At 45.8% G+C, this 71,123-nt stretch overlaps 2 protein-coding genes across 3 annotated transcripts; both read left to right on the top strand.

Moving 5' to 3' along the window:
- Positions 1-17,527: 17,527 nt before the first annotated feature.
- ZNF16 (zinc finger protein 16) lies at positions 17,528-33,071 on the top strand. Its single transcript, XM_061122895.1, has 3 exons — positions 17,528-17,655; positions 20,243-20,448; positions 30,970-33,071. Exons 1-3 carry the CDS (start codon positions 17,636-17,638, stop codon positions 32,727-32,729), a joined length of 1,986 nt encoding a protein of 661 aa, XP_060978878.1. The 5' UTR covers positions 17,528-17,635; the 3' UTR covers positions 32,730-33,071.
- Positions 33,072-41,545: 8,474 nt separating this feature from the next.
- ZNF250 (zinc finger protein 250) lies at positions 41,546-54,193 on the top strand. Of its 2 annotated transcripts, XM_061122894.1 has the most exons (7): positions 41,546-41,640; positions 45,315-45,379; positions 46,739-46,778; positions 47,196-47,289; positions 47,509-47,635; positions 47,724-47,837; positions 49,875-54,193. In XM_061122894.1, the coding sequence occupies exons 4-7, from the start codon at positions 47,236-47,238 to the stop codon at positions 51,197-51,199; spliced, it is 1,620 nt and encodes a 539-aa protein (XP_060978877.1). In that variant the 5' UTR covers positions 41,546-41,640; positions 45,315-45,379; positions 46,739-46,778; positions 47,196-47,235; the 3' UTR covers positions 51,200-54,193. The 2 variants fall into 2 exon arrangements, with proteins under 2 accessions (XP_060978877.1, XP_060978876.1); XM_061122893.1 differs by lacking the exon at positions 46,739-46,778.
- Positions 54,194-71,123: the final 16,930 nt, after the last annotated feature.

Below are 71,123 nucleotides of genomic sequence, written 5' to 3'. Positions count from 1 at the left end.
TTGGAGCTTCAGCATCAGTCCTTCCAATGAATATTCAGGGCTGATTTCCTTTAGGATTGACTGGTTTGATCTTGCCATCTAAGAGACTCTTAAGAGTCTTCTCCAGCATCACAATAAAAAAATCAGTTCTTCAGTGCTCAGCCTCCTTTATGGTCCAACTCTCACATCTGTACATGACTACTGGAAAAACCATAGCTGTGACTATATGGACCTTTGTTGGCAAGGTGATATTTTTGCTTTTTAACATACTGTCTAGATATATCATAGCTTTCCTTCCAAGGAGCAAGTGTCTTTTAATTTTGTGGCTGCAGTCACCATTCACTGTGATTTTAGAGCCCAAGAAAATAAAATCTGTCACTGCTCCCACCTTTCCCCCCTCCTATTTGCCATGATGTGATGGGACTGGATGCCATGATCTTAGTTCTTTTGGATGTTGAGTTGCAAGCCAGCTTTTGCACTCTCCTTTTTCACCCTTATCAAGAGACTCTTTAGTTCCTCTTCACTTTCTGCCATTAAAATGGTATCATCTGCATGAGGTTGTTGGTGCTTCTCCCGGCAATCTTGATTCCACCTGATTCATCCAATCTGGCATTTCACATGATATGCTCTGCATATAAGTTAAATAAGCAGGGTGACAATATACAGCCTTGATGTACTCCTTTCCCAGTTTTGAACCAGCCCATTGTTTCGTGCCCAGTTCTAACTGTTGCTTCTTGATGCACACACAGGCTTCCCCAGAGACAGGTAAGGTGATCTGGCACTCTCGTCTCTTTAGGAACCCCCACAGTTTATTGTGACCCACACAGTCAGAGGCTTCGGTGCAGGAGTAGAAGTGGATGGATCAGAAGCAGGAGTTTCCAGGAGTCTCTCGCCTTCCTCATGACCCAGCGAGTGTCAGCACATAGAGCTCTGCTTCCTCTGCCTCTTTGAAATCTAGTTTTTACATTTGGAAGTTCTCAGTTCATGTATGGCTGAAGCCTACCTTGAGAATTTTGAGCATAACCTTCCTAGCATGTGAAATGAGCACAACTGTACAGTACTTTGAGCATTCTTTGGCATTGCCTTTCTTTGGGACTGGGAAAATTGGCCTTTTCCAGTCCTGTGACCATGGTTGAATTTTCCAAATTTGCTGACATACTGAGTGCAGCACTTGGATGGCATCATCTTTTAGGATTTGAAACAGCTCAAGTGGAATTCCAGCCTCTTCACTAGCTCTATTTGTAGTAATACTTCCTAAGGCCCACTTGACTTCGTATTCCAGGATGTCTGACTCTAGGTGAGTGACCACACCATCATGGTTATCCAGGTATTTAAAACCTTTTTTGTATAGGTCTTCTGCATTGCTCACTTAAGAAGGCTTTCTTTCTTCTTTTTTTTTCTTTTCTTTTTTTTTCTTTTAAGAAGGCTTTCTTATCTCTCACTGCTCTTCTCTGGAATTCTGCATTCAGTTGGGTGTATCTTTCCCTTTCTCCTTTGCCTTTTGCTTCTCTTCTTTCCTCAGCTATTATAAAGCCTCCTCAGATAACCACTTGTCTTCTTATATTTCTTTTTCCTTGAAATGGATTTGGTCACTGCTTCCTGTACAATGTTACGAACCTCCATCTATAGCTCTTCAGGCACTCTGTCTACCTGATATAATCCCATGAATCTGTTTGTCACCTCCACTGTATAATCATAAGAGATTTAATTTAGGTCGTATCTGAATGGCCTAGTGGTTTTCCCTACTTTCTTCAATTTAAGCCTGAATTTTGCAATAAGGAGATCATGATCTGAGCAACAGTCAGCTCCAGGTCTTATTTTTGATGACTGTATACAGTTTCTCCATCTTCAGCTGCAAAGAACACAATCGATCTGATTTCAGTGTTCACTATCTGGTGATGTCCATGGGTAGAGTCATTACATTAGCGACTGGGTCATAGACTTGGATTACTGTGATGTTGAATGGGTCACCTTGGAAGCAAACTGAGATCACTGTCATTTTTGAGATTGCACCCAAGTATTGCATTTTGGACTCTTCTGTTGACTATGAGGGCTATTACATTTCTTCCAAAGGTTTCTTGTCCACAGTAGTAGATAGAATGGTCATCTGAATTAAATTAGCCCATTCCCATTCATTTTCCAGTTTTCATTCCAATCCCCAAGTAAGACAATGCCAAAGAATGCTCAAAATACTGCACAATTGCACTCATCTCACAGGCTAGCAAAGTAATGCTCAAAATTCTCCAAGCCAAGCTTCAATGGTATGTGAACTGTGAACTTCCAGATGTTCAAGCTGGATTTAGAAAAGGCAGAGGAACCAGAGATCAAATTGCCAACATCCATTGGATTATTGAAAAAGCAAGAGAATTCCAGAAAAACATCTACTTCTGCTTTATTGACTTTTCCATAGCCTTTGACTGTGTGGATCACAATAAACTGTGGAAAATTATGAAAGAGATGGGAATACCAGACCACGTGACCTGCCTCCTGAGAAATCTGTATGCAGATTGGGAAGCTACAGTTAGAACTGGACATGGAACAACAGAATGGTTCCAAATTGGGAAAGGAGTACGTCAAGGCTGTATATTGTCACCCTGCTTATTTAACTTATATGCAGAGTACATCATGCAAAATGCCGGGCTAGATGAAGCACAAGCTGGAATCAAGATTGCCAGGAGAAATATCAATAACCTCAGATATTTAGATGACACCACCCTTATGGCAGAAATCGAAGAAGAACTAAATAACCTCTTGATGAAAGTGAAAGAAGAGAGTGAAAAAGTTGGCTTAAAACTCAACATTCAGAAAACTAAGATCATGGTATCTGGTCCTATCACTTCAAGGCAAATATATGGGGAAACAATGGGAACAGTGACAGATTGTTTTCTTAGGCTCCAAAATCACTGCAGATGGTGACTGCAGCCATGAAATTAAAAGGTGTTTGCTCCTTGGAAGAAAAGTTATGACCAACCTAGACAGGATATTCACAAGCAGAGACATTACTTTGCCCACAAATGTCCACCTAATCAAAACTCTGTTTTTTCTGGTAGTCATGTATGGATGTGAGAGTTGGACCATAAAGAAGGCTGAGCACCGAAGAATTGATGCTTTTGAACTATGGAGTTGGAGAAGACTCTTGAGAGTCTCTTGGACTGCAAGGAGATCCAACCAATTCATCCTAAAGGAAATCAGTCCTGAATATTCACTGGAAGGACTGATGCTGAAGCTGAAACTCCAATATTTTGGCCACCTGATGCTAAGAACTGACTCATTGGAAAAGACCCTGATGCTGGGAAATATTGAAGGCAGGAGGAGAAGGGGACAACAGAGGATGAGATGGTTGGACGGCATCACCAATTCAATGGACATGAGTTTGAGTAAACTCTGGGAGTTGACAATGGACAGGGAGGCCTGGTGTGCTGCAGTCTATGGGGTCACAAAGGGTCAGATATGACTGAGTGACTGAACTGACTGATTTCCATTCATTTTAGTTCACTGATTCCTAAGATGTTGATGTTCACTCTTTCCACCTCCTGCTTAACTATGTCCAATTTACTTTGATTCACAGACCTAACATTTCAAGTTCCTATGCACTATTGTTCTTTACAGCATCAGACTACTTTCACCACCACACACATCCAGAACTGAGTGTTGTTTCTGCTTTGGCCCAGCTGCTTCATTCTTTTTTTTTTTTTTTTTGCTTCATTCTTTTGGGAGCTGTTAGTAATTGCCTTCTGCTCTTCCCCAGTAGCAACAGATCAACAGATGGACTTGGAGGGGGTGATAAATGCTGGCAGCCTAACCTGGTGAGATGTGGGCACTCTCCCTGGATGAGGAGCAGAGAGGAAGCCCCTTCAGTTACATCTCAGCAGAGCATCCGTCATGCTGAGCTGGGTGGGTGTGCAATGAGTCATGGTTCAGATGCCACACACTCATGCTTTTCTGACCAAGTTTTAGTAGATTTTGTTGAATAAACATTTCTTCATTTGCTATTCACCTTTAGTACAATTTCCAGAGACATTAAGAAGGTTGTTAGTTTGGGCTGGATTTTTTGTTTTGTTTTAATGACACTTGCCAGCTGTGTTCTGCTATGATATAGATTCACAGAGTTAATTCCACTGTTATCACAGTGTCCTGGCTTTCAATTTTGAATAGTTTTGCTGAACCTAAAATTCTAGGTTGGCAGTTATTTTCTTCAGTACATTAAAATTGTCCTTTTGTCTGCTATCTCCCACTTCTGAGGTTGAAAAGCCAGTTTGCAGTATTATTTTGCTTTGAAGATGATACATCTTTTTCCTCTTGCTACTTTTGATTTTTTTTTTCAGTTTTTGACAGTTTGACTATATTATACCCATGAGTGTGTTCTTTGCATTGACCTTACTTAGGGTTCATCAAACTTTTTGAATCTATGGCTTAATAGACACTAGTCAGTTGTGGAAAAATGTAGGCCAATATTTCTTTTTTAAAAATAATATCCTAGACCTTTTATTTATTTATTATTATGACTTATTTATTTATTATTTTGGGCTGCAGACAGATCCTTTTTTTAAATTAATTCATTTTTTCTTGGAGGATAATTGCTTTACAGAATTTTGCTGTTTTCTGTCAAACCTCAACATGAATCATCGAAAGGTATACATATAACCCCTCCCTTTTGAAGCCCCCTCCCATCTCCCTCCCCATCCCACCCCTCTAGCTTGATACAGAGCCCCTGTTTATGTTTCCTGAGGCATACAGCAAGTTCCCGTTGGCTGTCTATTTTACATATGGTGATGTAAGTTTTCATGTGACTCTTTCCATACATCTCACCCTCTCCTCCCCTCTCCCCATGTCCAAAAGTCTATTTATTCTCTTTGTCTGTTTCCCCATTGTTGCCCAGTAAGTAAATTCTTCAGTACCATTTTTCTAGATTCCGTATATATGTGTTAGAATATAGTATTTATCTTTCTCTTTCTGACTCATTTAACTCTGTATAATAGGTTCTAGGTTCATTCACCTCATTAGAATGGACTCAAATGCGTTCCTTTTTGTGGCTGAGTAATATTCCATTGTGTGTATGTACCACAACTTCTTTATCCATTCATCTGTCAATGGACATCTAGGTTGTCTTCATGATCTAGCTATTGTAAATAGTGCTGGCAGGCAGATTCTTAGCCACTGAATCACCTAGGCCAACATTTCTTAAACTATTTCTTTTACCTGTTCCTTTTCTCCTTTCTTTCCAGGACTGTGAGATACTCACAATATGCTTCCCGCCTGGTTGTGCCTACTCCTTACGCTCTTTTCTGTATTCTCCGTCCTGCTTTTTTCTCACTGTGTTTTAACCTGAATACTTTTGCTTATGTACTTTCCAGTTACCTAATCCTCTGTTTTGTTACCTGCTATCTGCCAATGAATTCTCTTGTCTATTGAACTCTGAATTTTAATTTTCATTTGACTTCTAGTGCATTCTGTAGCTCTTTGTTTTCTTACATATACTAATCATTGTTTTGTTTGTTTTAAACTGTTTCTTAATAATATCTGAATCACCTATGAAGTTGTTTCAGTTGTGTATTTTTTCTCCTGGTTTCTTGTCATTTAATTGTTAATTATTATAGATTAAAAGTTATAGAGACTTTATATGGTGTTACACTCTTGAAAGAGGATTAAGTCTCCTTCTGGTAGACAGATAAAATACCATTTGATCACCTTGTCACATCTAGGGGTTGGTCTTAGGGCTTGTTAGGGCTGGTCCAATACTCAGGGGAGAATTCCTGACTCACTGGTCCCCTTTGAGGAATGCTAGGGACTTGATTTGTTATTCTGAAAACTGGCAAATAAAATAATAAAGGATTGATTCTGCTTTTACTAAGTGTGTTATCCCTCAGGATAAGTAGACAATTGATGTGTTGTTCATAGAAGTTCTAGCCAAAAAAGAGTGAATGACCAAATTAGAAATTGTGTACGTGCTTAGTCACTCATCTTGTCAACTCTTTGTGACCTCAAAGGACTGTAGCCCGCCAGGCTCCTCTGTCCATGGGGACTCTCTAGGCAAGAATACTGGAGTGGGTTGCCATGCCCTTCTCCGGGATCTTCCTAACCCAGGGATTAAACGCAGGTCTACCTGCATTGTAGGTGGATTCTTTACCATCTGAGCCACCAGGGAAGTCCAAGAATACTGGAGTGGGTAGCCTATCCCTTCTCCAGGGGATCATCTAGACCCAGGAATCAAACCGGGGTGTCCTGCATGGCAGGTGGATTCTTTACCAGTTGAGCTACCAGCGAGGCCCAAATTAGAAATTAGTATTTTGCAACTCCAATTTTAAAAAATTTGCTTATTTTTTGACTGTGCTGCTTGAATTGTGACATCTCAGTTCCCCAACCAAGGACTGAATCCAGGCCCCAGTAGTGGAAGGGCTGAGTCCTAACCGCTAGACTGCCAGGAAATTCCTGCAATTCCAAATTTTCATTTTATATCTTTTTATTTATTTTGGTTGCACTGGGTCTTCATTTCTGTATGTAGACTTTTCTCTAGTTGTGGCAAGCAGCGGCTACTCTAGTTACGGTATTCAGGCTTCTCATGGCAGTGGCTTCTTGTTGCAGAGCACAGACTCTAGGCACATGGGCTTCAGTAGTTGCTGTATGTGGCTTCAGTAGTTGTGGCATGTGTCAATTTTTATTTTTATTTTTTCAATTTTTAAAATTAATATAAATTATAATTTTTATTGGCTACTAATATCACAAAAAGAGAGACAACCACATTTTACACCTCCTGATGAAAAATATTCTATCACTTATGAAGGATTAAAAAAAAAAAGTCAAACCTGAATCCTTAGATACCAACTAAAAAACTAAATATAGAAGACAGCTAAAAAAAAAAAAAAAAAAAAAAAAAGACAGCTGATCCTTCCATATCCTTCCTCTAGTCCTGCAAAAAGAACACCCAGCAATAAAATATCTTCTATGCAGGGCAAAAACAAGGGGATTGCTTCAAAAACCAAATAACTCTAGGTAAAGTCTTCCAAATTTTGACATTTAGGGGTGTCCTGGCCTTATAGCCACCATCTCACTCAAATGCATTTTTGGTTCATAAACACACTCATTCATAGAGTTCCCAAGTATTTTTTATTGCCTTAATTTAAAATATAAACAGGCATCAATTATACTTCAATGTTTTGAAAAGAGCTCAAGAAATAGTAAAATTTAAAATACATAAAATACAAACAGGCAACCAAAGACTCCCAACATCTGAGGCAGCATGAACTGGTGTGAGACACTGCTTCTCAACTGTTCTGTGGTTGCTTGTCTTGTCACAGCCTTCATTCTGGTTCCTAGTTGGTGAAATGACACCTCTAATCTGAGGATTATCTGAGGATTATCTTTTCAGACTCTAGTCCAAGAATGTGGAGGACTCTTAACTCCTCATATGCCCCTGACAGAAGCCACGAGAATTCAGGACCTTTACCATCTATGACCTGCCCCTTTAGGCTGCTCCTTTGTTTCTGGAATTAATTATTGTTTGCTTTTTACCTTCCAGACTTGAATAGTGGAATCAATGCCTTTGAAGTACTGGAAGAAGTTCTGCAAAGATGACTTGGCCCATATTAGAGCCTACCCTGTTAATATTTTCAGCCCAGTTTCTCCATTCTGACTAAACAGTCTGAAAGTCACAGCTCTAATAATAACCACTGTTTTCAAAAGAGAGTCCATTGTGCTTTCATGGTCTCTCAGAACAGGCCTCACTCTCACAGTTCTCACAAGGCTTATCTTCCCACAGGCTTTGCAGTCACATAGTTTAGTGCTTTTGGACGGATAGTTTTGTTTTTGGTAAATTCCCTTTCATTGAATCACAGAATTCTGTTGTGCCATAGTTTTTACAAATTTTCAGGTACTTTTACACATTGGAGACATGTGGTACGCACTGATGTACACGTTTGGCTTTGTCACCTCATGCTGCACCTGCTATTGAATGGGTAGATTGCTTCTTTCCGTTTTTTTTTTTTTTTTCTGTTTTCCATAATTTACTTCTGTGTAACCGAATTGTCTAGATCAAATAATTTTTCCCACTATTCATTACTCTGTATGCCCTTCATTCATTATAAGTTATTTTTGATACATTTATTTTTCAACTGTAGGGAATATACTATGCACAGGCCTGTACTATAATTAACAGGGCTTCTTTGAAAAATAAGAATGACTTTCTCATCACCCCCAGGTGAAGGGCTGGGAGCAGTAAAAAGTACATCATGGAAAAACATCTTGAAAATAAGATATTGAAGTACTGATGTGACTGATGGAAAACCATTAGTGACTGTTCTCATAATGAGAGCCTTGAGGGGGTTGCTGAGAAAGGTCATCCCTAGCTGAAGGGCTAAACAGAGTCATGAAAGGCCTGAAGGTTTGACATTGAGGACTATGAATTGTATATCTTTATCCCCGATCTGAAATTGTAAAAAACAGATATCTCTAGAGCACGTACAAGGAAGTAGATGTTAGCAATAAAAAGCATGCAAGGATTAGGATCTGGGTTTTTGCCTGTGAATGGCATCCCCTGATGCCATGTGAGCCCCCTGATCCCCACTTTATTTCTGAGTCCTTTTTTCTTTATTCTTCTATGGCACCGCTCCCTCAGGTCAGTTTGATGTTGGGCAGGTCCCGACATCAATAAATGTTTGAATGTCTGCTGAGTGTCAGCCATGAACAACCAAGTGTGCTAGTCTCCCTCCTCACTTTCCGAGGGCACCTCTCCCTCAGGTCACACCTGGAAGCTCCTGCCCCATCTGTGCCTGTTAGTCCATCTCAGAGGGAGGTCTTTGACCTTGGGTTTCTTCTCTCCCTCCCTCCCATGCCAGCTTTCATGGCTCTGAGCAATTGCTTCTCTGTCCTTGCCTTCTCTTTTCTCTTCCCAGTGAGGTCATTTTTTGGTTTTGTTTTCTGAGAATCCAAATCATCCTAGGAGATAATTGGTTCTTATAAGTGTTCCCACTTTATGCTTTTAAGTATTTCCTGCAATAAAACATGAGTAACTCTTTCTTCCATTCTTTTATGCTATGAATATAGGATGGAAAATACAGAATTGACTCCAAAGCAGGAAATTTCTGAAAAAGTGGACTTCCAGAGAACAAAATCAGGACATGTAAGGAGTATTTCCAAGGGATCTGATTTTGAAGAGATGTCTAAAATGGAGGGAGGGATACAGAATTTCTGGGAGAAACCTCCATTAGAGGGATTGAAGAAGGAATTCCCCCAGAAGACCCAGTTCCGGCCAATGACAGTGGCAGATGTGAAGACCTCCAGAGAGGAGAGAGGCCCAGAGCTCAGTGCTGCTGAGGAAGACTGCACTGCAAAGTGAATCCTGACAAAAACTGCAAGACATCTTCAGGGAGAGTCCCCCCCAGAGTGTGTCATGTGGAGAAAACTTGCAGGCAAGTGTGGACCTTCTTAACCTCCAGGGTTATGAGAATGAGCCTGTGTATGAGAATGAGCCTGTCATGCAGATGTGTTTGTGAAAGTGCCCAGGCAGAGTTCAGTTTTCAGTGAGAACCAGAGCATTAACAGTCAAGAAAACCCTTTGAAAACTGTGCTGTGTATGGAAAAGCTTTTGCTCAGAGCACCAGAGAATTCACTGTAACACTCACACTGGAGAAAGACTCCATGAGTGTGACACATGTGAGAAAACTCTTAGTACCCATCCATCTTACATTCAGTCTCATACAGTTCACTCTGGGGCAAAGCCCTGTGAGTACAGTCAGTGTGGAAAAGCCTTTAGTTATGTTTCCAACCTGATCCATCATCAGAGGGTGTGCAGTGCAGAGAAGCCACACACATGCGTGGAGTGTGGGGAGGCCTTCTGGAGACAGCATCAGAGAACCCATTCTGGAGAGAAGCCCCATGATTGTGGTGAGTGTGGTTAAGCCTTTAGCACATGATTTTCTCTTACCCAACAGCAGAGAACTCACATATGAAGAAAACCTATGACTGTAATGAATGTGGAAAATCCTTCAGTCAGCGCTTACAGGTTATTCAACATAAGAAGGTTCACACTGGAGAGAAGCCTTATGTCTGCAATGAGTGTAGGAACCTCTTCAGGGCTCACGTTTGCTTCATCCCACATCAGAGAATCCACATCGGGGAGAATCCTAACAGGTGTGATGAGTGTGTGAAAACCTTCAGTCACAAGGGACATCTTATTCAGCATCAGCAAATTCTCCCTGGATAGAAGCCCTATGAGTGTGATGAGTGTGGGAAAGCCTTCAACCAGAGTTGTAGTCTCATTCACCATCAGAGGACACACAGTGGCAAGAAGCCCTATAAATGCAGTGAGTGTGACAAAGACTTCAGTGTGCTCTCCTCCCTGGTGCAGCATCAGAGGGTTCACACTGGAGAGAGGCCCCACGACTGTGACAAGTATGGGAAGACCTTTGGAAAGATAATCATGCTCATTAAGCATGAGAGGACACACAGAGGGGAAAAGCCCTATGAATATGGTGGAAAAGCCTTCAGCCTGAGCACACATCTCATCCACTATCAGAGAATACATGCTGTGGAGAGCCCGTATGCATGCAGTGAGTGTGGGAAAGCCTTCAATGTCTTCTCCTCCCTCATTCAGCATCTCAAAGTCCACACTGATGAGAAGCCTTACTGATGCAGCAAGTGCAGCAAGGCTTTCAGCCAGCATTCTCAGGTTACTCATCAGCAGATGGTTCACAATGGAGGGAAGCCCTATATGTGCACCAAGTATGGGAGAGCGTTCGGGGCACACCTATCCTTCCTTCAGCATCAGAGAATCCACACTGGAGAGAAGCCCTACAAATGCACTGAATGTGGGAGATCCTCCCAACAAAGCTGTCACCTCACTCAACATCAGAGAACCTTACATGTGTAGCAGATGTGGGGAAACCTTCTGTCTGAGAAGAGGTCTTATTAATCATAGGGAAGCTCACAGACTCTACAGTGGAGAGCAAGGCCATCTGTATGATGACTGTGGGAAACTGTTAGGTGCGCAGGCAGCATCTCTGCAGCAGCAGAAGTTGCACTGTGGACAGAGAGTAATTCTGTCATAAATTCTTCCTTATTTCACAGCAGCAGAGCCCTACTGATGAGAAAGCTCACTTTATGACTTACATTTTGGAAATTCAACCCTTAAGGAATTAAACTGTCAGTGTGCTGCTTACTGAAGGTAAGCTGCCAGATTACATGGTAAACATTCCAAGGCAGCTTGCCTTCCTTCAGATTCAGAGGATAGCTCTCTGTTTGAGTGTTTTAAATGAACGCAATTCAACTCAAATATACTTTCTTAGATCATGTTTTTACAACAGCAGGCCTTAGTGTACAGTAAGGTGTTTTATTATCCGCTGCCTTTTTCTTTCAACTTCATCATCTATTTCAGCTTCAAGAAAAGAAACTGGGATCCATGGACTTTCAAGCATGATGGAACTGGATTGGGGTTTTCTTCTTTTTCTTTTTTGATGTGGACCATTTTTAAAGTCTTTGTTCAAGGTGTTAAAATATCGCTTCTGTTTTTGTTTTGTTTTTTCTTGCCTGGAGGTATGTGGGATCTTAGCTCCCAGACTAGAGATCCAACCCACACTGCCTGCATTGAAAGGCAAACTCTTAACCATTAGACCACAAGGGAAGTCCTGGGGTTTTCTTATTTGTTTGCTTTTAGGGCCTTTTCAAAATGTTTTGTTCTATTGTGAGGGATGTGATAACTTTAACTTCAAAGGGGTTGTCCCTTTTTGGTTGAGAAGCCTTAGGCACACTGCAAAGTTTGTTAAGAAATGAGGTGAAGCTTCTGTGTAGATTCAAACTGTTAACATCCTGCCGAGAAGTCAAGTGACTCCTGTAAACTGGGTTTTACTACAGGCTGAACTCTGGGGTGGACACTGGCTGGCAAGGGGCTGGGAGACAGCTGACAAATTGTGTTGGTGTGTTCTCCATCCACTTCTGGGGGGAGAGGAGGTGAGTGGGCAGAGCTGTCCCCATCACTGGGTGGCCTCTTACTGACAGACTCTGGTGGGGGAGGCAGGTCCTCCTGGTGAAGTCATGGCACCGGCTGGCTTCCCACGGGTTGGTTACGGTTACTGTGTGGGGAGTTTGTCGGCTTTGGATCCTGGCTGTGAGCTGCAGACATGCTTTCCTCCTCCCCCGGGCTATGTGGCCCAGAGGTGTCTCAGTGCCTGTGTTCTTGCCGCCCGGTGCTTGAGGTGCTGCTCGCTTCCTGGGAGCTAATTTCCTGGGCACAGTCTTCAGAGTTGCTGCCCTGGTTTCTCACATGAGTTCCCTCCCATGTCCTCAGAACCCTTCTCCAGAACTTTCTATGGTACTGCCTTCTAGTTTTTTTGTGGAGGAAAGATTAGCATCAAATTGGCTCGAATAGGCTATGAGAGATTCAGCAGAAACAGTCCTTGACAGGCAGCTCTGGAAACAAGTCTGGCAACTGAAAGTGGTTCTGGGAGTCTGATGAGAAGCTGGCACCACGTGTGCATACCCTTTGGAGGGGATGGATGAGTGGGACCTGGAGGCGGTACAGTGGGCAGTGCATTGTGAGTGAGACAGAGCGAGAATGCAGTTGAATGAGCAGTATGAGCTGTTCAGGCACTTTTCAGTAATAAGCTTATTCCACTTTCCCTGCTTTCAAAGAAACTTTCTCTTAGAAGTTAACAGACCTTCTTGCCTTACATTGACTTGACCTATGGCTCAGGCCTTATCTCCCAGGCTCTTGTATATCTGGAGGTTGTATTGATGTTTACTCAGAGAATTTTGAAAAGCTGGTAGGAAAGGCCACCTCTTGGTGATACTCTTCCTAAGCACACTTTACCACAAATAGCTTTGACATTTCTTTTTTTTTTTTTTTTTTAGTTCTACCACTTTATTGCTACCAACACATTTCCCTCCACCCTCGTGCACACATGCTCAGTCATGTAATCCCGTGGACTTCAGCCCGCCAGACTCCTCTGTCCATGGACTTTTCCAGGCAAGAATACTGGAGTGGGTTGCCATTTCCTTCTCCAAGCTTTGACATTTCTTAAAACTGTAATTAATACACAGAGATAATGATGGTTATCAATTGCTGAACAAAAGTGCTGATTCAGTCAACAGACCTTTACCTTTTACCTTAGCATCAGCCACATTCTATTCAAATGTCCTTTCGCTGGGCACATTTTTGTGGGTTTTGTCTTGGACATCTATCTGTTTTTCATCTTCTGTTTTCCTGTTGCTGCTGCCTGGATTTGTGTGAACCATGTTATTTTCCCTGTGGTGGATGTGGAGAGCCTGCTCATCTTCCTCACTGTGTTTTCATTCTCCCTGTCCTTTTCAGACTGGAATTTTACCTGACACTTGCACATCCAAGCAAAGGTGATGTTTCCAAGGGTAATGCTGTGAGATGTGGCATGTGGTCCACAGTGCATCTTCAGTGTCTCACCTTGTCCTGTTCCCACTGGCTGAAATGGTGACTGAGCTCTGGGCAGGGTAGAGCCCTCAGGTAGTAGGGCCCATGCTCCTCCCTCTTCAGGCATACAGCCCTGAAAAGGCACAAACAGCCCTCTGCCCCACTGAAGCCTCTTTACATCAGTTGAACTTTATTCTAACTAATCCAGTACTTGATACCTGAGAGTAGGTTGGTGCTGAAACAGAATCTACTCCATGTGCAGTTGGCTTAATGGTCAGACAGTGAGGGTAGTCAATCCTAAAGGAAATCAGTCCTGAATATTCATTGGAAGGACTGATGCTGAAGCTGAAGCTCCAGTACTTTGGCCACATGATGCGAAGAATTGACTCATTGGAAAAGACCCTGATGCTGGAAAAGACTGAAGGCAGGAGGAGAAGGGGATGACAGAGGATGAGATGGTTAGATGGCATCACCAGCTCCTCGGACACGAGTTTGAGTAAGCTCCGGGAGTTGGTGATGGACAGAGAAGCCTAGTGTGCTGCAGTCCGTGGGGTTGCAAAGAGTCAGACATGACTGAGCGACTGAACTGAACTGAACTGAACTGAAGTGACGGCAGAAGTGTTACAGGTGGAAGCTGGTGACCCTTGCTATGCATGGCACAACAGTTGATATGACCATTGCTTGAGATATATTAGGAGTAGACTAGTTACGACTGTAACTATCACCCTAGAGAAGTTGGTTCAGAATTGTTTGGACTGTTGGCAAGGATTGGTTCCTTCTTGCCACTTTCAGCAGAGCCCCCCTAGAGAGACTTAGGCTGCAGGAAGACAGATGTGGGCACAGGAGGAGGAGAGCACAGCTTGGCAGGGAGTTTCCCACTGCCTGTGGCCTGTGACTTGTGCTGACCGAGTGTCAGCACAGCCCAGCTTGGGTGCTTGGGTCAGCAAGCCCAGCGCTGCAGGTGGTCTCATGGTACCGTGAGCTGGAGAGAGACAGGAGGAGAGCAGGCATGTAGAAAGCAATGAACGCAAGACAGGGGACCCTGGGCTTTAATCCATGACTAGTTGGGGCCTTTGCATGTGGAACTAAATGGAAGCTAACCCAGCTCCCAGCTGTCAATCAGGGGCCCCTCTACATCTGGGCAGTCCTGGCCAGCGCAGCCTCTTGCCTCACTCCTCAGGTGGGTATGCGGATAGGTCATGGACAGTGAAGGCGCCAGAAAGCCAAGTCAGACCTGGTGAGGCGCAGGACCCATAGCTCTCCTCCTGGAGCTGAGTATGGGTACTGGGTGCCGTCCCGGGGAAGCCTCCCCACCAGGAGAGGGCCTCCAGCACTCATGTGGAGTTGCCCACAGGGGATGAAGCACATTCTTCACAGAGACAACGGCTCAGCTCACTTATGTGTGTGCAGTCACTGCATTTAAAGTATCCACACCATATGCACAGCAGCCCCACAACAGACTAACCCTTGGACATAGCAGGCAGCTTGGATGCTGCTGTTTGCCATCCTCCTCCTTCTCCACACTGCAAGTTGAGTGTAAGGTGCAGGCCAGGTCACCTTTAGTTAAAGGACCTGGTGGAGAAGCTGCACCTTGTCCAGAGGGATTCAGCTGAGCTGCTTCAGGGACTGGATGGGACTTGGTTTGTTCTCTTGGCAGGGGCTGCGTCCTGCTGCAGCGGAGACCACGTGGGAAGAGTGGAGAAGCAGCTCTTGATCCCTGTTACCCGTTCTCTTCCCTCTGAATTAGCCAGTGGAAAACCCTCAGGTGGGGAACACAGGTCCCTGATTACTGCCTAGGGGAAACTGCCATACAGACTTGTGACTTTCCATGAGAGAAGAGTATTTGAACTTCACGTGCTAACCAGCATTACCTGGGCTCCAAGCATTTCCAGCCCAGTCATATGAAGTGGTGTCAGAGCATCCCTTCCATCCTAGGGTCTGAAAAATATTTTCTTTGTGTTTTACTCATTCCGCTGTCCACTGGTAGGTTTGTAGTTCATTTAGAGACCACTGCTGTGTGTGTTGTTAGGTTAGGATATGCTTTTGCTTTTCTCCATTGAGGGAGGCCGTTTTCTCAACACTTCCCACTGAACAACCCGCCCTCTTGCCATTTATGGTGGAGCTACTGTTGCCATGTATTAAGTTCCATTTGAGCAATGTCGGACCTGAGCTCTTTGAGTGCTCTTTGAGTGTCTCGAGTGCTCTTTGTTAATTCCCAGTATTTTAGAGTGTCTTGCTGTCTGTGGAAGAGATTTCATTTTTTTGTTACATTATCTGATTGCTTATTGCCAAAGAAGAGAAATGTTCCTTTTTCTAAGTTTTAAGATAAATGCTTTTGCCTTCTTTAATAGAGAAAAAGTATTTAAGGTGATATACTTATATATTTTTGTCTGAAAAATACTCAGTGGATATTTTATATTTTATACTTTACACTGAGTTCCATAAGTGTGAGAATAAAGTGTTTTGCTTTCATTGCTTTACAAATAGTCTGTAATTTTCCAGCTGGTATCACTTTTCATCCAAAGGTTTTGTAGACAGTGTTTCATAAACCCCAACAGTTAGAGTTTTGGGAGTCAACTTTTTATTACATATTTCTAGTCTAATTTTGATAGTTTAAAAGGCATACTTTAAAATATTTGTATTCTTTGTGTTGTCATCTACAAATCTGCACTTGCCATCTAGCTCTACAAGGATTAAACCATTTGTTGCTGCAGCTGCTGGCTTTCAGCACCCCCTGAAATAAGATCAGGGTGGAGAGCAGAAAAGAGGTGCTCTGTGGTCTGGGAAAAAATGGCAGAAAGGGCTTTCTTGGTGGCTCGGTGCTAAAGAATTTGCCTGCCAATGCAGGAAACACAGTTTTGATCCCAGATCCAGGAAGAGCCCACATGCCACAGAGCAACCAAGCCTGTGCACCACAGCTGTTGACCCTGTGCCCTGCAGCCTGGTAACTGCAACCATTGAACTCACGTGCCACAACTACTGAAGCCCGAGTGCCCTAGAGCCTGTGCTCCACAAGAGAAGCCACTGCAATGAGAAGCCTGTGCATGGCAACTAGAGAGCAGTCCCTGCTTGCCACAACTAGACAAAGTCTGCATAGCAACAAAGACCCAGCACAGACAAAAATAAATAAATAAAATTGGTTAAAAAAAGGGCAGAACAGTCTTCAGATAGTTAGATATTTTTAGGAGCCAATTTTTTGAGCCCAATTCTTATATCTCCTCATAGCTAGGAAAGCAGTAAAATCCTTCATGGTGACCAACGCTCGTCATGACTAGCAGAAACCTTCTGCAAAAGATATGTGCTTGACTACATGTACTCCCTCTTCACCAGAGTCACACATCTAATGACCTCCCCCCTAACTCTTTGGAACAGTTTCTTAGAGCTATCTGAAGTGCTGTCTCCCAGGCTATGGTCTTCAGTTCAGTTCAGTTCAGTCGCTCAATCGAATCTGACTCTTTGTGACCCCATGGACTGCAGCACGCCGGGCCTCACTGTCCAACACCAACTCCTGGAGTTTACTCAAACTCACGTCCATGGAGTCGGTGATGCCATCCAACCATCTCATCCTCTGTCGTCCCCTCCTCCAAATAAAACTTAACTCAGGGACTTTTCTGGTGGTCCGGTGACTAAGTTTCTGCGCTCCCAATGCAGGGGGCCCAGGTTCGACCCCTGGTCAGGGAACTAGATTCCACATACTGCAACTAAGACCCAGAGCAGCCAAATAAAAATAATTATTAAAAAACAAAACAAAACTTAATTCACAACTCTCACCTGCATGTCTTTTGTCGGCAAGGTCTAACTGTATGGTCAATTTATGTAGATGTTCCATGGATAGTCCCACATCTATGTAACTAATGTGACACCTAGGCGATCATTTACTGATGGAAGGATTGTTCCTCCTCAAGCAGCAGCATGTTTTTATCAACCAAAACCTGTTTTGATTGCAGGCACCTGTGTATCTAAGTCCCTAGTCCTTCCTGCATTTATAATCGCTTGTTGCACCAAGCCACTGATCCGCGGGGCTCCCAGCACCTCGCGGAGGCGTGGGGAGGGCTGGTCCCGGGTCAGGAGTGGAGCCGCCGAGTCGCTTCTCCTCCCTCAGCCTAGAGCAGCCACATTGGGCGGGGGTGGGCGGGTCCGCAGGCCGGAAGTCGAGGCGGGACTTCCGGAGCACAGTCTGGAGGCCGAGCCGCTTGGGTATCTCTGCGTTGCGCTCTTCCCCGAGCAGCTGTGTGTGGCGGGTGTTCGCGCGGTGGCGTCTTTGCGTTGCTGATAGCGCTACCGATGACTCCGATGCACCGGCGGTGGGTGCTGGCCCCGGGAGGCCTGTTTCGGGTGCGCGTGGGGCCGTGGAAGCGTGGGCGGTTTGCAGCCTCGGAGGGCCCTTGACGGGAGGGCGTGTGAGGGGCGCCCTGTGGACGCTACGTGACAGAGCCGAGCACTCCCTGCCCTGGAGCCGGGCGGCGGGACCGCTCGGCAAGGCAGCCGCAGAGCGACCGGCAGGTGTGCGCGAAGAGTGTCTGACGCGTGTGGTTGGGGCGGAGGAAGGGCCTCAGGAATTGGTGCGAATGTTAGAGCTGTTCGGAGCCGGGGGAGAAATGAATGGGGTTGCCGCTTGGCGCCCGGTCCTGCCTGGAGGCCCAGTCGGTGGTGCATTCGCCCTCCGGGTGGAGAAGGGGCTCGTGGAACGGGGACAGATTTATTCTCCCCCAGGGGAGTGGGACTGAGGATGGGTCAGGCCCATCCTGTGGCTGTATGCCGTGGAGTAGTGGCTGGTGATCCTCACAGTTGTGTATTTGCTTAGTAGCACCAGGTTGAGCATTTAGCCAGACGAATCAGCTTCCAAGCTCATTGGTAGAATCCACCTCCTGAGGTTGCTTTTTCCTTGCTGACTGTCCTTATCTCCTGGAGACCCCACTCCTTGCACACGATCTATGCATCTGAGTCAGCAATGGCTCGCGTGATTAGATTGGGTCCACCAGGTAATCCAGGTCTATAGCCTTAATTTTCTCTGCAAAATCTCTCTTGCTGGGTAGTGTAGGTCCCAGGGATTAGGATGTGGACATGGATGGGGAGGAGCATCCTGTTACCTCTTGGACAGGATCCCACAAATACTAAAGTGAGGAGAACAAGATGTAAAATGACATAGTTTGGTGTAATTTATAATAAAAAGACAAAGAAAAAAACACTCATATTTGCTTGTGTAAGCTTAGAGTAATCAGAATGGGCATGTTGGAAACTGGGGATGGGCACTGTGGCAGGCTGGGAGATGTTTCACCTTATGTTCTCTTTAACCTTTTGAATTTTGAGCCATGTGACTGTGCCCCTGTTCAGAGGCAGTGATAATAATTTCAAGGTTTTAAAATGAACTGAATAAATGCTGCAAAGGATGGACTCTTCCCCTGGGAGAGAGAGTGAGTGAAGCTTCCCCCTGCTCTGTTCTGTTGCTTCATGGATGAGTGCCTTGAGTCAGTGTTCTCCCTACTTGTGCACCGTCTCTCCAAGTGGCCACGCCAGGTGAATCTTCCTGAGATGTTTCATTAATTCTGCCTCCCTGTGGAGAAATGCGGCTGGTGCCTCACTTTCCTCAGGCAGTCAAAGCCTCTTCCAGTCTGTGCACCCCGCCTTCCCCAGGAACTGCCTCTGAGCTGGGTTCACACCACCGTCCTGTCTCCTGCCTTCTTCTGCCTTTCCAGCCAGGACCTGGTTTAAATGCCCACCTGCCCCAGGCTCTGACCCTTCTCTGCTACCTGTGCCCAGTGCACCTGCCCATCTCACTGATGTGTTTGCTGTTATCTGTCTCCCCAGTGAAATCCATGAGGGTGATGGTCACACTGACCACTGTCCTCAGAATACCTTAGCGTATAGTGGGTGTTTTGGAAACACTGAAAGCATGAGTCCAAGAGGAGAAAGTCAGTCCAAGGGTTGGGAGGCAGTGTCTGCCAACATTTCCTGCCTTGTCTTCATTACTGAAGGACAAAGTGGTCAGTGGTACCTGCTTATGGTGCAGTGTGAATCAGGGGCCAAGGGATGTTGCCCCCTCCTAGGTGGGATGCTGGCCAGTGCATGGTGCATTTGCTCAGAGACAGGACAGTCGGGAGGGGGAGAAAATCAGTAACTTGTCCATATAGGGTCCCATCCTGTGCCTGATTGGGCATGCCTCCCTACTTGTAGATACCAGTTAGAGCTGGAGATGAGCCCCAGTCTTTAGAGTCTTCGTGGGGTAAAGGATGTTGGTACCTCAGGACTGGACAGATTAGCCAGGGAATTTGATGTGGATGCAGAAGTGAATCCTGGGACACCAGCATGAAGAGGGAGCTAAGGAGGAGTCTGGGAGGGAGCCAGTCACTGGTGCAGTGGGAGGACAGCCCAGGAGGGTGGGATGGGGACAACCACTGCAGATGCTGCTGGGCGGCAGAACTCAGGCTGGCCAGTAGAGTGGCACTGTGATGACTCCATGCATGTCTGCAGTGAGGCTCGCTTGGCAGCCTGGCCTCTGAAGCTGCTGCTCCCTGTGAAGGTCAGTTGGTCCACTTTCAGGGCATTGTGTCAGGACCAGGGTGGCCCCCAGCAGGTGCAGGCACCATGAGAGCTGCTGCCTCTTACCATGGCACTCTTGGGCCCTTACAGGTGTGCTCATAGGCCCTGTAGGTCACCTTGCTCTGTGGTCAGCATCTCGTTCCTTCCCGCCTGTGGCCCTGGCTTGTGAGTCTGTGTCTCCTTGGCTGGCTGGCCTCCATTGGTTCCAGGATCAGGGAATGTGGTATCAATCATCAGGCCTTCCTGAGGTCTCAGGGTGAGGGGTGGAGGGAGTGACCCCTGCCTGGTGTACCAGTGAACCCCTGGAGTTACCCCCTCTGCACACTCACCTGTGTCCTTGCTTGTCTCCAGGTCTCAGCCATGCCCAGCCTCAGAGTATGCTCTGAAGAGGCAGCAGTGGAGCTCTCAGTTCCTGGACCATCCCCTTGGACCCCTAGAGCCCAGGCCTGTGTGGAGTGATGCTCCTGCCAAGACCCACCCTGGATCTGCACTTCACGGTTCCCTCTGTTGTGGTGACGCTGAGCCAGGAGCCACCTCCCCTCACCATCAGCAGCCAGGTACTGGGTGTGCATTCCCCACTGATGCACTTGTTCTGGGGAGACTTGGCCTACATTCCCCTGCACTTACCTCTGGAGGTGTCCTGTCAGCATTTGGGGCAGAGAGCCTTGTGGACTTGCGGGGCCAAGGCTGGAGGTTGGAGAGAAAGTTGGTCTGGCGCCGGCTGCCCTGGTGCCCTGAGCAGGACTCTGGTTTCTTCACCTGAAATAGAGGGTGTGACATGATGATCACCAGCTGAGCCCTGCCTAACTTCCTCGCCAGACTGGTGGTAGTCAGACTGCCGTCAGGTCTCTGCCCTAATCCAGGCCTTGGCTCTGTTCCCTCCTGGCTGCATTCATACTGCCCACCTGCTCCCATCCCTGTTAGATACCAGACAGTCCTTCCTGGAGACACCTCACCAAGTTGCCTCTTCCGTGGCCCTTTCAGCAGGGATCAGGGGTTACTCACTGTTAGCTTTCCTTACTGGGATCTGATGATGGCTGTTTTACAAGAATACACCTACCAGGGAAGTATTGTACTGAGGACATGTGGGCAGAGTATCCTGGGCAGACTCTGTGGCCAGAGAAGTTTGGGCTAAGTGCAGAGATGGTCATAGGTATGTTGGAAGGATGAGATGGGTAGAGGATGTGAGGCATGATGGGGCCAAGAAGTGGCCCTGAGGGAAAAACTTGCTGCTAGATGACCAAGGGTATGCCAAGCAGAGAATGGCAAGTTAGGTCAAGACCCTTGCTCCAGGGAAAACACAGGTTGATGGTAGCTCATGTTTTAAAAGCCACTATAGGGCAAAATAGTGGAGTAGGCAGCTCCAGACACCCAGTTCTTCACATAAACTATTAAAACAAAAACAAGAAGAAGCTATCAGGACCAACATAGTCAGAAGTCTAGAAAACAGGTTTACAGCAACCAAGCAAATGCTGAATCAAGAAAAAGGCAACTTAAAAAGGAAAGCTTCACAGATACTTCCTGGTTCAGCAGCATATTGAAAGTGAGCATCCTGTGTTCCCAGTGTGGGACTTGGTGCTTGCTTCCAGAGGGAGCAGAGCAGAACTTATTCAGAAATCACTTTGTTCTTCCCTGTGTGGGGTTGGAAAAAGAATTGAATCAAAGTGTTTGTCTCTGTGTTGCCTAACTCAGAATTACTTGGTGGAAATTGCTGGGCTCAAAACATAGAAACATGAACTGAACTCCCTCAGGCACTTGGGACATCACTTAATAGTACAGTCAACCTCCTAAAGCCCAGGAGGGAAGGGCGGAGAAATGAGGGCATTCTAAAGCACCCTTGTATGTCAGGGAGTTTAGAAAGCCATGTATAGACCCAGGATAGAAGGTATACTCAGAAAAGACTTATGAAGATTGTAGTGTCACCTCCAGCTGATCTCTGTGATCTATGGAAGCAGGAGCCATGCAGAGTAATAATTAGTGCTGAAGTAGTGTCCCAGCGGAGCACAGTAAATATTGTCAAATGTCCAGTTTTTGACAAAAAAATCATGAAGAATACAAATAAACCGAAAATACAGCTGGCCCACTCAAGGGAAAAAAATTAATTGACAGAAGTATCCCTGAAAAAGCACAGATACTTAAACAGCTTATAAATAAGCTGTCTTAAATGTGCTCGAAGATCTGAAAGAAACCATGGACTAAAATCTATGTATGAATGAACTGAAAAAGTCAGTAGAGATAGTTGTAAATATACAATTCACATTTTATTTATTATAAAAAGAAACAGAGTGGAAGTCCTAGAGCTGGGACTTCCTGGTGTGCAGTGGTTAAGGCTCTGCTTCTCACTGCATGGAGCACAGGTTCGATCCCTGGCCAGGGAACTAAGATCTCACATACCTCATGGTGCAGTCAGAATAAAGAAGTCGTGGAGGGGGAACTGAAGTAACTGAAGTGAAGAGTTTTCTGGAGGATTTCAATAGCAGGTTTGAGCAGGTTATAGAACTGCTGAACTTGAAGTTACCCAGTCTGAGTAGCAGAAAGAAAAAAGGTTGAAGAAAAGTGAACAGAGCCAAACAGACCCATGGTGAAAGGCTGTTGCTGAGCCCTGAAAGGTGCTGGGATTCTTGGCCTCTGGAGGAGAGGAATTCAATCCACGGTCAGTGACGGGGCTTGACTGCTCAGAGCTTTTGTGTAATAAAGTTTTATTAAAGTATAAAAGAGAGAAGGCTTCTAACATAGACATCAGAAGGGGCCAGAAAAAGTGCTTCCTTGCTAGTTTTCAGCAAGAAGTTAATTACCTATTAGCAAGTTGCTAAAAGAAAATGTCTCAAAACTCAGAGAGTAGCACCAGGCCCCTCACCCACAACATGCATTTTGAGATAACTTTGGCACAAGGTGAGTCATCCTGGGCCATAAAACAATTGACATGAATCTTGAAGAAAGGCAGATTTCCAAGCAAATACATAGTCTCATTAACATAGCTTAAGAGAACATTTCTGTGAGTAAAACATACTGGTTTATTGAGCCATTATCAGTTCTGATAGGTGGAACCGACTTGAAGAAAGGTAGAGTCTAGGGTAAATACATAGTTCATTAACATAGCTTAAGAAAAACATTTCCATAAGAAAAACTCATTGGTTAGCTCAAGGTTTGAGAAAAGTTAAGTTCAGGTGGAACCAGGTGTCCTCATGGCAACACAGAATTTTATAAGAAACTTTCTTTTAATTTTATATAGAGAAGGGAAAAAAATCTGACAATTGTAGTTTGTTTCCTCTTGCTGCTTAAGAGAGAGAGAAACAACGTCAGATACTTGCAGCCTATTTCCTCTGTTGGGGGTCCCTAGCCTGCCTGCCTGTTACCCTCTCAGTGGGATATCATCAAGGAAACCAGCACACACATGGGAGTCCAAGAAAGAGGCGAGACAGAAAGGGATGGAAAACATGTTAAATTTGATGAAAGATGCAAAAAAGCTTTGAACCTACATGTCCAGAAAGCTCAGTAAGCTCCCAGTAGAACAGATTGAAAGAGATCCACACTAGGACCATTATAATCAAATTGTTGGAAGATTGAATCTTGAAATCAACAAGAGAGAAGCAAACCATCTTGTATAAGGGATCCTCAATAAGATGAACAGCTAGCTTCTCATCAGCCCTTGGAGGTTGGAAGGCAGTGGGATGACATATTTAAACTGCTTAGAGAATGAAACTGCCATCTAAGAATTCTACATCTGGCAAAATTATCTTTCAGAGTAAAGGCAAAGTTAAGGTATTCTTGGATAAACAAAAGCTTAGGGTGTTTATCACCAACAGACGTGCCCTGTAAGAAGTGTCAGAGGAAGTGTTACAGGCTAAGAGGAAAGGGTATTAGGCAAAAGCTCAAAGCTATACAGAAAACCAAGGATTTCTGATAGAATTAATCACATAGGTAAGGATAAGAGCTAGTATTGTTGTATTGGTTTATAACCTCACTTTTTTTCTCCTATATGATTTAAAAGACAAATGTGTGAAATGATCATAAACCTATACTACTAAACATATAACATGTAAGGGTACATTTGTGACTGCAACAACATAAAGGTAGCAACATATCTGTATAGGAGCGGAGTTTCTGTATGATACTGTGGCTACTTTGGTTAACAGTTCAAACTTGGAGAGTTTATTCTGAGGATTCAACATACAGCATGGTGACTGTAGTTAATAATGTGTAGTGTACTTGGCAACTGCCGGGAGAGTCAATCTTGAAAGTTCTCACAACACACACACACGGTGGTTACTGTGCAAGGTGATGGATATGTCAGTTAACCTTATGGTATTCATCATTTGCATATATATGTGTATCAACTCATCCCATTGTGCACTTTAAACTTAATATGATGGACTTTCCTGGTGGTCCAGAAGTTAAGAATCCACCTGCCAATTCAGGGTACACAGGTTCAATCCCTGCTCCAGGAGGATCCCACGTGCCGCAATGCAGCTAAGCCTGTGTACCACAGCTACTGTGTCAGTGCTCCAGAACCCGTGAGCTGTAACTGCTGAGGCCCATGTGCCCCTAGAGCCCATACTTTGCAATAAGAGAAGCCACCACAATGAGAAGCCTGTGCACTGCAACTAGAGAGTAGTGCACCCCCCCACCCCTGCAACTAAAGAAAGATGATGCAAAACAGTGAAGACCCAGCACAGCCATAAATAAATAAATTTCTTTATTAAAAAAAAAGATAACAACTTACATGATGTTATATGGCAATTTATTTCGATAAAGATGGGGAAGGGACCAAAAAAGCTGAAGGGGGAGGACCAAATTAGATTGTTTTAGGATGTTAGAATATTAATTATAATCACCATGGTACAACTAAGAAAGTATCTTTAAAATATACCCAAAAGGAATAAAGAAGAAAATCAAATGATATGCTACAAAAAATAAACTGAACACAAAGGAAGATAGTAATAGATCAAATGAGGAACACAAAGGTCAAAGACACTGAAAAGATTCAAGAAACAAAGTGGTAGAAGTCAGTCCTTCTTTGTCAGTAGTTAAATGTTAATGGTTTAAACTCTTGTCAACAGGCAGATATGGGCAGAATGGATTTAAAAAAGTATGACCCAACTATGTACTGTCTATAGGAGGCTTACTTCAGGAGGCTTTCAAAGGAAAAAACAAGCTTAAAGTGAAAGGTAAAAAAGATATATTCCATGCAAATAGTAAGAAAAGAGACCTGGGGTTACTATACTAATATCAGACAAAGTAAACTATGTCAAATAATTGTTACAAGAGAAAAGAAGGGTATTATATATTGATAAAGGAGTTAATTAATCAGGAAGATTGTTGTTCAGTCTCTTAGTCATGTCTGACTTTTTGTGACCCCATGTATTGTAGCCTGCCAGGTTTCCCTGTCCTTCATTATCTCCCAGAGTTTGCTCAAACTGCTGTCTACTGAGTTGATGCCTTCCAACCATCTAAACTCTTGTCCCCTTCTCCTCATGCCCTCAGTCTTTCCCAGCATCAGGGTCTTTTCCAGTGAGTCGACTCTTCACATCACGTGGCCAAGGTATTGGAGCTTCAGCTTCAGCATCAGTCCTTCCAGTGAATATTCAGGGTTGATTTCCCTTAGGATGGACTGGTTTGTTCTCTGTGCTGTCCAGGGGACCCTGAAGAGTCTTCTCCACCACCACAGTTTGATGTATGTTGATAAACAAGTCAGTTAATCAAGAAGATAGAGCAATGATAAACACTAAAAAGAACCCCAAAACATATGAAGCAGGCATAGATTTGAGGGAAGAAAGAGATGCTTCTACAGTAGCAGTTGGAGCCTTTAATATCTCACTTCCAAAAGTCAAGAAAAACATCTAAACGGAAGCTTAGAAATGAAACAGGGAAATTGAGCAATACTATAATTAATAGACCTAATAGACATAGATATACCCTCTGCCTAAGGGAGCAGATACACAGTCTTCTTAAGTGCATGTGGAACATTCTTCAATGTAGACCATATATTAGACTACAAAATCAGTCTCAATCAATGTTGAAATAATATAAAGTATAATCTCCAAGCAGTAACTGCAGGAAAATTGGAAAATGGACAAATATATTGAAGTAAAACCACACACTCTTAACCAGTTGGTAGAAGAAGAAACCACAAGGGAAATTAGAACATACCTACAGACAAATGAAAACAAAGCCACAAACTACCAGAACTCACAGGATGCAGCGAAGCCCAGAGAGCAAATTTACAGTAGTAAATGCCTACATTAGGAGGAGGATAGATGGGTCTTACAGCAGTACATAACTTCACATCCTAGGGGTCTGTGAGAAGAGTAAACTAAACCCAGAGCTGATGGAAGGAAATAACATTGGAGCAGAAATAGAGACTGGAAAAGCAATAAGAGAATCAATGTAATTTAAAAGTTTTTTTAAAATGATCAACAAATGACAAAAACAACACACTGAAAATCAAGTGAAAATGGGATGGGGACATTATTACCGACTATACAAAAGTAAAAATGAGTAAAAAACAGTTGCACAGCAACAAATTAGATAACCTGCATGAAAGAGCTAAATTTCTCTTTTGAGACAAATTACCAAGAGTGACTTAAGAATAGGTAGAAAGTAAGAACAGACTTATAACAATTAAAGGTTGAATCTATAATTTTTAAAACTAACAAACCAGGGCCAAATGGCATCACAAGACATTTAAAGAAGGATTTATGCTAAGTTTTCTCAAGCTTGCAAACTATACAAGAGGAAGGATAATCAAAGACACCACAGGAGAAGAAAATTATACATTAAGACATTTTGTGACTGTATATACAAAACCCTCAACACAATGCTAGCAAACTGAATCCAGCAGTGTTAATAAAAGTGTTATATCCCATGACCAAGTGGGATATATCCCAGGAGCACAAGAGTGGTTCAACATAAGAACCAATCAGTGTCATTTACCACATTAATTGAATGAAGGGGAAAAGCTATAATCATCTCAGTTGATGCAAAAAAAAAAAAATGTATTTGACAAAACCAAATTCATTTTCACAATGAAAACACTGAGAACTCCATTCAAGGCAACTTCCTTAACATTATAAAGGGCATTCATGAAAAACCCACAGCTAACATCATGTACATTAGTTGCCAGGGTCCAGCCCCAGCAGGATCCAGGGGGTACCCTTAGGATGAAAGGCGTCAGCAAGAGAAGACACGTGAAACCAGCCTTGATAGGGCCAAGTCTGCGAGGGAGAGAGAGAGAAAGAGAGGGAGAGAGAGAGAGAGTGACCAGACGGGGGGTGCAGCAGAGTCTGGCAGAGTCTGGCAATCCTTTATTTTTTACCATAGCTTTTATACCCTAAGTTAGTACATTTCTAAGGGGAAGATAGTTTAACATTATGTCAGCTTGTCCTTCATGAAACCAGGGTGTTTTCTGCATACTTCTTTGTTTATGAGGGTCTTGTACATTATCTTCTGGCCTTGGGGCCTATTAACATTTTATGCAGGTCCGGTGAATGTAAACCTATTTTCTGTTTCTGTGGTGACCTTAACTGAAAGGTAGCAGTCTCATAGGGCAACAGTACAGAGTAGAAGTATAACCTTGTTAACACAAAAATTAATCCTTCTGCAAAAGTTGTCAGTTGCGTTTATCTGAGAAGTTTACCGCACACAGACTCTGCGGCTTCAGTGAGGCAGCCTCTGCCTAGCACTCCTGGCTGACAGTTAGCAACCATCTCATTGTTAACACACTAGGGCTAAGCTCTTATTTTTCTAGATCTATAACTATATTAACAATGGTTTCTATAACACAACCTTAGCACATTAAAAGCAAAAACACAGCAAGCAAATGTTAACCCAATAGCTACTTTTAGAATAATTTTTCTTGTGTTTTCTAATAGGACTTCCTCACCCCCTGAAGGGCTCTATGTCTATTAGGGCCTTTATATGATCAGGTTCTTTGTGTTATTTTATGATTAGGGTATTATAAGCAATCATGCATATTAGTACCAAGGGCATAAAAGCATTTGCCAAACAAACTAAAATACCAGTAAAGGAGTTTAAATTAAAACACTCCTTTCACCCTGGATAATCTCATAAAATACCACCACCCGGGAAACTTACTGATTAAAGTTCTAAATTGATTCTTATTTGGAAAGAGATCGGGGAAGGCCTTCTGCCTGTGTCACAGAAATTAGGGAGTATTCTATTGAGGCAGGCATCAGAAAGACAGATATCATCTTTAAGTTGAGTGCCAGGGGCAGCTTTTCGGAATCCCTGAAAACCTGATCCGCCTTGCCTGTCAGGTTTTCTCCTCATGACCTTGTCATGGGTGGGATCTCATAAGCTGGCCTTTTCGAAACCCCTGAAAACCTTATCTGCCTTGCCCGTCAGGTTTTCTCCCTCATGACCTTGTCATGGGTGGGATCTCGTGTGCCGGCTCCCGGCAATTAGTGAAATATTAAAAGGTTTTCCCCATAAATCAGGAAAATATGCCAGCTTTCACCTCTGCTCTTCAGTATTATATTGGAAGTTCTAACCAGAGCAATCAGGCCAGGAAAAAAAATAAACAAAAGGCATTCAAATTGGGAAGGAAGAAATAAAACTGCCTCTGCTACGTATAAGGCACAGTCCTATATATATAATAGGATATCTCAAAGAATCCATTAAAAACCTGCTAGAGCTAATATTAAATGAATTCAGCAAAATTGCAGAGTACAGGTCAGCACACAAAATCAGTTGTGTTTCTATACACCAACCATGGTGGGAATGTAGAATGGTATAGCCATGGTGGAGTACAGTTTGGCAGTTCCTCAGAGTTTAAATATAGCATTACCATGCATGCATGCTCAGTCACTTCAGTTGTGTCTGACTCTTTGCAACCCTATGGAATGTAGCCCGCCAGGCTCCTCTGTCTGTTGGATTATCCAGGCAGGAATACTGAAGTGGGTTGCCATCCCCTCCTCCAGGGGATCTTCCCAACCCAGAGATTGAACACATGTCTCCTGCATTGGCAGGCAGTGGTTCTATACCATTAGCACCACCCGAGAAGCCCTGGCATTACCATGTGACCCAGTAATTCCCTGCGGAATTCAAGGCAAATACTCATCAAGTACACATACGTCATGTTCATAGCACTGTTCACAGTAGTCAAGAGGTGTAAGCAGCCCAGATGTCCCTCAGTGAATGGATGCAGAAACCAGATGTGTTGTGTCTGTACCGTGGAATATTATCCCTTATCGGCCATAAGGGAGTGAAGCACTGGTACATGCTGCAGTGACTGAACCTGCAGATACATTAGGTTGAGAGGAAGAGTCCAGACATCAAAAGTTGTGTATCATGATTCCATTCACATGCGAGGTCAGGAATGAGGTAAATCCATGGAGACAAAATGCGGGTGGGTGGTCACCAGGCACTGGGGGCCAGGAGATATGGACTAATGCACTGGGGCTTTGAGGTGATGGAAATGAAATGTCTTGGAACAAGATACAGATTTTGATTGCACAACATTGTAAATGTACTGAACGCCACTGAAGTGTTCATTTAAAACAGTTATTTTGTTTGTGAACTTCACCTTAATACATAACAGTAAAATGAAAACAGAGCCCCTGTGGGGATGGAGAGGGGTGGAGCCCCCGGCCGAGGCTGTGGTGCCGCTGGGGGCTTGTGTGGTGGGGCAGGTGCTGCTAAGTCTCTGCTGGGCCCCTCGACAGCCACAGCCATGCGAGGACTCGTGAGCATGGCTCCGATGGGGCACTTTTCACAAACCTGGGAGCAGCCAATCATACAGGCCTCCATTGTTTCCTCTTGGGAAGTCTAATAGGTTTGCTGTGTGCTGGCTGGCCAGTCGGTGCCACACTTGCAGAGGCAGTGTGGCAAACAAGTGCATTTGTTTACATATCTTTTCCTTCTCCATTAAACCCAGTGTTTTTAATGAAAATTTTTCTTAAAGCGTATTTCTGATTTTATATTTCCTTTGAAAAAAAAAGAACTTTCATTATTGTTTCCAGTAATTCTTATGTTGCAGAGAATTGTATCCAGTCTAGCAAATAAAAAATGCCATCACCCTCACCCATAGGACTCACTCTTGTTTCCTGTCTCAGTAAAATCCTTCCAGGCCAATAGTCTCTCTGGCCCCCAAAGCTGTTCCCATTTCCACTCCCTCAGAAGCCATACCAATGACCTTGTCTCAGTCAGGGGTCAGTGAGCCATGGCCCACAGGCCAGATCCAGCTCACCAGTTGTTTATGACCTGCAAGCAAAGAACAGTTCACAGTTTTTTAAGGATTGTAACAGAGCAGACCTTATGACAGAGACTGCAGCCACAGAGCCCGGAATGGGATCTCTCTGACCCTTCATGGAAAAGCTATGTCCCTTCTTGTGCAGCCAGGAGAGGGCAGGGCTCCCTGGGCCACCCTGTCTAGACCCTTGTTTCCTGCAGTGACCGCCCTGTATGTCCCTGCAGCCCTCACTGTGCCCCAGTCACACATGGGAGCCCCGCAGGTGCCCCGCAGCTGGGGCCCTGGGAGAAGATGGTAGCCCACCTGCAGGTGTGATGACAGGTCTGCCTCAGGGTCAGCAGGAGGGTGAAGCAGGTTGCCTCATTGTGTGTAGCCACATGGTCAAGCTCCATGGAGGGGGTCTTGGCACAGACTCTGTGCAGGGCCTTCTAGATGGGCCATGAGTCAGGTGGCCAGAATGCAAATTGTCACCACCAGACACATGGGCAGGGCAGTCAGGCTGAGCGTACAATTCGGTTGGGTCTGTGTTGGGGAGAATAGAAGACTCCAGGTGACACGGGGAGACAAAATGCTGTTGTGGGGGGAGACTCCAGAAGTTCCAGTAGGGGAATGGTAATCATTCCTGAACTGAGGGGCAGGTCAGAGGGCAACAGGCCCAAGGAGGCTGAGACTACCGTGGGGTGCCCTTCACCCACCCACTCAGCACCCCTGGGTGGCCCCAGCCTTGGGATACGGAGTCATGTTGGGAACAGTGGTCAGAGAAGTCCTCTTCTGTGAGGTATTTCAGCTGAGATGGGCTAAAGGGAAGGAGAGAGCATGAAGACCATTGGGGAGGGGGCGCCATGTGACTTTCTGTTTGTCATTTCAGGCTGGGACACCAGGACTAAGGGCCAGGAGTTTGTTCAGAAGGAAGACACTTCTGAGGAGTTGGAATCACAGGTTGAAATATCAGACAGCTCTGGCAGTGATGCTCCCCAGACACCTGAGCTTGGAGGACTCCGTGGTGGTGCAGAAGAAAGAGACTGGGGGGTCCTTGAGGATGAGAGGCAGATGCACCGCCCTCACCAGGAGGGGGCGTTCACTCTAGTGCAGATGCTTCTCAGGAGCCCCTCAGGAGCGAGAGAGGTGGACTGTGATGAAATCAAGAGCAGCTGCAGCCGGAGCCCAAGCCCAGTGGAGTGTCAGGGGCCTCCTGCAGAGGGGAGGCCCCATCCATGTGGCATACAGAGCCTGCCCTGCAGCCTGGACCTGCCCAGCTGCACAGGACTTCACGTGGCCGAAAGCCCGTTCATATGCAGCGAGTGTGGGAAAACCTTCCAAGGAGACTCCGATCTTACTCAGCATCAGACAGTGCACCCTGGACACAAGTCCTTCATCTGTAACGAGTGTGGAAAGCTCTTTAGCACACACACAGTCTTCCTCCAGCACCAGCTCACCCACCCTGGGGAGAAGCTGCATGTGTCTTCTGAGTGTGGGAAGGCCTTCTGCCAGAGCCCCAGCCTTAAAAAGCACCAGAAGTCCCATGTGAGCGAGAAGCCCTATGAATGCAGTGAGTGCGGGAAGACCTTCAGGCGCAGCTCCAACCTCACCCAGCACCAGAGAATCCACTCTGGCGAGAAGCCGTACGTGTGTCATGCCTGTGGAAAGGCCTTCAGGCGCAGCTCCAACCTTGTCAAGCACCAGAGGGTCCACACAGGGGAGAAGCCCTTTGAGTGTACTGAGTGTGGGAGGGCCTTCAGCCAAAGCTCACACGTGAGGAAGCACCAGAGGGTCCATACCGGGGAGAGGCCTTACTCATGTAGTGAGTGTGGCAAGCCCTTCAGCCGGGTGTCCAACCTCATCAAACACCACAGGGTCCACACGGGGGAGAAGCCCTACAAGTGCAGTGACTGTGGGAAGGCCTTCAGCCAGAGCTCGAGCCTCATCCAGCACCGGAGGATCCACACCGGGGAGAAGCCTCATGTGTGTGCTGTGTGTGGCAAGGCCTTCAGCTATAGCTCGGTGCTCCGAAAGCACCAGATCATCCACACAGGGGAGAAGCCATATGCGTGCGGCGTCTGTGGGAAGGCCTTCAGCCACAGCTCTGCACTCGTGCAGCACCAGGGTGTGCACACGGGTGACAAGCCCTACGAGTGCCGCGAGTGTGGAAAGACCTTTGGCCGCAGCTCCAACCTCATCCTGCACCAGCGGGTCCACACGGGGGAGAAGCCCTATGAATGCACTGAGTGTGGGAAAACCTTCAGCCAGAGCTCAACTCTCATTCAGCATCAGAGGATCCATAACGGGTTGAAACCCCACGAGTGTAACCAGTGTGGCAAAGCCTTCAACCGGAGCTCCAACCTCATCCACCACCAGAAGGTCCACACTGGAGAGAAGCCCTACACCTGCGTCGCGTGTGGGAAGGGCTTTAGCCAGAGCTCGCACCTCATTCAGCACCAGATCATCCACACGGGCGAGAGGCCCTATCAGTGCGGTGAGTGTGGGAAGTCCTTCAGCCAGCGCTCCGTTCTCATCCAGCACCAGCGGATCCACACTGGGGTGAAGCCCTATGACTGCACGGCTTGTGGAAAAGCCTTCAGCCAGCGGTCAAAGTTGACCAAGCACCAGTTGATCCACACCAGGGAGTGAAGCCATCGCAGCTTCACCCTGACCCCCTGGCTGTGCCTCACTCTCCCTCCACAGACTTGAGGTGGACTCACTCACTTCGTCCACTTCATGGTCACCGCCCATGAGGCCACCGTCCACAGACTGGGGACCCTCTTGTGGGTCGTGCTCCTTCTCCCAAGTCCCCTGCCATCACCCTTGTCTCCTGTGAGCTCATTTCTCTTTGTTGTTTGTTTTTCCAGTTTGTTATGAGACAGCTGTACTTGTTAGAAGGGAAAGGATTATAGAGGCTGTGCACTCATCCATAGAGTTTATTACTGTAAAGGAACATAACCAAGAAAGTAAATGACATTTGGTTTGAGACAACCACAGACCTCCATGTGCTCACTAGTCAAGGAACTGAGTCCTTTGTCAGTGGTTGTGGCTGGTATCTGTTTTCATAATGTCAGGTTGAGAGTTTTCAGGTCTGGTTGCTGTCACTACCACCTGCCCCCACCCATCCTACCTGGTAATGGGACTTGACCCACCCTGCTCCCCCCTTTCCATGGTGTCCATCTGCAGTCTGTGGTTGTGTGTTCTTGCTCTTTGGTGACTCAGGCCCTGTGGCCCCACCCAGGCTGCAGCACAAATGTACATGAGGCAGTTCCTGAGCTCTGTAGGGGCCGCTCTACATGCTCCTCCCTTCCTCTCCTCAGGCTCCCGGATCCATCTCCAGACATTTACAGGGCATCTAGGTGCCCCTAAGAGGTGGGCATTGGCTCCCGACTCCCTGAACAGGGGAACTTAGCCTGGAAGCCACACTTCTGCCACCAGGGAGGTCCTGACCTGGGAATGTCCTGGGAAGGATGGGGGACCCTTCCTGCACTCTTCCAGGAGGAAAGGAGGCAGTGACTTGTAGTCATGAAGGGAAGAGAAGGTGTGGCTTCTGAGTCCTCAAGGAAGCAGAGGCAAGGCCAGCAGTTGCAAATGTGGAGGGAGAGATGGTTTGAGGCTGGAGAGAAGAGAGGGTGGAGGGGTGATTCGGATGCGCAGGCGAGTCCATGGGCTTGGGTGGCACAGGCTGCCCAGCCTCCCCTCCAAGGCCCCGTGAAGCAGCTGTCCCTGCTGCCCTGCAGAGGCCCTGTCATACCCACCCCTACACTTCGGGCACCATCCCACCCCCTCTCCCCAGGCAACACCTAATGGGATACAGTTTCCAGACTCGGCCTCAGCCTGAGGAGACTGCTCCTATTCTTACTGTCAGGCAGCTCCTCTGGCTTCACGCTCCTCCTCCGCCAGTCTGGCTTTGATTTATGATTCCTTTTTCAGTAAGTAGCTGTGTCCACTCTACTCCTGCTCTGTCGCTGATTGGCCCACTTGCTGCTGGCCTGCGTCACTCAGCCCTGCTGCCCGTGGTGCGCTGTCACATCCTCTGCTACGGAGTCGGAGACTCCTCCAACAAAAGAGGCTAAAACTGGTGCAGTGCCAAATTTGTGCAAGACTTCTCCACGGAAGGGGCTTCAGCCACCTCCTGCTAGGCCTCCTGGAGTCTCTGGACCACTCATGATGGCACTCAGTTGTCCAAGGGCTTCTGATGCAAGAAACTCCCCTCTTTTCCCCATACAATATGCCAGTAGAGCTGCAGTTACTGGAACTGGACCTCCTGAGCCCATGACCCTCTGTACCCAGCTGCTCATTACGCTCTGGGTCACAGAAGCAGTACCCAACATGCTTAGGGGCTGCGGAGCTGCCTTGGTGCAGGATGGAGCTGAACCTGGGCCTTTGGCTTGCTCCACCTGCAAGAGGAATAGCCTCACCTATCCTCAGCCCCTTTCCAGATGTCAGGCTGCTGGACCCTGTCCATCTGGGGAGCTCCAAGGTGGGATGAACTCGGGGGAACAGCAGTGGGAGTTCCAAGACTATAGGCAGAGTAGTGCCAACCTTCATGGAAGAGGGAGCTCAGAGGAGAGCTGCTCATTTTTAACCGGGACGACCCTGATACAGGGCCAGACTGGAGGGTCAGCATGACTGGCCAAACACCAGGCAGTTGTCTTAGCACCCAGTGACTTGACTCACAAACAGCTCCGTCTGCACATTTTTACAAACTTGTGCTGTCACCTAAGAATTGTGCCCTTTGGTGTAAAAAGCTCCAGGAATCTCTTGCCTCACAGATGCCCCAAATACCAATCAAGGTCTCTAGGTGGCTCTCCCTATACTTAAGCAGAACATGAGGCCTCCCCTGCAGGCCCTCATCCCCTCCGGAGTCCCAAGTTTTACTGAGAGTGGCCAAGGCACTCTTGTCAGTTTTACCTGCTTCAGGCTGCAGGCTGCAGAGTCCACACAGCTCATTTAAACAGGCTCTGAATTAGCTGAGTGAAACATGGTGTGTCTCTCATCAAACATCAGGGTGAGTGGTGACTAGCAAGCTGGCGCTTTGAGGCTTCATCCTCCTCGTCTTGTGCCCACATCTGGAAAAGCAGAAGAGCCAACCGAGTGCTCTGTCCTTTGATGCCAGCAAGAGACTGAAAGCATCCAGGCCCTCACCTGTGCTCAGGGACCTTCCCTCCAGCCATACCTGCTGACCTCAGTAGAGGCCCAGGCTGGTGACACTTCTTGCTCTCTCAAGCCATCTCAGATCTGTTCCAGAGGCCTTCTCTACCCTCCTGAGAGACCTCCTTTATGTAGATAATAAAGCTTTTCATACCTTCAAAAAACCAGAAGCCCTGCTTGGCCTCCACACCTTCTTCCACTCTGGTCTTTGGTTTATGGACATCAAGTTCCTCTCTACTGTGACTTCTCCCTCAACTCCTTGTTCTAACAAAAGCCTGGCTGCCGTGACTGCACAAGGTCCCTGGAGCCTTTCCCATGTACCTTGAGAATTAGAGATCAGGAGGACAATCTCCTGGCTCCTGATTTCCACCTCCATACACATCTGCCTTCAGCCAATAATGCCAGCTCCATTGAGAACAACAGAAAAGCAGCCCTAACAGCTCAAAGCTGCCCTGGTACCAACTGTGCCATGATATCCATGTGCTGGCAGAGCTCTGGGAGACTCCTCCATGGATCCCACAGCCCAGGCCTCACAAATGATGAATGTAGGGGAAAAACTGTCCCTTGACACCCAAGGGCCTCTCTGTGCAAGGAGAAGCAGGGAGACTGGAGTGGTGTGTGAGAGCAGGGCCAGGGTCCAGGACCATCCTGAAGTTTCCATGGCTTTGGAGGCAACTCAGGTCTGAGTGGAGAACAGAGCCTTGATGGCTGAGGACAGTGCAGGTCATGCCAGAGCAGCCAACCATGTTAGGATAAGGTTGTTCCTTTCCCCTGGGGCTTGGCAGACACTGGCCCCTGGGCTTCCCTGGAAGTAACACAAAGGCATGCGGGGAGGTGGAGCTGGCCTGACTGCAGGTACCCTGTGAGGCTTATTCTGTGTGCAGGCTCTTCTGTGCTCATGGGCCAGACTGTGAATCTTCCAGACATCAGAACATTGACTGGGGAGACCACTACCAACTGGAAATGTGATAGAAAGATGGCCTCAGATTTAGGGGAAAGGACCAATCTCATCCTATGTGGGAGCAGGGTAACAAGATAGCCTTTTGGAAAAAAGACAACTAGACTTACTCTTTAGAACTCTTAGAAACTAGACTTACTATTTACATCTCTTAGCAGAATAAAGTCCAAATGGAACAGAGATTTAAATGAAACAAAACCAAATGAGTACTGGGTGAAAACATGGGTGGATTCCTCCAGAACTGGTAAGTTAGGGAAATTTTACTGTAGCTTGAAATCAAGCAACAATAAGGGAAAACAAATGATAAATTTCATTACACAGAAATAAAGTTTTGCAGGACCAACACCTTTATATTCAAAGTAAAAAGACAAATGGTGAACTGGAGGAAGTGTTTACAACTTATGTTCTATATAGCACATATAAAATTAATGTACATAAGGTTATTTAAAATTAGGGTTTCATTTTCAACAAATGGTGTTGGAATTATTGCATAACCATATGCCAACAAAGTGAATCTCAATCCTTGCCCCACACCATCTAAAGAACTTAACTCAAAATGTATCATCAACCAAAATGTACAGCAGAAACTTCTAAAAGAAAACATAAGAGAAAACCTACTGACCTTCACTTTGGTCAAGATTTATTAAATAAATAATCTTTGGTGAAGATTTATTAAATAGGACACAAAGAGCAGGATCTTTTGAGGAAGGAATTCAGTGAATAGGAACTCATCAAGATTTAGAACATTTGTTCCTCAAAATTTAAGGAAAAGGCAAAGCATAAACTGGGAGAAAATATTTGCAAAACATACATATCCAAAAAAGGACTTGTACTCCATACTATAAAGAAGTCCTGGTGACTTCCCTGGTGGTTCAGTGGCTAAGACTCCATGTTCCCAATGCAGGGGACCCTGGTTTGACCCCTAGTTGGGGAACTAAGATACTGCAAACTGCAACTAAGCCTGTGAGTCAAAGCTACTGAGCCCACACACTGTAGAGAAGCCCGCACTACAGTGAAGACACGGTGCAGCCAAAAATAAAGTAATAATAAAATAATTCATTAAAAGTGATTTTGGAGTCTACGCTTTCTACCATCTCTCTGGTATCAAATTGATTGCTTATATAACTTGTCAGTTGCATCAAAAAAGACTGTACTGCTGCTAAGGCACTTCAGTCATGTCCGACTCTGTGCAACCCCACAGACTTGCAATTTTTAATCTTAGCATTAAGAACAAAGTTTTAAAAAATCTGCAACTTATGTCACAAAGGCTAACATAATCAGTTCAGTTCAGTTCAGTCACTCAGTTGTGTCTGACTCTTTGCAACCCCATGGACTGCAGCATACTTGTCCATCACCAACTCCCAGGGCTTGCTCAAACTCATGTCCATTGAGTCGGTGATGCCATCCAACCATCTCATCCTCTGTTGTCCCCTTCGCCTGCCTTCTATCTTTCCCAGCATCAGGGTCTTTTCCAGTGAGTCAGTTCTTCACATCAGGTGGCCAAAGTATTGGAGTTTCAGCTTCAGCATCAGTCCTTCCAATGAATATTCAGGACTGATTTCCTTTAGGATGGACTGGTTTGTTCTCCTTGCAGTCCAAGGGACTCTCAAGAGTCTTCTCTAACACCACAATTCAAAAGCATCAATTCTTTGGTGCTCAGTTTTCTTTACAGTCTAACTCTATAGTGCTTCTAAAATGAGAGGGAAGAGACCAACAACCAGGTTCACAGAAAAGTCAGTGAAAGTGGCTCTTAATCATATGAAGAGACGTTCAACCTCACCCCCAAGAAAGATGCAAAAGGAAATTACACCAAGATGCTATTTCTTGCTTGTCAGATTGCCAAAATACCAAATATTTGACAACATTGTTTGTTCAAAAGGAAACCTCACCAGCAGAAATGCAAGATCCTATAACCCTGTGGAAGGGAACTGGGCAACACACAGAAAAACAGATACAAATGCCCATTTCTAGGAATCTATCCTAAAATTAAATTGGCAAAACTGAAAAGACCTATCTAAAGCTACTTATTACAGCACTAATTTTAATGGCAACAGACGCCCAGTAATAGCAGACTGGCTGAATACACTGACAGCACATTCGCAAGGGAGGTGAAGGCAGCTGCATAAAGGAGAAAGGGATGTGCCCAGACACTGCCAAGGAGAGGTGGCTGGACACTGACAGGAAAATGCCAAAATGTGGGGCCAGTGGGAAAAAACTACTGTTCTCTGACGTTCACTCAGATTTTTTGAAATGGAGCCAGAAACCATAGCGTTGATAAATGGCTACCGACAGGGTAGCGCGGTAAGAGACTGGTGGGAACAGGGAGGGAAGCAACTTTCTGAATGTACTTTCTTTTGTATACTGGGCTTTGAAACCATATAGGGTTTCAGTTCAGTTCAGTTGCTCAGTCGTATCCAACTATTTGCGACCCCATGAACCACAGCACACCAGGCCTTCCTGTCCATCACCAACTCCCGGAGTCCCCCCAAACCCATGTCCATCAAGTTAGTGATGCCATCCAACCATCTCATCCTCTGTCGTCCCCTTCTCCTCCTGCCCTCAATCTTTCCCACCATCAGGGCCTTTTCCAATGAGTCAGCTCTTCGCATCAGGTGGCCAAAGTATTGGAGTTTCAGCTTCAGCATCAGTCCTACCAATGAACACCCAGGACTGATCTTTAGGATGGACTGGTTGGATCTCCTTGCAGTCCAAGGGACTCTCAAGAGTCTTCTCCAACACCACAGTTCAAAAGCATCAATTCTTCCATGTTCAGCTTTCTTTATAGTCCAACTCTCATGTCTATACATGACCACTGGAAAAACCATAGCCTTGACTAGACGGAGCTTTGTTGGCAAGGTAGTGTCTCTGCTTTTTAATATGCTCTCTAGGTTGGTCATAACTTTCCTCCTAAGTTTAGATAATCATAAAACAAAGTTGTATCAAAATGTTAAAAACGTAACTTTAAAAAGCAAACAAGTGAAAGAGTAGAGTTAAGGTCATATCCCATATGGGATATATCTTAACAGCAAGAACTGCAAAACAAATCTAGACTATTTTCAATAATCATAGTGTTAATAATATTGACATTGTTATTCTGACATCATTACATATAACTAATAAATGTGTTTATATAATTACAACCCAGGATTTTAAATACAGGAAAAAAACTGCCTCCATCTGGACCTGGGGATGAGCCAGGGGACACTGTAAGTAGCAGTGGTGCCCACCTGGACCTTTAATGGCTCATACCACCTCTGGACACTCTGATTCACATATTGATTCTGTGTACCACCTGCTTTCCCCGCTCACAGGTAAAGCCTATGAGAAAGGGACTTATTGGGAATGTTGCTTATTTTACCTACTCATGTAGCCCCACCACTTAGAACACTGCCTAGCATGCAACAGGCACTCAATAAATACCATGCCTGTGAAGAGTGGCAGAGCTGGACACACACACAAAAGCTAGTTGTTGAATTGCTTAAAAAAAAAAGCAAAATGTTACTTGCTGAAACTAAGCAAAAGACATGCAGGTATTTCATTGTAATATACTTTCAATCTTTATGAATGAACGTTTTTAAAATAAGTTGTTGTTCAGTCCCTAAGTCGTGTCCAGCTCTTTGCAACCCCATGGACTGCAGCCAGGCTTCCCTCCTTCACTAGCTCCCAGAGTTTGCTCAAAGTCATATCCACCGAGTCAGTGATGTCATGCAAACATCCTGTTGCCTCCTCCCCTTGCCCTCAGTCTTTCCCAGCATCAGGGTCTTTTCTAATGAGTTGGCTCTTTGCATCAGGTGGCCAAAGTATTGGCGTTTCTTTATCCGTCCTTCCAATGAATATTCAGGATTGATTTCCCGTAGGATGACAGGTTTAACTTCCTCGCTGTCCAAGAGGCTCTCAAGAGGTCCCCAGTACCACAGCTCAAAAGGATCAATTTTCCAGCGCTCAGCCCTTCTTTATGGTCCAAATCTCACATCTGTACACGACTACTGGAAAAGTCACAGCTTTGACTATACAAACCTTTGTCGGCAAAGTGATGTCCCTGCTTTTATATATACGATCTAGGTTTGTCATAGCTTCCCCCCGCCCCCCCGCCAAGGAGCAAGCATCTTTTAATTTCATGGCTGTGGTGTTCAGTGATTTTGGAGGCTAACATAACTCAGCAGTGGAAAAACCACAGCTTTGATTATATGAACCTTGAAATAGTTGGGAAGAGAAAAAGAAAGCAGGGTGTGCTGAAAAGATCCTAGAAGCATCAGTTCTCTGCCGGGACCAATGTTGCTGGGCTCAAGCTCCTCATTGTTAAAAGGTAAACTGAGGCATATCAGAATTTGTGAAGAGCTTATGTGAGCAGACAGAGAATGGAATAGTGGTTAGGAGCGCTCTGCCAGCAGGAGTTATATTAATTTTTATAGACGGAAAAGCAAAGCAAGGGCTTTGACAGGCCACGACTTAAGCCATCAACTTAACTGGAAAGTCTAGCTGGGGGCTACCAAGGCAGCAGAGCCACCCCCAGCCTAATGGCCTCCTCGTTTAATTACGTTAATACCGGCAACTGGCCCAAACCATCCAGGATGGTCCAAAAGTAGGGCCAAATCGGACAACCTGGGTCCTGAGCGTCAGTCTCTTGGCAGAGAGGACCCTGCTTCACCGGGATGTGTGTGGCAGACGAGTTTCCTTTGGGAAGCTGACCTCACCTTCCCCGAGTGGAAACCCTGCCCCTGACGTCGGGGCCCGCTATCCACAGAATTACTGCCACATCCTCCCCCCACTTCCAGCCTCGGGCCTCTCCCCAGACCACCTTTCCTGCCCAAAAGTCGGGGCACCAGCTCGGCCTGGCCGGTCCTCCCAGCCAACGAGCCACCTGGAAGGACTCCTTGGGGTAGTCAGCGGGTGCGGCAAGCAGCAGAGACAGCCACCTCTTCCTCCTGCCCGCGCTGGTCCAGCCCTGCCGAAGTGCGCAAACACGTGTAGGGAGACAGGGAGGAGGTCGCCGCCACACACGACCACCACCAACAGCCAGCGCCAGGCCTCGCCTCGGCAGGCGTGACATCTGGAGGCAACCAGGCGAGGATCGGCCCGACTAGGGCTCGGGCTGTACCCGCAGGGCCGGAGGTACGAAGTACCCGCAGAAGCTTCCGCGAGGCCGCCGGATGTGCATCCGGTAGGAGACCCGGACGCGGCGTGGCCTATCTAGGCGCGGTGGAGGCTGTGTCTCTCGGTGGCTCTAGCGAGTGCGTCAGTCAGGAGAAAGGCGCAGGGCGGGGAGGGCGGGGCCCAAGGCGGACTGGGAAGTGTCGCGTCCTAGGAGTGGCGGCCTGGGAGGCGTGGGCGTGGCCCTTGGGGGCGTAGCGCCCTTCGATTGGCGGATATGCAGACGGGGCGGGGCGCCCCCTTTGTCTGAGTGCGGTGCGGGCGGGCGCCCCTGCGGGTGAGGCAGCTGCGGGGACGGTGAGTCCGGGCGCGGGCGGCACTAGCACCCTCTACCCGGGCGCTGGGTGGGGGGCCAGGACCCTCCACGCGATCGGGCGCTGCCTGCGAGTGCCCCTTGCCTTTCCCTGCCCACTCCGAGCCCCTACCCCGCTCTCGTCGCCCCCGGGCCCATCCCCGCTCCCGCGAACGGCGAACCCTACGTCGCCGGTATTCGCGGCCCCCGGAGCTCCGGCCTCGCGCGGGGCCCGGGTGCAGGCCGGGGGCGCGAACACTCATTCCACTGGGATCGCCGTCGGCATCTCTCCGGGGAGAGTACTTCGTCCCGAGTCCACTCCCGCCTCCATTTTTGTCGAGGCTCGTCTCGGTTATTTGTGAAAAACCCCTTTCGTGAGCGCGAGCAGCCATTCCCGGGGTCCGCGGGCGCCTGCCCAGCGCGACGCTTCAGGACTGGGAAGCCGGACCCTCGGTGTGCGCTGCCTGGCGTTTCCGTTCTTATCAGATTGGTTCTTAAACGGGTGTATCGAAGACTTTCTTCTCAGACTATCATCTGACTCCGGTTGTGATGTTTTGTTCTAAGATGGAAGATTTCGAGTGTTCAGTGGTTAAATATTTACCCTAGAGGCTTTTGGCTTTGTGCTGTGTCTTAAAGGGCTTTCCCTACTCCAAGTTTAGTTCTGAAATAAACTCGTTTTCTCTGGTACTTGTGAAACGTTGGCTCCATCTGGAATCATTTTGGTGTGGCGAAAGTTGGAAATCCAGCTTCAGTGTTTTCCCTAAACCCTGGTATTTTTGACACTACCTACTGAATAACTCATTTCTCGGTTGATTTGGAAAACCACCTTTGTCCAGTGTTAAATTCTCCCAAATCTTGGGCCCATTTCTGGCATTTGTGTTGTTTTAATGTGCGAAGGTTTTGATTTTCATGCAGATCTGTGTGTCTCTGCTCCCCAGAGTTTATTCAGGTTCTTTTTATCATCAATTTTAAAATTTAGCTCTTTTTCATTCATTAGCTGTGTGCTTTCAGTATATGATATGAAATGATCTCATTTAATTTCTGCCTTTTTTTAAAGCTCAGTTACAGCTCAGTTTTATTCAGCAAATAAAGGATAGTACACCCTTGAGGCTTGAGGGCAGGCTGCATGAGGGAGGCTCCTCCTCCTCAGAGGAGAGGCTAATTTCTGCTTTTGCTTAGTTTTCTGGGAGATTGGTTGAGCTTTGTGCAAAGGATTAGTTTTAGACCTGTTGTCTGGGTGAGGTTACTGGAACATCTTCCCCAGGAAAAATGCCTGGCCTGTCTTGTTTGTTTATAGATATGGCCCTACTCTGCCCTTTCTCGTCCAGGCCTGGGTGGCTCTCCGCATTAGGAGTTTGTGGATACAGGGGGCAACAGTAACATATTTCTAAGGTTTACTTTAACCTTGTTTCTTGCTATCTGTGACTACAACTGTTTTCCCTGAATATTTTCGACTCCCTGTTGCTGCTGGGTAGACAAGCTACCTGTGTGGATACATGTCTGTGATCATTTTCCTCTGAAGCATGCAGGGTTGTGGTTTGGGCTTACAGGTGGATCAGAACTGCCTCTTTGGAAGGTGCTTCCAGCCTGGAGGGCCAGGCTTCGAGCAGATGAAGAAAGAGAAGTGGGTCTTCCAGCTGGAAAACCTTGGGGTGAGGATGGTGAGGAAGAGTGGGGAGACCCTGGAGCTGTCCGGCCCAGACCAGGGACTGCAAGGTGGTGCCTGTCATGCCTGTCACTGTTGGCGGTGTCTTTGGGAGGAAGATCTTCAGCAGTTCCAGCAAGAGCTAGAAGTTACTAAAGCTTAGCTTACAGAACAAAATAACAGTAACGTTGAATCCTAAGCTCTCTCGTCTCTGCAGCCCCGTTTTCAGTTCCTGTCCCTTGGTCACCGCCCAAGCCAGAACTCACTTGGAAGAGTGTCTCACTGCAGTGTAATCACCGCTGCAGAGAACATTGGCCTGCTCTGCTTTGGTTTGGGTTATTCTCTGGGGCGTGGGTGGATGGGTCGCTGTTGTGGGCACCCCTTGGGCAGGTGCTTTTTGTACTTGTTTATGTGTTAGGGGTGGCATGGCTTCCCTGGGCAGCTCCTCAGAGCCAGTTTGACCCTCCATGGTGTTAATTCCGGCTTCAGGGACCATCTAAACAGGACTTGACCTGCTCACCTGTTCTCCCTTCCTCCCTGAACTCCTGTTGCCTTGAGCTATGGGCCCTGAGTAAAAGCCTGCTTCAGTGCCTGGGTGGCTCTGTTGTCATCCCTGCGGTGTCAGTTAGCAGCCTGCAGTGTTTTTTGCATGTCTTTTCATTCCACGCGCACTTGTTCTAGGAGACCCAGACCTTATCTACCAAAGTACAAGTAAAGAAAAATGAAAAACTAGTTAGTTCCACCTTTACATTTGTTTTCTTTCTCTTTTATCAGAATATAGAGTCTTATTCCATTTGGGCTGCTATAACAGAGCACCAGAGACTGGGCAGCCTGTAAAACAGCAAACGTCATTTTTCACAGTGTGGAGGCCAGACATCTGAGGTCGGGATCAGCAGGATCCAGGAGCCCTCATCCTGCCTGCAGACATTGTGTCCTCACGTAGAGGGAGGGGTCTCTTATCAAGGGGACTCCACTCTCAGGACCTGAGCACCCCTCCCCGCCCCCGCCCCACATTGAGCCTTAGGTCATTTGGAGGCATAGACATTCAGAGCAGAGCAACAGGCATACTTTATGATATACTGTTTTCCTTTGGTACTTAGAGATCATCCTGGGCAGAGCTCTTACGCTTTCTGTTTTCATGCTTCTCTGGAATTCACTGGGTGGGAATCTTGTCCCCTTCTCTGCCCCTCCGTGCCTCTCCGTGGCCGGGGGGTTTGAGTTAATCTCATCAGATGCTCTCTTTAACCTCGCCGTCCTCCTGAGGCCCTCAGAGGAACTGTGTCATCTCAGTCTGGTGTGTCTACTGCTGTGGATAGGGGCTCACATCCCCTCGTGGTCCTGGGGTCATTGTTTGTGCAACAGGAGCATCATGAACACCTCCTGCATATCCTATGCTTTTGCTGACCTGTCTGGCCATCTGGTGCAGCCTGAATCTTGGTCTTCGTGGTGTGGGACTGGTGTGTGGAAGGACTGGTGGATTTGGCGGTGGCACCATCCTGGTGCTGTTCCGAAACCACACAATTCATGTGGGGTTCGAACTCACAAGCTGAGCCTCGAACCCACTGTCTCTTAGCTGAAACCACGCACCTTTGCTCAGGACTTACTGAAGGTTCTGTGTGTCTCAATGCAGAAGGAATTCACAGTGATAGGTGACAAAGTGATAGGTGAGAAGTGGATTTATTTAGAGAGATACACATTCCTTAGACAGAATGGTGTCTGTCTCAAAAGGCCCTGAAATGTAAGGTGGTTAGTTTCTATGGGCTGTGTAGTTTCATAGGCTGCTGAATAGAAGGATTAATCTAGCCATTTCAGGGAGGGCCAGGGGCTTCCAGGAATTCAGGAATTGGGCCACTGCCCACTTTTCAGCCTTTCTGGTCGTCTGGCCTGGGAGCTGTGGGGTCTGTGGGTGTGTTGTCATTTAGCAGATGTATCGCAGTGAGCACATAATGAGGCTCAACCTCCACTGGAAGGCGAGCCTTCTGCCATTTTCAGCGGCCTAATTGGTTCTAACCAGTTTTTGTCTCATCTTTAAAGGTTGTGCTCAGTCCCCTTCCCTTCTGGTTTCAAGTCCACCCAAGGAAGGCGTGCGTTGCCCAGAGGTATGTCTACTACACCTAAATACGCCAGGTGACTTTCTCACCTGAGAGAGAGCTAGCAGATACTCCGCTTCCCCACTGCTGCTGGAGTAGGTGCTTCTCCGGCACTTGTTGCTGTCCTGAAGGGTGGAGTGTGGAGTCATTTCTCCTGTAACTTCATACGCTTGTTCAGCCATCCTTGAGCCACTGGCTGTTCCGCTGGGACTGGCAGGGGGTGTGAGAACGATGAGGCAGAGGCCCCCGAGGTGGGTCGGGAACGGTCTCAGTGAGAGGGTGACGGCTGAGCGCCAGCTGAGGGGCAGGAGGCGCCCGGCTGCGGGGAGGGGCGCTCAGAGCAGGGCTCTCAGCAGCCTCAGGAGCGGAGGTGGGGCTTGGAGCCGAGGAGGGGCTCTGCGTCCTGTGGGGGTGGGCAGGACTGTGCTGCTACTGGAGGGCGGGTCCAGTGGGCGTGAGAGGGTGAGCCGGAGGGCGACTTCTGGATCTGGATCGAATGCAGGTGCCAGACCAGGGGCAGACCAGGCCTGGGTAGGGGGTGGGTGTTGGGGCTGGATGGTAAGTGTCTGAGGTGCTCTAGGACACCCATGAGGAGATGGCCAGCTGGAGGGGATGGGGGTTGCCAGCTTAGCGCACCAACAGGAGCCCTGCACTCCACTGGACATTCAGGCCTGTGGGGCTGAAGCAGCTCAGGTCACAGACATGGGCTCAGGCAGGAGCCTGCCTGGCTGGAGGTCTCAGGCTGAATGATCCAGCAGCTCCTAGATTAGCTGTGCTGGCTGCCAGCATCCACGGGGAGCCTGCAAACGGGTGCTTATTGTTAGATCCTGCCCAGGTGTGGTCAGGTCATCGTGAAAATGACTGTCTACCTCCTCTGGGTTCCCAGAGGACCAGAGCTGCATGGTTCAGGGAGGCAGTATCTCATGCTGGTGAGGGTGGACAGGGGCCCCGTGGTGACTGACTTGATGGAGACTGGGGTTACGCACCACTGACAGCAGACAAGGATTTGGTCATATGGAGGTCAGAGGAGACCCTGACAGGGGCCACTTGGGGTGGAGGGGACGGAGACGACCTGAGGGAGTGGCCAGATACGGCCACAGGGAGGATGACTGTCCATGAGAGATGGTGAGTGTGGGCAGCCCATGAAGGGTTGGGGGAGCAGTACTGCTCTTCTAGTGGGTGTGGGCACTGGAGTAGCCACAGGAGGCAGCGGCTCCCCCACCGTCGGTTCTGAGAGCTGGCGAGGTGGGACCAGCCTTGTTGTTTCCAGTTCTTCATGCCTGGTGGCACCCTCATGCCTGTTTGTCCAACATCAGTGTTTGAGATGAATTCTGAGCTAACTTTATTCACTCCTTTCATTTTTCCCAGGTGATGGGCCTGCTGGGCTTGTGTCCTGCTGTCTGTCAGGGTGGGTGTGGCACACGCCTTAGCAGTGCTTGTCCCAGTGTCCCCAGAGCCCGCCCAGCCCCAGGCCCCCTGCCAGGTGCTCAGACCGAGTCTCTGGGTCACTCTGGATGCTCCACCAGAACCAGGCCCTCACTAGAGCCGCCAGGCAGGACCAGGCCTGCTCAGGGCATCAGTGGGCCCACGGGAGGGTTGTGGTCCCCACACCACAAGTGCAGCCTCTCCTCATGGGGGTTGTTTCTGGAGGCAGTCAGGCCTGGTGTTCCCCACTCCCCGTGATGCACTCACCCAGCCCTGTGTGTATACTGCAGGCCATGCTTGGTAAGCTGGGCAGTCCAACGGCCCTTGGGGCGCATGGCATCCCCAGGCATCTTGGGTGGGACCATCCTGGGCCCCTCATATGCTCCTTCCTCTTCCTCAGCCCCACTCGCTCCTCCGACACCATCTCCCTCAGACGTTCCATGGACCAGATGATGGCGGCGGCCCGGCTCCTGCCGCCACCAGCGGTGCCTCAGGTGAGTAGCCCCAAGGCCTTTGCGGCACCCCTGGCATCCTCACATCCTCCCACTCCCAGGGGCCTGGTGACATCCTGAGCATCATTGCATTTTGAACACTGTGGCCCCTTCCTGTCGCCCCCTGTCCAGGGGCGCGTCCCCACACCCCACACTGCTTGCACCCTCCTTGTCTGGGACATGGACTCTGAGTCCAACCTGCAGCACCCCCTGTTGTTCCAGGCCAAGGTGACCTTCGAGGATGTGGCCGTGTTCCTCTCCCAGGATGAGTGGGACCGCCTGGGCCCCGCCCAGCGTGGCCTCTACCGACACGTGATGATGGAGACCTACGGGAATGTGGTCTCCGTGGGTAAGGCCCCCTGCAGGCCTTGGGTGGGGCGAGGTGAGGGTGCTTGTGGATATTGTATAAACGAAAGGACTTCCCTCCCCATGAGCAGGAATTCCAGGATCCAAGCCCGAGGTAATCTCCCAGCTGGAGCGAGGAGAGGAGCCGTGGGTCCTGGACAAGCAGGGCAATGAGCAGCTCAGGGGCTGGGGCATCAGCCGCTCAGGTGAGCTCGGGGTGGCCTCTGTGCACTGAGGGTGGTGTACCTGCAGGTGCTCCTGGGGTCTGACCTGGCAGGGACCCCTGCGGGTGAGGGTGAGTGGGCAGCAGGCAGAGGCCCAGGGCAGGGAATGGGCAGGGAGGTATGTGCAGCCGGGTGTGGGTTGGGTGCCTTGAGGTGAGGTGAGCTCATGTGGCTTCCAGGCCCCTGACAGGTCCCTGCTCTGAATGGACATCAGAGGTTGAGGGACATGGGCTACTGACTCTTAGTGCGGCTAGAGCTGTTCGCGGTGAATCAAAGGAGCCCACCGTCCACAGCTGTCCTGGGGGTTCCATCTGAAATTTGGCAAGACCAGACACAATAGCACAAGTAAAGCTGTAAGAATTGGAAAGAAAGAGGAAGAGCATTGCTTGTAGTTCATGATATTGTCTATATGCGAAAAGATTGATCAGGATCTCCTTTGTGGCCCGGTGACTGGGAATCCACTTGCCAGTGCAGGGGTCACAGGTTTGATCCCTGGTCCGAGAAGACCCCATGTGCTGTGGGACAGCTAAGCCCATGTGACACAGCCACTGAGTCTACGCTTTAGAGCCCGGGAGCCAGAACTACTTAGCCCACGAGCCACAAGTGCTAGAGCCTGCCTGCCTAGAGCCCGTGCTGTGCAACAAGGGAAGCCACCCCAGTAAGAAGCCTGCATATCACAACTCGAGAGTAACCCTCAGTCACTGCAGCTAGAGAAAAGCTGTCACCGCAATGAAGACCCAGCACGGCCAAAAATAAAATAAATAAAATTATATTAAAAAAAAATGCAAACAAGAACATGTTGACCTCCTAGGCACAGACCCCTGCAGATGCTTCAGGCAGAGTCTCTCTTGGAAGTGCCTTTCCTGGTGTAGGGACTGCTTGGTTTTGGAGCCTGCTATTTTTCGGGGGCTCTCGTTGGGGTTTGAGGAAGTCCGTTGCACAGCACCTGTCCTAAGTTCTGAGTAAATTCAACAGTGAAGCTTACATCTCAGTAATACTGTTACCACCAAAAAAAGGGAAAATTGATGGGGCTTGAAAATATCCGTGTTACAGAAAAAGCAAAATTCAGTGAATGTGGCCAGTTGCCATTCAGTATGCTTCCTAATAAGAAACCCCAGAGAGACCCTAACCCCCCAGAATCACATAGGGAGGGCTTCTGGGTCTTGGCCATGAAGCAGAACGTGGGTCCCCTGGGCTGTGAAGGTCCAGCTCTCTCCCACTGGCTAAGCCTCCCCGCAGGTGTGCCCCCCTCAGGTCTTCCTCTGCCCGCTGGGCTTCTTGCTCTAGGACATCCCTCAAGGACCATTTTAACACTGTCCCCAGCCAGGCCTTGTGGGAACTGGAGGAAGCAGCAGAGGCGTTGCTGAGATGGGCCTGGAGGACTGCCTCTGTCCCGTCCCCGTCCCCTGCTGTCACGGCCCTGCCCGCCCGTCGAGTATCCTGGATGAGCATCGTCCTGAGTAGCCAGTCCTGGGACAGTCCTGTTTTCTGGTGACGTCTTGTCAATTCAGTGGCTCTGTCTTCAAGATTTAAAATCTGTCATCCTCAACATACCCTGCTCCACCCACTCCACCTGCAGTGCCCCTGACCTGAGTGTGGAAACACCCCCGCCTTCTTGGCCATCCTCACTGCCACCTGCAAGCCCCGTCTTGTTCCCCAGGTGGAGTCTGCAGGACGGGCTCTCAGGAGCTCGCGCTTTGCTCCAGCAGCCCCCTCCCTGCCCCGCACCGTAATAGGTGTAGTCCTGCCTCAGTTCCACCTCTCATGGCCTCTGGACCCTCCAGGGAGGGCAGGGTTGGGGCTGTGACCACATGTGCCCTTCACAGGCTCTCGAATTGGACCTGGCCCTTCTCCAGCCACACTGTCAGGTGGACACTTTCCTGTTTGTCACCTGCTGGTGACTTCTGGCCTGGGGCACTCGAGGGCCGCCCTGTAGCGGTGAAGCACCTGCAGGGTGGAATGTACTCTGCAGTCTCAGAGGGGGTGAACACACTCCCTTTGGTTTTGGTTTTGTTTCAGGATGTGAGCACAAGGATCAGGACCAGAACACAGACTCCAGCCTGAGGCCGCTCACTTCAGAGGAGATATCAATGATTCTGAGGAAAACGCCTGCCGAGTGGAGTGATCCAGGAAGTTACGAACCTGAGCAGAGTTTCTGTCTGAGTCCCAGCCCTGCCCGCCCCCCTGAAGGCCAGGCCGTGAGTCCCAGTGTGCCGGTCACCCAGCGCCCGGCTGTTCCTGGCGGGGAGAGGCCCTACCGGTGCGTGGAGTGTGGGAAGTGCTTTGGGCGGAGCTCCCACCTGCTGCAGCACCAGAGGACGCACACTGGGGAGAGGCCCTATGTGTGCGGTGTGTGTGGCAAGGCCTTCAGCCAGAGCTCAGTGCTCAGCAAGCACAAGAGGATCCACACGGGCGAGAAGCCCTACGCGTGCCATGAATGTGGAAAGGCCTTTCGAGTGAGTTCGGATCTCGCTCAGCATCACAAGATACACACAGGGGAGAAACCACACGAGTGTCTCGAGTGCCGCAAGGCCTTCACGCAGCTGTCGCACCTCCTGCAGCACCAGCGCATCCACACTGGCGAGCGGCCATACGTGTGCGGCGTGTGTGGCAAGGCCTTCAACCACAGCACCGTGCTGCGCAGCCACCGGCGGGTGCACACGGGGGAGAAGCCACATGAGTGTGCAGAGTGTGGCCGCGCCTTCAGCGTGAAGAGGACCCTGCTCCAGCACCAGCGGGTGCACACCGGGGAGAAGCCCTACGCTTGCGGCGAGTGTGGCCGCGCCTTCAGTGACCGCTCCGTCCTCATCCAGCACCACAGCGTGCACACCGGCGAGAAGCCGTACGAGTGTGGTGAGTGCGGCAAAGCCTTCCGGCACCGCTCCACTCTCCTGAACCACGAGCGCATCCACACGGAGGAGAAGCCCTATGGCTGCTACGCCTGCGGCAAGGCCTTCGTGCAGCACTCCCACCTGACCCAGCACCAGCGGGTCCACACCGGGGAGAAGCCCTACGTGTGCAGCGAGTGCGGCCACGCCTTCAGTGCCCGCAGGTCCCTGGTCCAGCACCAGCGGGTCCACACCGGCGAGCGGCCCTTCCGCTGCGCACAGTGTGGCAAGGCCTTCAGCTTGAAGGCCACGCTGATTGTGCACCTGAGGACCCACACGGGCGAGAGGCCTTACGAGTGCAGCCGTTGCGGCAAGGCCTTCAGCCAGTACTCGGTGCTCGTGCAGCACCAGCGCATCCACACGGGCGAGAGGCCTTACGAGTGTGGGGAGTGCGGCCGCGCCTTCAACCAGCACGGCCACCTCATCCAGCACCAGAAGGTGCACAGGAAGCTGTGACCTTGCCTGCATGTGAAGCCACACTTGGGAACTCGGGCTTCCAGCCCTGGGGAGCCTCCAGTCCGGGCGAAGCCCCTGCCAGTGACACCCAGTGTCACCCAGGAACTCACGGGCAGCACTGAAGCGTCTCTGGAAGAACTTCAGAGGACGCCTCCTTTGCTTCTCTCACCGTCTTGAAGTTACGTCGCAGAGTAGTCTCACAATGGTAGTGAGTTTTGGTAAAGACAGCTACGATTCATTAATGTTAGTTTGTTAGAAATGGGAAACTAAAGGAAGTTTCAGCATAAGGACCACTGTCCCAGCAAAACTTCCTCACACTCCAAATAAAGGTTTTTTTTCTTAGAATATTATATGCCTTTCCTGGAGAAGGAAATGGCAACCCACTCCAGTACTCTTGACTAGAAAATTCCATGGATGGAGGAGCCTGGTGGGCTACAGTCCATGGGGTTGCAAAGAGTCAGACACAACTGAGCGACTTTTCACTTTCACTCTCACTTCCTAAATACAATGGTGGTTCTGATTATTGCACTTAAAACTGGGATATTGGACTATATTTTCAGTATTCTGTTAAAGTACTGTGTAGATAAAATGATATTAAAAAATATTGTTACCAAGTGTCATCATATAATATTGGCTGAAAATCCTAACTGTGGAACTACTTCTTTTCTATGAAAATGGTCTAAAGCTTAATTAGTGAGAAGTGATATAAATTTAGAAAACCCTTCATCTGGTCCTTTAATTTTATTTAAGATCAGAAGGGATGTCCTAACTTATTAGTGAAAATTCAACTCAAAAATGGATCTTTTCCCCAAAACCTTTGCAGATTCATAGGATGTCTTAGGCTTCTGGGCCCATGTGGGCTTAGGAGGTGACTTTGTACTCAGAGCCCAGACCTCACAGCTGCTGTACCACCTGGGTGCCTCTTTTTTACACAGTATGATGTTTCCCAGAAATGTTACTAAAAAGTCTTTGGCACACACTTCCAAAACAAAATTCTCAAATAGCTTTTTGTTTACTATTTCTAATATTTCTATTCCTGTGATGAAGGGTTTTCTTCATTTTTTACTTCTGGTTCCAAGAGTCTAGTATCCGTTGTCATATCCTGCGATAAATCTAGTTTATTCATAAGTTTTGTTTTTTGGCCAAGCAATGCAGCATGTGGGATCTTAGTTCCTTGACCAGGGATCGAGGCTGTGTCCCCTGCACTGGGAACCCTGAGTCTTAACCACTGGACCACCAAAAGCCCCTGTTCATTATTTTTAAGAATTTTTTTTCCCCTTGATGTTGAGAGCATTATCACCTCAGGAAAAATTAAGCAGTAGAGTGTTGATCCTGAAGTCCATAGCAGTCACTGGTGAAGATGAAAGCGTCCCTTAGAGCTAGTCACAGTGTTCATGCTTCTTGCTGATATTTTTAGAATAGGTAAAAAGTATAAATTGTAAACAGTTCATAAAATTATGATAAGCTGCAGAATAATAAAAGGCAAAAATTACTTTTTAAAGTTTAAAATATAAATTTAAAAGTTTATAATTAAAGGTAAATCAAAATAACTGAAAGGAGATTCTAGAAATAGTTAAAATTATCATAAAGGAGCTTTTAAACAAAGTTTAGACAATAATTAGACTAAGAAAAAACTGAAAAGCTTACAGTTTGTTACAGACTTATCAGTAAGTAAATGGTGCAACAAGTAAAATGATACAGTTTGGTTAAAATTGGTAAATTTGGTGACAAGATGAAAGTTCTAGAGTAATTCTCTGAGAAGGGTGGGCATGGCGTAGCCTTTGTGGATACAGGAGCTGCAGCCCAGAATGGTCTGTGGTCCGAGTTCCCAAGCCCGTGTTTCCCAAGCCTTGTGTGTATGTCACCTGGGGGTAGTGTGCAGAGACAGTGATGCACTTGGGCTGTCTTCTTTCCTCTGCTGATTGCAGGTATTTGATGTGCAGAGGGAAATCACAAAAGAACCTGAGCACTGGTACAGGCCAGAGATTCCATGCATTGTGGTGGCCAGTAAAATCAACGGTGAGGCTACCCCTGCATCTCAGTTCAGTTCAGTCTCTCAGTCGTGTCCAACTCTTTGGAACCTTATGGACTGTAGCTCGCCAGGCTTCCCTGTCCATCGCCAACTCCCGGAGCTTGCTCAAACTCACGTCCATGGAGTTGGTGATGCCATCCAACCATCTCATCCTCTGTCCTCTTCTGCATACAATCTTTCCCAGCATTAGGGTCTTTTCCAATGAATCAGTTCTTCACGTCAGGTGACCAAAGTATTGGAGCTTCAGCTTCAGCATCAGTCCTTCCAATGAATATTCAGGACTGATTTCCTTTAGGATACACTGGTTTGATCTCCTTGGAGTCCAAGGGACTCAGGAGTCTTTTCCAACATCACAGTTCAAAAGCATCATTTCTTCGGCGCTCAGCTTTCTTTATGGTCCAACTCACATCCATATACATGACTACTGTAAAATCCATAGCTTTGACTAGACAGACCTTTTGTTGGCAAAGTAATGTCTGCTTTTACATCTGTGTCTTTGGTTTTTACATCTGGGTGCCAGCAATTCATAGGGGAACCCACTATCACACATGTCTTCCTCCTTTCCTGGGCCGTCGAACCATCAGTGATCTGTTCTTCCCAATATAGACCCCTTAGCTGCTTGCCATAACTTCCCATCCAGTAAGATCCACGTCAGCCAACCTGCCTCCTTGAGACACAGATCCCAGTTAAATGAGCTCCTTCTATGACATGTCTGCTAATTGTCCCTGGTTGTCCCACTTCCTAAAATGGGACCTCCAGTGACCAACCCTTCAAAACTCTCCTTTTTCCTTGGTAGACAGGCCAATGTCCTACCTTCTCTCTACAGCAGACATGAAGGTGACCCAAAACTTCAGTTTTGCCAGGAAGTTCTCCCTGCTCCTGTACTTGGTCTCAGCTGCTGATGATACCAATGTTGTGAAGGTAATAAGAGACTGCAGAGATGGTCTAGTAAGGTGCTGACGTTTCTGGGGAAGTGGTAGAGAAGTGGCTGACTGCAGGGCTGTTGGTGAGGACAGGCATTGTTGGGGGGTCCTGGTGAGCACGTGGTGACAGGAAGGGGTCATTGTGAGTGTCGACAGTAGGGGAGGTGATGGTTTGGGTCTGGTGAAGAAAACGCATACTGACCAGCATGGAGTCAGGGGATGGGGAAAAGGTGATGGTTTTAGGGTGGAGTATTGTGTGGATAAGTGATGACGATGGGCCAGTGGGTACAGGGCAGGCAGAGTCCCAGCCACTGGTGCCCATAGCCTTATTTTCCTCCCCACCACCCCAGCTCTTCAATGATGCACTTCGACTAGCTGTGTCTTACGAATAGAACTCCCGGGACCTCACGGACAAGGTTTTGCAGGAGCTTGAGGTAGGTCCAGCACAAATATCAGGTGGCATGGAGAAAATGGATTCTCTCCATAGGGGTGCAGTGCAGAAGCCAGTAGACTGACTTTGCAGGCAGAACATGCTCATTGTGGGCATGGCCCCTAGAGGTGTTGGAGCTACAACTGGGTAAATGCAAGGCCAGGCCTCACCTGCTGCCTTGTTCACAGAATACTGACTTGGAGCAGAAGGAGGAGGATGTGCCAGACAAAGCAGCATGGCTACATCCAGAGCCCTTCTCCCTCCTGAGCCACAGGAGGCCTCTCCACGGCCCACCTGGTGGAGAGGGGCCGTTCAGAAGACCCCTCCCTCGAGAATCCTTCAGCTCTCAGTTGAGGCAGACCTCCAGGCTGTCCCCTGCTATACCTCCTACAAACCCAGCTGTCCTATTTGCACTGCCGCCCCCCCCCCCCCCACTTCCATGGCCCGTGAAACCTGAGCCTTCCACGTGGTTCCCTGCCCTGTGGGTCGGCGTCAGAACATGCCACTAACAGGTGTAAGGCCCACACCAGACCCTGAAGCCAAATTAGGGATGGACCCTCCAGGCCTGTGGGACAGTAAAGAGAATCAGGGAATATTCTAAAAGGATATTTAGGTGTCTTATTTCTCCCCCTCTGAGAACTGTCAGGGCCTATTCATTGCATTTCCACCAAGGGGTTGGTTTCTGATTCCTGACTTTCTCCTTTTTAATCTCTCAACTAAGCCAGTCATTTAAAGAAAATGATTTTGAACGGAGAGCTGTTTGTTCCATAAGTTTTTGTAGAACTCTTCTGGATATGGCCAGTACATTGATGAACAGCGAGGCCAAGATCACAGGCCCAAGTTTGCTAGTGAAAGCAGGTTTCTGGTCTGGCCATACACAATAATATACAAACGTCATTGTGAACATCAAGGGTCAGTAAAGGCACATCACAGGCATTTGCATGATAAGAAACTGACTTTAGGAAAACTTATTTTAAAAACCCATATTTCAACATAAGAGGCTTTTCTTCATTTTTCTGAGGACTAGTGTGAACACTGTACCTCCTTGGGTGGCAGGGCTGCTAAGAACTGTCATGCTGCCTTTTCCATTTATCTCCAGGATTTGTCACTCACTAGAATGCTTTTACGATCATCTTGTACATCATTTCCATTAAAAAATTTTTTTTAATTTCTAATAAAGGTTGGATTACATAAACATTGAATTGATGTGCCTGCTTTGTGGGTATGGATTTTTTTAAACAAGAAGTCACAAGAGAACGAGTATATCAACAACTGCGTTAATGGGGGGAGACAGCTGTATTTGTCAAGCAGGGGTGACGAGGTTAACTTTGTTTATTGTCGCAGAGATCATTTCAGTGGAATTTAGGGTTTTAAAAGAATGGGCGTTTGGGAGTCAAGAACAAACATTTTTACCCTTTAAATTATTGATGCTCCCTAAAAAAAGAAAAAGAAGAAAAAAAAGAAAAATTATTGATGCTTACAATTTCAACTTAAGAAACAATCTGACTAGGGAATTCAGGAATGTGTTACCCTGGTGAGATGGGCTCTTAAAAACAAGAAAAGCAACAACAAAAAACCTTTATTATAAATGAATAATGTATTTTTAAAAAATAATGGCTTCGTTGAGATATGATTCAAATACGATAAAATTCACCATCAGTATTGGGCTTACATAACCATTTTGCATCAGTTCCCATAGAAAGAAAGCCTCAGACCACAAATCTTGCTCAGATGAATTATTGGGGCAGTTCTCTGTCTCAGCTTGCACCTGCCTCTCCCTGAGGGAGCTCTGGAGGGCAGCCTGTCCCGCAGGGTTGACTCCCCACCACCAGGGGGATTTTTGTGCCAGTTAGGGAAGTGTGTGAAGAGGAAGAGGTGCAAGGGATGACTTGTAGTGTCCAGGTTAAAGTGGCTCCTGTTTTAGCAAGGGCAGGTCTCTGGGGGAAAGGCAGCTATGAGTTCAACACTCGAAGCAGGTAGGGGAAAAGTGTTCAGGTTGGATGCCAGCAACATCTGTGGCCACATAGCCCTACATTGCTCAGATCCACCTGCTTCTTAAATGTCATTTCATTATGACACAGAGGAACACCACTTTGGAGTCTCTCTTAATACTTGTTGAGGTGAAACTACATAACAAAGTTATCCATGTTAAAGTACACAAAGCAGTGCCATTTAAACAATTACATTGTTGTGCAACTATCACTTCTCTCTAATCTAAAACATTTCCATCACGCTGAAGTAAAACATCTTCATTAAGTAGTTTCTTTCCAATATTCCCTCCCTTCAGCCCTTGCACATAATCTACATTCTGTCTCTATGGATTTTATCTATTCTGGATATTTTATATAAATGGAATAAAACATGATGTTACCTTTTGTATCTGTCTTATTCTTTCACTCCTTTTTATGGTTGAATAATGTTCCACTGTATTATATAACAAAAGTTGTTTGTCCATTCATCTGTTGGACATTTGTGGTGTCCGTCTTTCAGCTATTGTGTATAATGCTGCTGTGAATATGCTTATACATGTGCTTACATGCTCATCAGTGCTTATATGAGTAGTTTTCAATTCTTTTGGGCGTCAGAGTCTGTTGAGGCTGCTGTGACAAAATGCCACTGACTTCATGGCTTGTTGTTCAGTTGCTCAGCTGTGTGCAACTCTCTGCAACCCCATGGACTGCAGCATGCTAGGCTTCCCTGTCCTTCACTGTCTCCTGGATTTGCTCAAACTCATGTCCATTGAGTTGGTGATGCCATCCCACCATCTCACCCTCTGTCGTCTCCTTCTCCTCCTGCCTTCAATCTTTCTCAGCATCAGGGTCTTTTTCAATGAGTCAGTTCTTTGCACCAGGTGGCCAAAGTATTGGAGTTTCAGCTTCAGCATCAGTCCTTCCAATGAATATTCAGGGTTAATTTCCTTTAACATTTACTGGTTTGATCTCCTTGGAGTCCAAGGGACTCTAAAGAGTCTTCTCCAACACCACAGTTCAAAAGCATCAGTTCTTCGGCGCTCAGCCTTCTTTATGGTCCAACTCTCACATCCATACATGACTACTGGAAAAAACCATAGCTTTGACTATACAGACATTTGTCGACAAAGTAATGTCTCTGCTTTTTAATATGCTGTTGAGGTTGGTCATAGCTTTTCTCCCAAGGAGCAAGCATCTCTTAATTTCATGGCTACAGTCACCGTTCACAGTGATTATGGAGCATAAGAAAATAAAGTCCGTTACTGTTTCCATTGTTTCCCCATCTATTTGCCATGAAGTGATGGGACTGGATGTAATGATCTTAGTTTTCTGAATGTTGAGTTTTAAGCCAGCTTTTTCACTCTTCTCTTTCACCTTCAAGAGATTTAAAAGTTATTACAAAAAGTGACCACAAGGCGACAGCATTTCTTCGTGCCCAACTCTGGCTCATTCCGCAGGCAGGGACATAAGGAAGATCCTGTTCGCAGATGGTCAAGAGTGCAGCGCGCCAGAGGCAACGCTCAAGGCTTGTGTCTCATCTCATTCCTTCTTTCCCTTCCCCTTTATTGCCCAAAGCACATCCCAATTCCTGGAACACCACTCTGTGGAGGGTGCTATCACTCCTAGGTGGGACGACCATAAGGAAGGGGGCTGGCGGCAGCGGGGGGGCGGGGGAACCCCAGCCCAGAGGACACATGGAGCCTAGGGAACTTTTCAAAGCTCTTCCAGCCCAGAGGTTCCACCGTTCTTTCGATGCAGTAGGCTTGATTTCTCTGTTGGAGGGCCCTCCTGGATCCAGAGATTGGGGACTCAATCTGAAAGCAAGAGGCACTCCAGGTCCATTGTGGGGGCACATTTCCTGCCTCATCCTCCCAGCTCCCTCAGCTCCACAACACTCCAGCCTTGGTACCGAAGCCTGCTTTGTCTCCAGGGATGTGATACCAGCCCAGGTCACCATGGCCTAAAGGAATAGAGTTAGTATGTCTTGTGTCTTTTCTTCTTCTACTTTAAAAAAATTTGAATTGGAGTATATAGATGAAGTGATCAGTGAAGTGATCAGTGCAAAGAAACAGAGGAAAACAATAAAATGGAAAAGACGAGATGTCTTCAAGAAAATTAGAGCTACCAAGGGAACATTTCATGCAAAGATGGGTCAATAAAGGACAGAAATGCTATGGACCTAACAGAAGCAGAAGATATTAAGAAGAGGTGGCAAGAATACACAGAAGAACTATACAAAAAAGATCTTCCCAACCCAGATAATCATGATGGTGTGATCACTCACCTAGAGCCAGACATCCTGGAATGCAAAGTCAGGTGTGCCTTAGGAAACATCATTAAAAACAAAGCTAGTGGAGGTGATGCAATTCCAGTTGAACTATTTTAAATCTTAAAAGATGATGCTGAGAAAGAGTTGCACTCAATATGCCAGCAAATTTGGAAAACTCAGCAGTGGCCACAGGACTGGAAAAGGTCAGTTTTCATTCCAATCCCAAAGAAAGGCAATGCCAAAGAATGCACAAACTATTGCACAATTGCACTCATTTCACAGGCTAGCAAAGTAATGCTCAAAATTCTCCAAGCCCGGCTTCAATAATACGTGAACTGTGAACTTCCAGATGTTCAAGCTGGATTTAGAAAAGGCAGAGGAACCAGAGATCAAATTGCCAACATCCACTGGATCATAGAAAAAGCAAGAGAATTTCAGAAAAACATCTACTTCTGCTTTATTGACTATGCCAAAGCCTTTGACTGTGTGGATCACAACAAACTGTGGAAAATTCTTCAAGAGATGGGAATACCAGACCACTTTACCTGCCTCCTGAGAAATTTGTATGCAGGTAAGGAAGTACCAGTTAGACCTGTACATGAGACAAAAGACTGGTTCCAAATTGGGAAAAGAGTACGTCAAGGCTGTATATTGTCACCTGCTTATTTAACTTATATGCAGAGTACATCATGCAAAATGCTGGGTTGGATGAAGTATAAGCTGGAATCAAGATTGCTGGGAGAAATATCAATAATTTCAGATATCCTGATGACACCACCCTTATGGCAGAAAGCAAAGAAGAACTAAAGAGTCTCTTGATGGAAGTGAAAGAGGAGAGTGAAAGAAAACTCAACATTCAAAAAAATAAGATCATGACATCTGGTCCTATTACTTCATGTCAAATAGATGGAGAAACAATGGAAACAGTGACAGACTTCATTTTCTTGGGCTCCAAAAATCACTGCAGATGGTGACTGCAGCCATGAAATTAAAAGATGCTTACTCCTTGGAAGAAAAGCTATGACCAACCTAGACAGCATATTAAAAAGTGGAGACAGTACTTTGCCGACAAAGGTCAGTCTAATCAAAGCTATGGTTTTTCCAATAGTCATGTATGGATGTGAGAGTTGGACTATAAAGAAAGCTGAGTGCCCAAAAAGCTGATGCTTTTGAACTGTGGTGTTGGAGAAGACTCTTGAGAGTCCCTTGGACAGCAAGGAGATCAAACCAGTCCATCCTAAAGGAAATTAATCCTGAATATTCATTGGAAGGACTGATGCTGAAGCTGAAACTCCAATACTTTGGCCACCTGATGCGAAGAGCTGACTCATTGGAAAATACCCTGATGCTGGGGAAGACTGAAGGTGGGAGGAGGAGGGGACGACAGAGGATGAGACGGCATCACTGATTTGATGGATATAAGTGTGAGCAAGATCCGGGAGTTGGTGATGGACAGGTGATGGACAGGGAAGCCTGGCGTGCTGCAGTCCCTGGGGCCGCAAAGAGTTGGACACGACTGAGCAACTGAACTGAACTGAATTCTCATGTTGAAGAGGTGTATTTTGGGGTTGCGTTTGCACTTTGGATGTATCCCAGTTTGCTTACACAGTCATCTATGGAAGACATCCTGATATTTGAAAGTTTGTGGGTATTACAAGTAGAGCTGCTATGCATTATTGCATGATAGTTTTTATTTGGACACTTTTTCAAAGCTGTTTTCTAAATACTAGATGTGCAATGTTTGATCCTCGGGTGAGCCTTGTTTACTCTGGAAAAAAAAAACAGCTAAGTTGCTCTGTGGCACATGGGATCTTCCCAGATAAAGGATCATATTTGAGTCTCTTGCGTTGTCAGGTGGACTCTTTACCACTGAGCCACCAGGGAAGCCCCTGGGTTTTGTTTTTTTTTGAGTTTACAGATTCTAATAGGTGTGCGGTGCTACTTCACTGTAGTTTTAATTTGTGATTTCCTAATGATATGATTTTTGAGTATTTTTGTTATGTTTATTTACTATCTGTATGTTTTCTTTGGCCAGGTGTTCAGATTTATATATCTTTAATGAGGTTGTTTGTTCCAGATTTTTTGGTATTATTTGAGTATACAACCTTTTATCAGATATGTATTTTGTAGATGTATTTCTCTGTTTGTGACTTGTGTTTAGGTTTTCTGAATAAGGTCTTTTATGAGTTTAAATTTTTAATTTTTTAAAGGTCATGTTTTAAATTTTGTATCTTTTTTGGGATAGACTTAAGTTTTTTTTTGGTTAAAATTCATAAGCAAAACTGAAGTACTGTAGATACAGCTTTGCATTTTGTCTGTTGAGAAGTTTAAGTGAATTTGGTATAAATCATAAAATTTCTTTCTACTTTCATTTGATTGCATATGGATTCCAGTTATTTATACAACAGGTTTTGGAGATGTCTTGGGAAGTCAGTTTCCCCAGGTGAAACCGCATCCATGAAACATCAGCTCTTTTCAGCTCCTGTTCTGTCTTTGAATTTAACTTGCTTTGAGATGATTCCACTGTCTCATAGTAGCAGAATCACAGAATGTTTGTCCTTTTTTGGTCTGGTTTGTTTCACTTAGCATAATGACTGTAAGGTTCATCTACATTGTAGTATTGTCAGAATTACCTACTTTTAAAGGCTGAATCATATTCCATTGTATGTATATTACAGTTTGTTTATGAAATTGTCTGTTCATGGACACTTGGATTCCTTCCATTTGTTGGCCAATGTGACTAATGCTGTTGTGAATATGAGCGTAGAAATATGTTTATTTTTTCAGCCTGTTTTTTCAAAACTTTTGGGTACATAACCTGATTTGGAATTGACATATTGTCAAAATACATATCATGAATTTTAACAAAAAAAAAACCCTTGGACAGTGGCTGTACATTTTCACTATATTTTTTGTATGATAGAATATTGTTGAAGCCTTTGCATATACCCTATTTTCCATATTCATTCATCCACTGATGGACAGTTGAATGAGTTGTACCTTTGGGCTATTGTGAATAATGTTGCTATGAATGTTTGTGTACCAGTTGTTGTTTGAACAGCTGTTTTCAGTTCATTGACATGTATATCCAAGAGTGGAGTTGATGAAGTAAACAGTGAGTATATTTTTATCTTTCTGAGGAGATGCCAATCTATTGTACATATAGTCTGTACTATTTTCCATATCCACAAGCAAAGTGTAAAGTTTTCAATTTTGTACGTTGCTATTAATATTTTGATCTTCATTACAATCATTTAGTGAATATGAACAAATATTGCATTGTGATTTTAATCTGTATTTCCATCATTACAGAAAGGAAATATACCTAAGACAATTTTTAACTCAAACCTTAGCATTCTGCTTAGTAGCCATAGCTGTTGCATTACCAAAAACTACTAAGAATTACTCTATATAGTTAAAAAATTAATCCCCCAAATCACTCATCAAAAATTCATTAGGATAACACAACCAATTTTACCATGTTAATAAATCAGCCCCACTACAATTTATGAAGATTTGGAAGAAAAAACCTTATAAAACTGGCAACAGAATCCAATGAAGGTCATCAGTACTCATACATGGAATGGAAACATGGCAATGAAATGAAAAATCATCATTGTGTTTTGACTGTAAGATCAGAAATGGCCAACATTTGAAAATTCAAGATGTTGATCATAATTGAAAAAAAAAAGATGTTGATCATAATTGGCAACAGTGCACTTATTGATCTACCATCCCCATCAAATATTTCATCATAATGAAATTCCCATTATTTGTTTCATATTTTGCAAATGAAGTCACAACAGATTTATTTCTAGCAATTCATTATACATGAAGTACAAGTCATATGTACCAATATGTAAACAATCTATGGATTATTTGTTCAGTTCAGTTCAGTTCAGTCTCTCAGTCGTGTCCAGCTCTTTGCGACCCCATGAATCACAGCACACCAGGCCTCCCTGTCCATCACCAACTCCCGAAGTTCACTCAAACTCATGCCCATCGAGTCGGTGATGCCATCCAGCCATCTCATCCTCTGTCGTCCCCTTCTCCTCCTGCCCCCAATCCCTCCCAGCATCAGGGTCTTTCCCAATGAGTCAACTCTTCGCATGAGGTGGCCAAAGTACTGGAGTTTCAGCTTCAGCATCAGTCCTTCCAATGAACACCCAGGACTGATCTCCTTTAGGATGGACTGGTTGGATCTCCTTGCAGTCCAAGGGACTCTCAAGAGTCTTCTCCAACACCACAGTTCAAAAGCATCAATTTTTCAGTGCTTAGCTTTCTTCACAGTCCAACTCTCACATCCATACATGACCACTGGAAAAACCATAGCCTTGACTAGACGGACCTTTGTTGGCAAAGTAATGTCTCGGCTTTTAAATATGCTATCTAGTTTGGTCATAACTTTCCTTCCAAGGAGTAAGCGTCTTTTAATTTCATGGCTGCAATACCATCTGCAGTGATTTTGGAGCCCCCCAAAATAAAGTCTGACACTGTTTCTCCTGTTTCCCCATCTATTTCCCATGAAGTGATGGGACCAGATGCCATGATCTTAGTTTTCTGAATGTTGAGCTTTAAGCCAACTTTTTCACTCTCTTTCACTTTCATCAAGAGGGTTTTTAGTTCCTCTTCACTTTCTGCCATAAGGGTGGTGTCATCTGCATATCTGAGATTATTGATATTTCTCCCGGCAATCTTGATTCCAGCTTGTGCTTCTTTCACTCAGCCCAGCATTTCTCATGATGTACTCTGCGTATAAGTTAAACAAGCAGGGTGACAATATACAGCCTTGACGTACTCCTTTTCCTATTTGGAACCAGCCTGTTGTTCCATGTCCAGTTCTAACTGTTGCTTCCTGACCTGCATATAGGTTTCTCAAGAGGCAGGTCAGGTGGTCTGGTATTCCATCTCTTTCAAAATTTTCCACAGTCTATTGTGATCCACACAGTCAAAGGCTTTGGAATAGTCAATAAAGCAGAAGTAGATGTTTTTCTGGAACTCTCTTGCTTTTTCCTTGATCCAGTGGATGTTGGCAATTCGATCTCTGGTTCCTCTGCCTTTTCTAAAACCAGCTTGAACATCTGGAAGTTCACGGTTCACATATTGCTGAAGTCTGGCTTGGAGAATTTTGAGCATTAAGTTACTAGTGTGTGAGATGAGTGCAATTGTGCGGTAGTTTGAGCATTCTTTGGGATTGCCTTTCTTTGGGATTGGAATGAAAACCAACCTTTTCCAGTCCTGTGGCCACTGCTGAGTTTTCCAAATTTGCTGGCATCATGGTTAACAAAAGAGTCTGAAATGCAGTACTTGGATGCAATCTCAAAAATGACAGAATGAAAAAAAAAAAAGTGACAGAATGATCTCTGTTCGTTTCCAAGGCAAACCATTCAATATCACAGTAATCCAAACTTATGCCCCAACCAGTAACGCTGAAGAAGCTGAAGTTGAACAGTTCTATGAAAACCTACAAGACCTTTTAGAACTAACACCCAGTAAAGATGTCCTTTTCATTATAGGGAACTGGAATGCAAAAGTAGGAAGTCAAGAAACACCTGGAGTAACAGGCAAATTTGGCCTTGGAGTATGGAATGAAGCAGGGCAGAGGTTAATAGAGTTTTGCCAAGAGAACGCACTGGTCATAGCAAACACCCTCTTCCAACAACACAAGAGAAGACTCTACACATGGACATCACCAGATGGTCAGCCCTGAAATCATATTAATTATATTCTTTGCAGCCAAAGATGGAGAAGCTCTATACAGTCAGCAAAAACAAGACCGGGAGCTGACTGTGGCTCAGATCATGAACTCCTTATTGTCAAATTCAGACTTAAATTGAAGAAAGTAGGGAAAACCACTAGACCATTCAGGTATGACCTAAGTCAAATCCCTTATGATTCTACAGTGGAAGTGAGAAATAGATTTAAGGGACTAGATCTGATAGACAGAGTGCCTGATGAACTATGGACGGAGGTTCTTGACATTGTACAGGAGACAGGGATCAAGACCATCCCCGTGGAAAAGAAATGCAAAAGGGCAAAATGGTTGTTTGAGGAGGACTTACAAATAGCTGTGAAAAGAAAAGAAGTGAAAAGCAAAGGAGAAAAGGAAAGATATTCCCATTTGAATGCAGAGTTCCAAAGAATAGCAAGGAGAGATAAGAAAGCCTTCCTCAGTGATCAGTGCAAAGAAATAGAGGAAAACAACAGAATGGGAAAGACTAGAGATGGGTTATTTGTTACTTACATGAAAATAGAGGTTCCATGTTTTTTATTTATTTATTCATGTAACAGGATGCCTGCAGTGCGGATTTTACACCTTATTAGAATTATGAACTTTAGAATCAGCTTACTGTTTCTTTAATAACCGTAGCATTTATACATGACCTGTTACCATGAGGTTAAATGTCCTTTTGAGGAGAAACAGTTATGCCAAATTTTGTTTTAGCCATTCCTCCCATTGGCACTAAGTTAGTCAAAAGAATCAGAGGAGAATTCTGGTCCACATTCAATTCTTTGTCTTCCATTTTATCCTCCTATTTTTAAAATTACAGTTTTAGCAGTCAATTACCTACTGATCTTTCATGAAACAGAGTCTAGTAATCCAGCAGGAATCCCATCCAGTTATAGCAAAATCTCATTTTATCCAAACTACGAAGTTAAGGATCCCTTGGTTGCTTTGTTCTTATTAATAGTTTTGGTGTTGGAGAAGACTCTTGAGAGTCCCTTGGACTGCAAGGAGATCCAACCAGTCCATCCTAAAGGAGATCAGTCCTGGGTGTTCATTGGAAGGACTGATGCTGAAGCTGAAACTCCAATACTTCGGCCACCTCATGTGAAGAGTTGACTCATTGGAAAAGACCCTAATGCTGGGAAGGATTGGGGGCAGGAGGAGAAGGGGACGACAGAGGATGAGATGGCTGGATGGCATAACTGACTCGATGGACATGAGTTTGGGTAAACTCTGGGAGTTGGTGATGGACAGGGAGGCCTGGTGTGCTGCAATTCATGGGGTCGCAAAGAGTTGTACATGACTGAGCGACTGAACGGAACTGAACTGATCCATCATAACTGGAGGACTTGGAAACTGATTTGTCCCGGTAATAATTGGAGTACCCAGCATAGCATTTCCTTGACTAAATATCCGCTTGAGTACTTCTTCCAATGTTCTTACTCCTACTTCTGTCATGAAGAGTAGACGCTGATGATAGTGGTTCTTGAAATGTATCTTGATTCCTAGGTGGTGCAGTTGGTAAAAAAAAAAAATCTGCCTGCCGATTCAGGAGATGCAAGAGATCTGGGTTCGATCTCGGGTTGGGAAGATAACAATTCATACAATATTTTTATGTGAACAAGTTTTACACTAACGAATTTTTTTCTTCTGTACACATAAGAACAAATGGTATTCAAGGACACTTAAAGAATCCTAATATTGAAAATAAGATCTGTACTGTGAGGAATGCTCAGAAATTTGTGAGTCAAAACATAGTTTTGTGCCTATCATCATTGTAGTTGCCTCAGTGAAATATTTTGAGAAATGCTCTTTGTTCATGGTATAGATTCATGAAGAAGCTAAATAGCATTAATTATGTTGACAATTGAGAGTTTAAACCTCCTGTGAATCATATGCGACAACTACGTACGCCAGCATGATTTATTAGTATTATATCAATATTTTTAGCCCTATTGTATTTCAACTAAAAATGTCAATATACAATTGTACATGAAATCAAGACATAAAATCAAGGCAAATACAAAATATTTCATCCTTTGAGGAAGAAAGTAAATGAAAAATCTATGTGCTTTGCCTGATCCTATTTTATGAATTAGGTCTTTAAGTATTTTATTCACCACACCCAACTGAGTGATTAACAAATGTTTCAGAGAAGAAAGGATCATTTCTCTTTAACAATGAGTAGTTCAACTCCTCCCAAAGCAAATACTGGACATGAATAACTATAGAAGACAAAGTTGATTATTAATATTTATATTATTTATTAGCTTGACACACTTACTACATCTGTTGCCACATTCATGTATAGTCTCCACATAGCTCTCCATAAATTTGGATATAACAGTCTATTTGTGAACAGGACATGTCATAAGCAGCTTCTATGACAAAACAAAAGTGTATCTGTCAGACTGTCTTCTACAAGGACCAGTAACTGTAATTCTTGTGGTAGTAAACATTGAAAATATTAGCTTATTTTTCTAAGTGAGAGTTATAGTGATACAACTAATTGCTAATATCACAACTGGCCATGTATTTATGTACTTAATGGGAGAGGCAATCCTGGCCAAATAAGTAGTAGACTTCATGAAATTAGCCTTCATGCTGTTTTATTTGAGATTACATATTCTCCCTGTTAGTTAGTAAGCCTCTGCTTACATAACACTTAGTGACCCGTTAAACCGATGTGTATCGTGCAGTAAATCCCAGTCCCAGTGTCTTATAGGAGCCTCTCAAGCCGTTGTCATCAGTTAGTCTAACTGTGTGAGACCATGTAAACTCAATGATTTTATTATGCTTGTGTCTATGACGGGAGATCTGAGAAAGCACTTCTGAAGGCTATTTCATACCGGTTCTCATTTTTATTGACTTTTAAAAGGTTTAATCACTGAGGTGTTGCTTCTACACTTGTACTACGTAGTTGCTGAGTACCAACATGCCCTTTCTCCTTAAGTGCAGTAGAAGTAGTTACCGCTTCCCAACGTTTCTGTCTTCTGTCCTCAGGAGTCCTCCTGTCCTTGAGCTCACCACAGAATGGTGGATGGAAATTGTTAGAATACCCTTCAAACCCATTTTATTGCAGTCTCTTCAGGAGGTTACACTCCTGCAAGCCTGAGGATATTACAAAGCGGCTTTTACAACATCAGATGAAGGACCAAGGTTAACACTTGTGACACCCACAGGCTTGCATGGCCTCTATATGATCGCTGGCTTTGCTTTCATAATCATCAGCTTATTAAACCAACTAAAATTTAACTGTATTTCTTATCATCATTTTATCTTTGATGGTTTTTAGAGGTATTATGGGTTTTCCTATACATCTCTACTTATTGATGTGGATTTTAACTATTTAGTAGTACTTACTAAAATTGAATTCTAGTAGGTTAGTTTTGTTAGAATAGGAAGAATGATCAACTTTATATTATTAGCATTATTTATTGCTATATTATTAGTTTTATTGTTTGTATTCATCACATTGTAAGTTTCTGAAGTGAGCATTCAGAAAAATCAGGTTCTTTTGAATGACTGTCCATTTGACTGTATAGAACCATGACAATGTTATTACATAAAATTGTTTACAGTGTCCAGTATATTTCTCCTGTTTGATGCAAAAATTGCCCTTCCTTATATTCGAGATTACATATTCTTCCTGTTAGTAAGCATCAACTTACATAACACATAGTGACCCATTAAACCGATGTGTATCGTGCAGTAAATCCCAGTCCCGATGTCTTATAGGAGCCTCTCAAGCCATTGTCATCAGTTCGTCTAACCGTGTGAGATCATGTAAGCTCAATGATTTTATTATGCTTGTGTCTATGACGGGAGATCTGAGAAGGAACTTCTGAAGGCTATTTCATACCAGTTCTCATTTTTATCGACTTTCGAAAGGTTTAATCACTGAAGTGTTGCTTCTACACTTGTACTAGGCAGTCACTGAGTACTGCTAGCATTGCAAGGAAAAAAAAAATAACAATAGTAATTATAACTCCATTTGTAATTTTACTGTTAGCAATAATTATACCATACAAATGAACACAGAAGAGATTAGAGTGGACCAAATATAAAAATTAGTTTAAAGTAATATATATAATGTTGAATTATCACAGTAAAGTTAAAATTTGTAGTTATTAAGTTCCTTTGCTATAGACAAGTATTATTCTATCATTTCAGTTTTCTTTGTAAGGATGTTAATGTACAGATTCTGGTTAGTATCCTCTGTACTATGGCCAGAGTGAATAATATTATCCTTATTCATTAGAGCAACTCTATTAATTCTTAACAGTCATGTCACTCAAGGTATTTTAATATCCACTGTGTTAATATATTTGTAGTTTATGAAGTTGCATAAGTTGTATCCATTCAAGCAATAATATCAAACAGTTATGGCATTAATTATGTATACAAACATTTCTCTCTCCACGCATCCCCAGCCTTGGTGGATGCAGGGCTTGGGACAAGGTGGGGGCTGGGATTTCCAGGTCCTTCCAGGTGGAAGTAGTTGTATGCAAGTGGATTCTGCCTGATAACATCATGGAACCACATAACATGGCATTTACTCTCACATAGTAACTGCTTGCAAATAGGAATACCCACCAATGTTTAAACTCCCAAGTGACTTTCAAAATAACTGGCTCATTCCCAGTGAAAAAGCATCCTTCTGTCTTTAACTATAAACCGGTTCTAATGGTTATTATGTAAAATTAAAGGGTGAAGGACAGACACAGTGGAACCACCCCAAGAAAAGCAATTCCAGGGAATTCCCTTGTGGTTTTTCCCGTGCTTCCACTGCAGGGGGCATCAGTGTGATTCCTGGTCAGGTAACTAAAATCCCGCAAACCATACGGCAACACCAATAAATAAGTAAATATAAATAAAACCAGAAAAATAGCTTTCCAGAAAAAGAAGAAAAGAAGAGTAGTTCAGGACACAAATCAGAGTTGGTATATCGAACTGATGTGGTGTAGGTCTGAACCACCTGTGTTCCCACAGTAGCTCCTCAGGAGACCATGCGATGCCTGGGGGCTGCAGCGAGCTCTCCTAGCTCCACGTGTTGTGGGCTTTTAGGGGAGCACGAGTATGAATCCCCCTCGACAGAAGAGGCTTGAACCACCTTGGGCCACTCCAGCAGCTGAGCTCTAGCAAGCGACCAAGGGTTAGGCCTGCCCAGGGTGATGCGTGAGGGGAGACTGCACCCCACTCTGAAAGTCATCTCTGCAGCCGAGGGAAACAGAAGCAATTTTTCCCAAGATACTTACAGTGATTTTTGTAGGCATATTATATTCTGAAATATAACTGTAAGTTATTGTTTAAAAGAGCAAACTCTGCCAACAACTTCTTAAATGTATTTATTAAATAGTCACTGGTCACCAAGATTTTAATCTGTAAAGGTGGGGCTTAGGAAAAAAATGACATGGGGGTTCTTTTATGAGAGAATATCTGTTACAGATATATGTTTCCTAAGAAAACACTCTCTAAGATATGTTTTGTCTAGATAATAGGAAAGCATTACTGAAATATTTAACTCAGTTCGTGGTTGCATTTATAATGCATCCTAAGTTATTTTCTGGAGAAGATGAATTTATTTTAGAACTTCCTTTGCTTTGCAAATGCTGTTAAGATTAATTAGATACAAATTTTTAATTCTTGTTTTATTTTTGGTTATTGTAGGAAGTAGATCCGAAAAGAACTTGCTATGATTTACATCAAAGGATGTTCTCCCTATATTTCCTCAAGAGTTTTATCACACCCATACTTAGGTTTAGATCTTTAAACTGTTGGGAGTTTAATTTTTTGTGTGATGTTAGGGAATATTTTTAATTTCACTGGCCTTTTCATTGTTTAAGAAAGCTCCACTCTGTCCTCCAGAGTGTCTGTTCTCAATTTACATTGCCAGCATCAGTGGAGGAGGGTTCCTTTTTCTCCACACTGTCTCCAACATTTATCCTTGTAGGGTTTTGCCAGTGGCCATCTGACCAGTGTATGGTGATACCATGGTATAGTTTTGGTTTGCATTTCTCTAATATTTAGTGATGCTGACATCTTTTCATGTGATTTTTTTAAAAGGGTGTGAGTGAAACGTGTTTCCTGATATTGGCTCCTTGAACTTCTGCTGTGTATTGAATTTTTTATCAATGACCATGCCTAGGACATTTCTTGAGGGTAGGTGAATATTACTTACAGCCCTGCAGGCCTTGTGAATATTAAATGACCATCAGCACATCTTTTCAGTGCTTCCCTGGTGGTTCAGATGGCAAAGAATCTGCCTGCAATGCAGGAGACCTGGGTTCGATCCCCAGATCGGGAAGATCCTCTGGAGAATGGAATGGACCCACTCCAGTATTCTTGCCTGAGAAATCCCAAGAACACAGGAGCCTGGCGGTCTACAGTCCATGGGGTCGCCAAGAATCAGATACAACTGAGCCACAAACACACCTGAAAAGTTGCTGCTACAGGAAATGGCCAAAAGGCGGCAGCACTTCTTCATGCACTTTTTTTTTGTAATTTCATTTTTATTGTTGTTTAGTTGCTAAATTGTGTCCAATTCTTTGAAACCCCATGGACTGCAGCAT

The sequence above is a fragment of the Dama dama genome, chromosome 21, assembly GCF_033118175.1.
Source record: "Dama dama isolate Ldn47 chromosome 21, ASM3311817v1, whole genome shotgun sequence".
Classification (NCBI taxonomy): Eukaryota; Metazoa; Chordata; class Mammalia; order Artiodactyla; family Cervidae; genus Dama; species Dama dama.
Note: the sequence above shows the minus strand (reverse complement) of the source record. Positions and strands in the feature narration are given on the sequence as shown.

Coding starts and splice junctions, on each gene's coding strand:
- ZNF16 (XM_061122895.1), top strand. CDS start 17,636: ATGACTCCGATGCACCGGCG. Junction 17,656..20,242: donor ATGACTCCGATGCACCGGCG/GTGGGTGCTGGC, acceptor GCTTGTCTCCAG/GTCTCAGCCATGCCCAGCCT. Junction 20,449..30,969: donor CCCTCACCATCAGCAGCCAG/GTACTGGGTGTG, acceptor TTGTCATTTCAG/GCTGGGACACCAGGACTAAG.
- ZNF250 (XM_061122893.1), top strand. CDS start 47,236: ATGGACCAGATGATGGCGGCGGCCCGGCTCCTGCCGCCACCAGCGGTG. Junction 47,636..47,723: donor CGGGAATGTGGTCTCCGTGG/GTAAGGCCCCCT, acceptor CCCCATGAGCAG/GAATTCCAGGATCCAAGCCC. Junction 47,838..49,874: donor CTGGGGCATCAGCCGCTCAG/GTGAGCTCGGGG, acceptor GTTTTGTTTCAG/GATGTGAGCACAAGGATCAG.